Genomic DNA, 70690 nt, shown 5'->3' with positions numbered 1-70690 from the left:
TGCAAGACGAGCCTGCATTCAAGTCACTGCAGGGATATCCGGCCTTATTTCACGTCAGTGCATCGCGGTGTCCATTCCACTTGAGGCCGCACAATCAGGGTCCCTCTCACATACCTAGAGCTGAGAGAAGCCTCCACTTGAGGTGCTTGTGGTAAGGTGGTATTCCTCTGGAGTCGAAGCCAGGGACTAACCTCTCATCTCGAGCTGATTTTTGGTCCATGGAGCTCTTTCGTGTTGCTACAGTTACCTCAGGATCCCTCTAGCCTTGAAACAGTGTTCTTGGGGTTTCTCTGGAGTGCCACCATGGAAATCAAGGCTCCTTTCATGTGTGATGTGCAACACGGAATTGCTCTGCACGCAGTGCAGGGGAATCGGGCCTCATCTCGCGGTGAGGGGGAATTCTCATGGTTTTACTCGAGTTGCGGCGGGAACCTGGGGTATATTCTCGAGTTACGACGGGGATGGCCCTTCCACCCACGTGTTTGTTCAGCGACGGGAGGACTCCTGCCTAGTTGCGAGGGACAACTCGGGATTCTCCTCGAGGCTTGGCAGGGCAATTGGGACGCCTCTCCAGCTGAGGCGGGAGACCAAGTGTCCCTTTCTATGTGCCACAGGAATCCTGGGACTCCTATAAAGTTTCACGAGGAGTCAGGCATCGTCTCCTTTGGAGGCACTGATCTCTGCGTACCTCTGGAGTTTTCCAAGGATGTGAGGCCTCCGGTCGCCATGAGGTGGGGAACTAGGTCTTTCTCTGTGGTTTCCACAGTGGATTGATACATCCTTTCATCTTGGGAGATGCAAGACGAGCCTGCATTCAAGTCACTGCAGGGATATCCGGCCTTATTTCACGTCAGTGCATCGCGGTGTCCATTCCACTTGAGGCCGCAAAATCAGGGTCCCTCTCACATACCTAGAGCTGAGAGAAGCCTCCTCTTGAGGTGCTTGTGGTAAGGTGGTATTCCTCTGGAGTCGAAGCCAAGGACTAACCTCTCATCTCAAGTTGATTCTTGGTCCACGGAGCTCTTTCGTGTTGCTACACTGACCTCAGGATCCCTCTAGCCTTGAATCAGTGTTCTTGGGGTTTCTCTGGAGTGCCATCAAGGAAATCAAGGCTCCTTTCATGTGTGATGTGCAAGACGGAATTGCTCTGCACGCAGTGCAGGGGAATCGGGCCTCATCTCGCGGCGAGGGGGAAGTCTCATGCTTTTTCTCGAGTTGCGGCGGAAACCTGGGGTATATTCTCGAGTTACGACGGGGATGGGCCTTCCAGCCACGTGTTTGTTCAGCGACGTCAGGACTCCTGCCTAGTTGTGAGGGACAACTCGGGATTCTCCTCGAGGCTTGGCAGGGCAATTGGGACGCCTCTCCAGCTGAGGCGGGAGACCAAGGGCCCCTTTCCACGTGCCACAGGAATCCTGGGACTCCTATCAAGTTTCATGAGCAGTCAGGCATCGTTTCCTTTGGAGGCACTGATCTCCGCGGTCCTCTGGGATTTTCAAAGGATGTGAGGCCTCCGGTCGCGATGAGGTTGGGAACTAGGTCTTTCTCTGTGGTCTCCACAGGGGATTCAGACATCCTTTCGTCTTGGGAGATGCAAGACGAGCCTGCATTCAAGTCACTGCAGGGATATCCGGCCTTATTTCACGTCAGTGCATCGCGGTGTCCATTCCACTTGAGGCCGCAAAATCAGGGTCCCTCTCACATACCTAGAGCTGAGAGAAGCCTCCTCTTGAGGTGCTTGTGGTAAGGTGGTATTCCTCTGGAGTCGAAGCCAGGAACTAACCTCTCATCTCGAGTTGATTTTTGGTCCACGGAGCTCTTTCGTGTTGCTACATTGACCTCAGGATCCCTCTAGCCTTGAAACAGTGTTCTTGGGGTTTCTCTGGAGTGCCATCAAGGAAATCAAGGCTCCTTTCATGTGTGATGTGCAACACGGAATTGCTCTGCACGCAGTGCAGGGGAATCGGGCCTCATCTCGCGGCGAGGGGGAGGTCTCATGGTTTTGCTCGAGTTGTGGCGGGAACCTGGGGTATATTCTCGAGTTACGACGGGGATGGCCCTTCCACACACGTGTTTGTTCAGCGACGTCAGGACTCCTGCCTAGTTGCGAGGGACAACTCGGGATTCTCCTCGAGGCTTGGCAGGGCAATTGGGACGCCTCTCCAGCTGAGGCGGGAGACCAAGGGTCCCTTTCCACGTGCCACAGGAATCCTGGGACTCCTATCAATTTTCACGAGGAGTCAGGCATCGTTTCCCTTGGAGGCACTGATCTCCACGTACCTCTTCAGTTTTCAAAGGATGTGAGGCCTCCGGTCGCGATGAGGTGGGGAACTAGGTCTTTCTCTGTGGTCTCCACAGGGGATTCACACATCCTTTCGTCTTGGGAGATGCAAGACGAGCCTGCATTCAAGTCACTGCAGGGATATCCGGCCTTATTTCGCGTCAGGGCATCGAGGTGTCCATTCCAATTGAGGCCGCAAACTCAGGGTCCCTCTCACATACCTAGAGCTGAGAGAAGCCTCCTCTTGAGGTGCTTGTGGTAAGGTGGTATTCCTCTGGAGTCGTAGCCAGGGACTAACCTCCCAACTCGAGTTGATTCTTGGTCCACGGAGCTCTTCGTGTTGCTACAGTGACCTCAGGATCCCTCTAGACTTGAAACAGTGTTCTTGGCGTTTCTCTGGAGTGCCATCAAGGAAATCAAGGCTCCTTTCATGTGTGATGTGCAACACAGAATTGCTCTGCACGCAGTGCAGGGGAATCGGGCCTCATCTCGCGGCGAGTGGGAAGTCTCATGGTTTTTCTCGAGTTGCGGCGGGAACCTGGGGTATATTCTCGAGTTACGACGGGGATGGCCCTTCCAGCCACGTGTTTGTTCAGCGACGTCAGGATTCCTGCCTAGTTGCGACGGACAACTCGGGATTCTCCTCGAGGCTTGGCAGGGCAATTGGGATGCCTCTCCATCTGAGGCGGGAGACCAAGGGTCCCTTTCCACGTGCCACAGGAATCCTGGGACTCCTATCAAGTTTCACGAGGAGTCAGGCATCGTCTCCTTTGGAGGCACTGATCTCCGCGTACCTCTGGAGTTTTCAAAGGATGTGAGGCCTCCGGTCGCGATGAGGTGGGGAACTAGGTCTTTCTCTGTGGTCTCCACAGGGGATTCAGACATCCTTTCATCTTGGGAGATGCAAGACGAGCTTGCATTCAAGTCACTGCAGGGATATCCAGCCTTATTTCACGTCAGTTCATCGCGGTGTCCATTCCACTTGAGGCCGCAAACTCAGGGTCCCTATCACATACCTAGAGCTGAGTGAAGCCTCCTCTTGAGGTGCTTGTGGTAAGGTGGTATTCCTCTGGAGTCGAAGCCAGGGACTAACCTCTCATCTCGAGTTGATTCTTGGTCCACGGAGCTCTTTCGTGTTGCTACAGTGACCTCAGGATCCCTCTAGCCTTGAAACAGTGTTCTTGGGGTTTCTCTGGAGTGCCACCATGGAAATCAAGGCTCCTTTCATGTGTGATGTGCAAGACGGAATTGCTCTGCACGCAGTGCAGGGGAATCGGGCCTCATCTCGCGGCGAGGGGGAAGTCTCATGGTTTTTCTCGAGTTGCGGCGGGAACCTGGGGTATATTCTCGAGTTACGACGGGGATGGCCCTTCCACACACGTGTCTCTTCAGCGACGTCAGTACTCCTGGCTAGTTGCGAGGGACAACTCGGGATTCTCCTCGAGGCTTGGCAGGGCAATTGGGACGCCTCTCCAGCTGAGGCGGGAGACCAAGGGTCCCTTTCCAGGTGCCACAGGAATCCTGGGACTCCTATCAAGTTTCACGAGGAGTCAGGCATCGTCTTCTTTGGCGGCACTGATCTCCGCGTACCTCTGGAGTTTTCAAAGGATGTGAGGCCTCCGGTCGCCATGAAGTGGGGAACTAGGTCTTTCTCTGTGGTCTCCACAGGGGATTCAGACATCCTTTCATCTTGGGAGATGCAAGAAGAGCCTGCATTCAAGTAACTGCAGGGATATGCGGCCTTATTTCACGTCAGTGCATCGCGGTGTCCATTCCACTTGAGGCCGCAAAATCGGGGTCCCTCTCACATACCTAGAGCTGAGAGAAGCCTCCTCTTGAGGTGCTTGTGGTAAGGTGGTATTCCTCTGGAGTCGTAGCCAGGAACTAACCTCCCAACTCGAGTTGATTCTTGGTCCACGGAGGTCTTCGTGTTGCTAGAGTGACCTCAGGATCCCTCTAGCCTTGAAACAGTGTTCTTGGGGTTTCTCTGGACTGCCATCAAGGAAATCAAGGCTCCTTTCATGTGTGATGTGCAACCCGGAATTGCTCTGCACGCAGTGCAGGGGAATCGGGCCTCATCTCGCGGCGAGGGGGAAGTCTCATGGTTTTTCTCAAGTTGCGGCGGGAACCTGGGGTATATTCTCGAGTTAAGACGGGGATGGCCTTTCCAGCCACGTGTTTGTTCAGCGACGTCAGGACTCCTGCCTAGTTGCGAGGGACAACTCGGGATTCTCCTCGAGGCTTGGCAGGGCAATTGGGACGCCTCTCCAGCTGAGGCGGGAGACCAAGGGTCCCTTTCCACGTGACACAGGAATCCTGGGACTCCTATCAAGTTTCACGAGGAGTCAGGCATTTCTCCTTTGGAGGCACTGATCTCCGCGTCCCTCTGGAGTTTTCAAAGGATGTGAGGCCCCCGGTCGCGATGAGGTGGGGAACTAGGTCTTTCTCTGTGGACTCCACAGGGGATTCAGACATCCTTTCGTCTTGGGAGATGCAAGACGAGCCTGCATTCAAGTCACTGCAGGGATATCCGGCCTTATTTCGCGTCAGGGCATCGCAGTGTCCATTCCACTTGAGGTCGCAAACTAAGGGTCCCTCTCACATACCTAGAGCTGAGAGAAGCCTCCTCTTGAGGTGCTTGTGGTAAGGTGGTATTCCTCTGGAGTCGAAGCCAGGGACTAACCTCTCATCTCGAGTTGATTCTTGGTCCACGGAGCTCTTTCGTGTTGCTACACTGACCTCAGGATCCCTCTAGCCTTGAATCAGTGTTCTTGGGGTTTCTCTGGAGTGCCATCAAGGAAGTCAAGGCTCCTTTCATGTGTGATGTGCAACACGGAATTGCTCTGCACGCAGTGCAGGGGAATCGGGCCTCCTCTCGCGGCGAGGGGGAAGTCTCATGCTTTTTCTTGAGTTGCGGCGGAAACCTGGGGTATATTCTCGAGTTACGACGGGGATGGTCCTTCCAGCCACGTGTTTGTTCAGCGACGTCAGGACTCCTGCCTAGTTGCGAGGGACAACTCGGGATTCTCCTCGAGGCTTGGCAGGGCAATTGGGACGCCTCTCCAGCTGAGGCGGGAGACCAAGGGTCCCTTTCCACGTGCCACAGGAATCCTGGGACTCCTATCAAGTTTCACGAGGAGTCAGGCATCGGCTCCTTTGGAGGCACTGATCTCCGCGTACCTCTGGAGTTTTCAAAGGATGTGAGGCCTCCGGTCGCGATGAGGTGGGGAACTAGGTCTTTCTCTGTGGTCTCCACAGGGGATTCAGACATCCTTTCATCTTGGGAGATGCAAGACGAGCCTGCATTCAAGTCACTGCAGGGATATCCGGCCTTATTTCACGTCAGGGCATCGCGGTGTCCATTCCACTTGAGGCCGCAAAATCAGGGTCCCTCTCACATACCTAGAGCTGAGAGAAGCCTCCACTTGAGGTGCTTGTGGTAAGGTGGTATTCCTCTGGAGTCGAAGCCAGGGACTAACCTCTCATCTCGAGCTGATTTTTGGTCCATGGAGCTCTTTCGTGTTGCTACAGTTACCTCAGGATCCCTCTAGCCTTGAAACAGTGTTCTTGGGGTTTCTCTGGAGTGCCACCATGGAAATCAAGGCTCCTTTCATGTGTTATGTGCAACACGGAATTGCTCTGCACGCAGTGCAGGGGAATCGGGCCTCATCTCGCGGTGAGGGGGAAGTCTCATGGTTTTACTCGAGTTGCGGCGGGAACCTGGGGTATATTCTCGAGTTACGACGGGGATGGCCCTTCCACCCACGTGTTTGTTCAGCGACGGGAGGACTCCTGCCTAGTTGCGAGGGACAACTCGGGATTCTCCTCGAGGCTTGGCAGGGCAATTGGGACGCCTCTCCAGCTGAGGCGGGAGACCAAGGGTCCCTTTGTATGTGCCACAGGAATTCTGGGACTCCTATCAAGTTTCACGAGGAGTCAGGCATCGTCTCCTTTGGAGGCACTGATCTCTGCGTACCTCTGGAGTTTTCCAAGGATGTGAGGCCTCCGGTCGCCATGAGGTGGGGAACTAGGTCTTTCTCTGTGGTCTCCACAGTGGATTGAGACATCCTTTCGTCTTGGGAGATGCAAGACGAGCCTGCATTCAAGTCACTGCAGGGATATCCGGCCTTATTTCACGTCAGGGCATCGCAGTGACAATTCCACTTGAGGCCGCAAACTCAGGGTCCCTCTCACATAGCTAGAGCTGAGAGAAGCCTCCTCTTGAGGTGCTTGTGGTAAGGTGGTATTCCTCTGGAGTCGAAGCCAGGGACTAACCTCTCATCTCGAGTTGATTCTTGGTCCACGGAGCTCTTTCGTGTTGCTACACTGACCTCAGGATCCCTCTAGCCTTGAATCAGTGTTCTTGGGGTTTCTCTGGAGTGCCATCAAGGAAATCAAGGCTCCTTTCATGTGTGATGTGCAAGACGGAATTGCTCTGCACGCAGTGCAGGGGAATCGGGCCTCATCTCGCGGCGAGGGGGAGGTCTCATGGTTTTGCTCGAGTTGTGGCGGGAACCTGGGGTATATTCTCGAGTTACGACGGGGATGGCCCTTCCACACATGTGTTTGTTCAGCGACGTCAGGACTCCTGCCTAGTTGCGAGGCACAACTCGGGATTCTCCTCGAGGCTTGGCAGGGCAATTGGGACGCCTCTCCAGCTGAGGCGGGAGACCAAGGGTCCCTTTCCACGTGCCACAGGAATCCTGGGACTCCTATCAATTTTCACGAGGAGTCAGGCATCGTCTCCCTTGGAGGCACTGATCTCCACGTACCTCTTCAGTTTTCAAAGGATGTGAAGCCTCCGGTCGCGATGAGGTGGGGAACTAGGTCTTTCTCTGTGGTCTCCACAGGGGATTCAGACATCCTTTCGTCTTGGGAGATGCAAGACGAGCCTGCATTCAAGTCACTGCAGGGATATCCGGCCTTATTTCGCGTCAGGGCATCGAGGTGTCCATTCCAATTGAGGCCGCAAACTCAGGGTCCCTCTCACATACCTAGAGCTGAGAGAAGCCTCCTCTTGAGGTGCTTGTGGTAAGGTGGTATTCCTCTGGAGTCGTAGCCAGGGACTAACCTCCCAACTCGAGTTGATTCTTGGTCCACGGAGCTCTTCGTGTTGCTACAGTGACCTCAGGATCCCTCTAGACTTGAAACAGTGTTCTTGGCGTTTCTCTGGAGTGCCATCAAGGAAATCAAGGCTCCTTTCATGTGTGATGTGCAACACGGAATTGCTCTGCACGCAGTGCAGGGGAATCGGGCCTCATCTCGCGGCGAGTGGGAAGTCTCATGGTTTTTCTCGAGTTGCGGCGGGAACCTGGGGTATATTCTCGAGTTACGACGGGGATGGCCCTTCCAGCCACGTGTTTGTTCAGCGACGTCAGGATTCCTGCCTAGTTGCGACGGACAACTCGGGATTCTCCTCGAGGCTTGGCAGGGCAATTGGGATGCCTCTCCATCTGAGGCGGGAGACCAAGGGTCCCTTTCCACGTGCCACAGGAATCCTGGGACTCCTATCAAGTTTCACGAGGAGTCAGGCATCGTCTCCTTTGGAGGCACTGATCTCCGCGTACCTCTGGAGTTTTCAAAGGATGTGAGGCCTCCGGTCGCGATGAGGTGGGGAACTAGGTCTTTCTCTGTGGTCTCCACAGGGGATTCAGACATCCTTTCATCTTGGGAGATGCAAGACGAGCTTGCATTCAAGTCACTGCAGGGATATCCAGCCTTATTTCACGTCAGTTCATCGCGGTGTCCATTCCACTTGAGGCCGCAAACTCAGGGTCCCTATCACATACCTAGAGCTGAGAGAAGCCTCCTCTTGAGGTGCTTGTGGTAAGGTGGTATTCCTCTGGAGTCGAAGCCAGGGACTAACCTCTCATCTCGAGTTGATTCTTGGTCCACGGAGCTCTTTCGTGTTGCTACAGTGACCTCAGGATCCCTCTAGCCTTGAAACAGTGTTCTTGGGGTTTCTCTGGAGTGCCACCATGGAAATCAAGGCTCCTTTCATGTGTGATGTGCAAGACGGAATTGCTCTGCACGCAGTGCAGGGGAATCGGGCCTCATCTCGCGGCGAGGGGGAAGTCTCATGGTTTTTCTCGAGTTGCGGTGGGAACCTGGGGTATATTCTCGAGTTACGACGGGGATGGCCCTTCCACACACGTGTCTCTTCAGCGACGTCAGTACTCCTGGCTAGTTGCGAGGGACAACTCGGGATTCTCCTCGAGGCTTGGCAGGGCAATTGGGACGCCTCTCCAGCTGAGGCGGGAGACCAAGGGTCCCTTTCCAGGTGCCACAGGAATCCTGGGACTCCTATCAAGTTTCACGAGGAGTCAGGCATCGTCTTCTTTGGCGGCACTGATCTCCGCGTACCTCTGGAGTTTTCAAAGGATGTGAGGCCTCCGGTCGCCATGAAGTGGGGAACTAGGTCTTTCTCTGTGGTCTCCACAGGGGATTCAGACATCCTTTCATCTTGGGAGATGCAAGAAGAGCCTGCATTCAAGTAACTGCAGGGATATGCGGCCTTATTTCACGTCAGTGCATCGCGGTGTCCATTCCACTTGAGGCCGCAAAATCGGGGTCCCTCTCACATACCTAGAGCTGAGAGAAGCCTCCTCTTGAGGTGCTTGTGGTAAGGTGGTATTCCTCTGGAGTCGTAGCCAGGAACTAACCTCCCAACTCGAGTTGATTCTTGGTCCACGGAGGTCTTCGTGTTGCTAGAGTGACCTCAGGATCCCTCTAGCCTTGAAACAGTGTTCTTGGGGTTTCTCTGGACTGCCATCAAGGAAATCAAGGCTCCTTTCATGTGTGATGTGCAACCCGGAATTGCTCTGCACGCAGTGCAGGGGAATCGGGCCTCATCTCGCGGCGAGGGGGAAGTCTCATGGTTTTTCTCAAGTTGCGGCGGGAACCTGGGGTATATTCTCGAGTTAAGACGGGGATGGCCTTTCCAGCCACGTGTTTGTTCAGCGACGTCAGGACTCCTGCCTAGTTGCGAGGGACAACTCGGGATTCTCCTCGAGGCTTGGCAGGGCAATTGGGACGCCTCTCCAGCTGAGGCGGGAGACCAAGGGTCCCTTTCCACGTGCCACAGGAATCCTGGGACTCCTATCAAGTTTCACGAGGAGTCAGGCATTTCTCCTTTGGAGGCACTGATCTCCGCGTCCCTCTGGAGTTTTCAAAGGATGTGAGGCCCCCGGTCGCGATGAGGTGGGGAACTAGGTTTTTCTCTGTGGACTCCACAGGGGATTCAGACATCCTTTCGTCTTGGGAGATGCAAGACGAGCCTGCATTCAAGTCACTGCAGGGATATCCGGCCTTATTTCGCGTCAGGGCATCGCAGTGTCCATTCCACTTGAGGTCGCAAACTCAGGGTCCCTCTCACATACCTAGAGCTGAGAGAAGCCTCCTCTTGAGGTGCTTGTGGTAAGGTGGTATTCCTCTGGAGTCGAAGCCAGGGACTAACCTCTCATCTCGAGTTGATTCTTGGTCCACGGAGCTCTTTCGTGTTGCTACACTGACCTCAGGATCCCTCTAGCCTTGAATCAGTGTTCTTGGGGTTTCTCTGGAGTGCCATCAAGGAAGTCAAGGCTCCTTTCATGTGTGATGTGCAACACGGAATTGCTCTGCACGCAGTGCAGGGGAATCGGGCCTCCTCTCGCGGCGAGGGGGAAGTCTCATGCTTTTTCTTGAGTTGCGGCGGAAACCTGGGGTATATTCTCGAGTTACGACGGGGATGGTCCTTCCAGCCACGTGTTTGTTCAGCGACGTCAGGACTCCTGCCTAGTTGCGAGGGACAACTCGGGATTCTCCTCGAGGCTTGGCAGGGCAATTGGGACGCCTCTCCAGCTGAGGCGGGAGACCAAGGGTCCCTTTCCACGTGCCACAGGAATCCTGGGACTCCTATCAAGTTTCACGAGGAGTCAGGCATCGGCTCCTTTGGAGGCACTGATCTCCGCGTACCTCTTCAGTTTTCAAAGGATGTGAGGCCTCCGGTCGCGATGAGGTGGGGAACTAGGTCTTTCTCTGTGGTCTCCACAGGGGATTCAGACATCCTTTCGTCTTGGGAGATGCAAGACGAGCCTGCATTCAAGTCACTGCAGGGATATCCGGCCTTATTTCGCGTCAGGGCATCGCGGTGTCCATTCCAATTGAGGCCGCAAACTCAGGGTCCCTCTCACATACCTAGAGCTGAGAGAAGCCTCCTCTTGAGGTGCTTGTGGTAAGGTGGTATTCCTCTGGAGTCGAAGCCAGGGAATAACCTCTCATCTCGAGCTGATTTTTGGTCCACGGAGCTCTTTCGTGTTGCTACAGTTACCTCAGGATCACTCTAGCCTTGAAACAGCGTTCTTGGGGTTACTCTGGAGTGCCATCAATGAAATCAAGGCTCCTTTCACGTGTGATGTGCAACACGGAATTGCTCTGCACGCAGTGCAGGGGAACTGGGCCTCATCTCGCGGCGAGGGGGAAGTCTCATGCTTTTTCTCGAGTTGCGGCGGGAACCTGGGGTATATTCTCGAGTTACGCCGGGGATGGCCCTTCCACACACTTGTTTGTTCAGCGACGTAAGGACTCCTGCCTAGTTGCAAGGGACAGCTCTGGATTCTCCTGGGGGCTTGGCAGGGCAATTGGGACACCTCTCCAGCTGAGGCGGGAGACCAAGGGCCCCTTTCCACATGCCACCTGAATCCTGGGGCTCCTATCAAGTTTCATGAGCAGTCAGGCATCGTTTCCTTTGGAGGCACTGATCTCCGCGTACCTCTGGGATTTTCAAAGGATGTGAGGCCTCCGGTCGCGATGAGATGGGAAACTAGGTCTTTCTCTGTGGTCTCCACAGGGGATTCAGACATCCTTTCGTCTTGGGAGATGAAAGACGAGCCTGCATTCAAGTCACTGCAGGGATATCCGGTCTTATTTCGAGTCAGGGCATCGCGGTGTCCATTCCACTTGAGGCCGCAAACTCAGGGTCCCTCTCACATACATAGAGCTGAGTGAAGCCTCCTCTTGAGGTGCTTGTGGTAAGGTGGTATTCCTCTGGAGTCGAAGCCAGGGACTAACCTCTCATCTCGAGTTGATTCTTGGTCCACGGAGCTCTTTCGTGTTGCTACAGTGACCTCAGGATCCCTCTAGCCTTGAAACAATGTTCTTGGGGTTTCTCTGGAGTGCCATCAAGGAAATCAAGGCTCCTTTCATGTGTGATGTGCAACACGGAATTGCTCTGCACGCAGTGCAGGGGAATCGGGCCTCATCTCGCGGCGAGGGGGAAGTCTCATGGTTTTTCTCGAGTTGCGGCGGGAACCTGGGGTATATTCTCGAGTTACGACGGGGATAGCCCTTCCACACACGTGTTTCTTCAGCGACGTCAGTACTCCTGGCTAGTTGCGAGGGACAACTCGGGATTCTCCTCGAGGCTTGGCAGGGCAATTGGGACGCCTCTCCAGCTGAGGCGGGAGACCAAGGGTCCCTTTCCACGTGCCACAGGAATCCTGGGACTCCTATCAAGTTTCACGAGGAGTCAGGCATCTTCTCCTTTGGATGCACTGATCTCCGTGTACCTCTGGAGTTTTCAAAGGATGTGAGGCCTCCGGTCGCCATGAAGTCGGGAACTAGGTCTTTCTCTGTGGTCTCCACAGGGGATTCAGACATCCTTTCGTCTTGGGAGATGCAAGAAGAGCCTGCATTCAAGTAACTGCAGGGATATCCGGCCTTATTTCACGTCAGTGCATCGCGGTGTCCATTCCACTTGAGGCCGCAAAATCAGGGTCCCTCTCACATACCTAGAGCTGAGAGAAGCCTCCTCTTGAGGTGCTTGTGGTAAGGTGGTATTCCTCTGGAGTCGTAGCCAGGAACTAACCTCCCAACTCGAGTTGATTCTTGGTCCACGGAGGTCTTCGTGTTGCTAGAGTGACCTCAGGATCCCTCTAGCCTTGAAACAGTGTTCTTGGGGTTTCTCTGGACTGCCATCAAGGAAATCAAGGCTCCTTTCATGTGTGATGTGCAACCCGGAATTGCTCTGCATGCAGTGCAGGGGAATCGGGCCTCATCTCGCGGCGAGGGGGAAGTCTCATGGTTTTTCTCAAGTTGCGGCGGGAACCTGGGGTATATTCTCGAGTTAAGACGGGGATGGCCTTTCCAGCCACGTGTTTGTTCAGCGACGTCAGGACTCCTGCCTAGTTGCGAGGGACAACTCGGGATTCTCCTCGAGGCTTGGCAGGGCAATTGGGACGCCTCTCCAGCTGAGGCGGGAGACCAAGGGTCCCTTTCCACGTGCCACAGGAATCCTGGGACTCCTATCAAGTTTCACGAGGAGTCAGGCATCGTCTCCTTTGGATGCACTGATCTCCACGTACCTCTGGAGTTTTCAAAGGATGTGAGGCCTCCGGTCGCGATGAGGTGGGGAACTAGGTCTTTCCCTGTGGTCTCCACAGGTTATTCAGACATCCTTTCGTCTTGGGAGATGCAAGACGAGCCTGCATTCAAGTCACTGCAGGGATATCTGGCTTTATTTCGCGTCAGGGTATCGCAGTGTCAATTCCACTTGAGGCCGCAAACTCAGGGTCCCTCTCACATACCTAGAGCTGAGAGGAGCCTCCTCTTGAGGTGCTTGTGGTAAGGTGGTATTCCTCTGGAGTCGAAGCCAGGGACTAACCTCTCATCTCGAGTTGATTTTTGGTCCACGGAGCTCTTTCGTGTTGCTACAGTGACCTCAGGATCCCTCTAGCCTTGAAACAGTGTTCTTGGGGTTAATCTGGAGTGCCATCAAGGAAATCAAGGCTACTTTCCTGTGTGATGTGCAACACGGAATGGCTCTGCACGCAGTGCAGGGGAATTGGGCCTCATCTCGCGGCGAGGGGGAAGTCTCATGCTTTTTCTCGAGTTGCGGCGGGAACCTGGGGTATATTCTCGAGTTACGACGGGGATGGCCGTTACACACACGTGTTTGTTCAACGACGTCAGCACTCCTGCCTAGTTGCAAGGGACAGCTCGGGATTCTCCTCGAGGCTTGGCAGGGCAATTGGGACGCCTCTCCAGCTGAGGCGGGAGACCAAGGGCCCCTTTCCACGTGCCACAGGAATCTTGGGACTCCTATCAAGTTTCATGAGCAGGCATCGTTTCCTTTGGAGGCACTGATCTCCGCGTTCCTCTGGGATTTTCAAAGGATGTGAGGCCTCCGGTCGCGATGAGATGGGAAACTAGGTCTTTCTCTGTGGTCTCCACAGGGGATTCATACATCCTTTCGTCTTGGGAGATGCAAGACGAGCCTGCATTCAAGTCACTGCAGGGATATCCGGCCTTATTTCACGTCAGTGCATCGTGGTGTCCATTCCCCTTGAGGCCGCAAACTCAGGGTCCCTCTCACATACCTAGAGCTGAGAGAAGCCTCCTCTTGAGGTGCTTGTGGTAAGGTGGTATTCCTCTGGAGTCGAAGCCAGGGACTAACCTCTCATCTCGAGTTGATTCTTGGTCCACGGAGCTCTTTCGTGTTGCTACAGTGACCTCAGGATCCCTCTAGCCTTGAAACAGTGTTCTTGGGGTTTCTCTGGAGTGCCATCAAGGAAATCAAGGCTCCTTTCATGTGTGATGTGCAAGACGAAATTGCTCTGCACGCAGTGCAGGGGAATCGGGCCTCATCTCGCGGCGAGTGGGAAGTCTCATGGTTTTTCTCGAGTTGCGGCAGGAACCTGGGGTATATTTCGAGTTACGACGGGGATGGCCCTTCCACCCACGTGTTTCTTCAGCGACGTCAGGATTCCTGCCTAGTTGCGACGGACAGCTCGGGATTCTCCTCGAGGCTTGGCAGGGCAATTGGGACGCCTCTCCAGCTGAGGCGGGAGACCAAGGATCCCTTTCCACGTGCCACAGGAATCCTGGGACTCCTATCAATTTTCACGAGGAGTCAGGCATCGTCTCCTTTGGAGGCACTCATCTCCGCGTACCTCTCGAGTTTTCAAAGGATGTGAGGCCTCCGGTCGCGATGAGGTGGGGAACTAGGTCTTTCTCTGTGGTCTCCACAGGGGATTCAGACATCCTTTCGTCTTGGGAGATGCAAGACGAGCCTGCATTCTAGTCACTGCAGGGATATCCGGCCTTATTTCGCGTCAGGGCATCGCGGTGTCCATTCCACTTGAGGCCGCAAACTCAGGGTCCCTCTCACATACCTAGAGCTGAGAGAAGCCTCCTCTTGAGGTGCTTGTGGTAAGGTGGTATTCCTCTGGAGTCGTAGCCAGGGACTAACCTCCCAACTCGAGTTGATTCTTGGTCCACGGAGCTCTTCGTGTTGCTACAGTGACCTCAGGATCCCTCTAGACTTGAAACAGTGTTCTTGGGGTTTCTCTGGAGTGCCATCAAGGAAATCAAGGCTCCTTTCATGTGTGATGTGCAACACGGAATTGCTCTGCACGCAGTGCAGGGGAATCGGGCCTCATCTCGCGGCGAGTGGGAAGTCTCATGGTTTTTCTCGAGTTGCGGCGGGAACCTGGGGTATATTCTCGAGTTACGATGGGGATGGCCCTTCCAGCCACGTGTTTGTTCAGCGACGTCAGGATTCCTGCCTAGTTGCGACGGACAACTCGGGATTCTCCTCGAGGCTTGGCAGGGCAATTGGGACGCCTCTCCAGCTGAGGCGGGAGACCAAGGGTCCCTTTCCACGTGCCACAGGAATCCTGGGACTCCTATCAAGTTTCACGAGGAGTCAGGCATCGTCTCCTTTGGAGGCACTGATCTCCGCGTACCTCTGGAGTTTTCAAAGGATGTGAGGCCTCCGGTCGCGATGAGGTGGGGAACTAGGTCTTTCTCTGTGGTCTCCACAGGGGATTCAGACATCCTTTCATCTTGGGAGATGCAAGACGAGCTTGCATTCAAGTCACTGCAGGGATATCCAGCCTTATTTCACGTCAGTTCATCGCGGTGTCCATTCCACTTGAGGCCGCAAAATCAGGTTCCCTCTCACATACCTAGAGCTGAGAGAAGCCTCCACTTGAGGTGCTTGTGGTAAGGTGGTATTCCTCTGGAGTCGAAGCCAGGGAATAACCTCTCATCTCGAGCTGATTTTTGGTCCACGGAGCTCTTTCGTGTTGCTACAGTTACCTCAGGATCCCTCTAGCCTTGAAACAGCGTTCTTGGGGTTACTCTGGAGTGCCATCAATGAAATCAAGGCTCCTTTCACGTGTGATGTGCAACACGGAATTGCTCTGCACGCAGTGCAGGGGAACTGGGCCTCATCTCGCGGCGAGGGGGAAGTCTCATGCTTTTTCTCGAGTTGCGGCGGGAACCTGGGGTATATTCTCGAGTTACGCCGGGGATGGCCCTTCCACACACTTGTTTGTTCAGCGACGTAAGGACTCCTGCCTAGTTGCAAGGGACAGCTCTGGATTCTCCTGGGGGCTTGGCAGGGCAATTGGGACACCTCTCCAGCTGAGGCGGGAGACCAAGGGCCCCTTTCCACATGCCACCTGAATCCTGAGGCTCCTATCAAGTTTCATGAGCAGTCAGGCATCGTTTCCTTTGGAGGCACTGATCTCCGCGTACCTCTGGGATTTTCAAAGGATGTGAGGCCTCCGGTCGCGATGAGATGGGAAACTAGGTCTTTCTCTGTGGTCTCCACAGGGGATTCAGACATCCTTTCGTCTTGGGAGATGAAAGACGAGCCTGCATTCAAGTCACTGCAGGGATATCCGGTCTTATTTCGAGTCAGGGCATCGCGGTGTCCATTCCACTTGAGGCCGCAAACTCAGGGTCCCTCTCACATACATAGAGCTGAGTGAAGCCTCCTCTTGAGGTGCTTGTGGTAAGGTGGTATTCCTCTGGAGTCGAAGCCAGGGACTAACCTCTCATCTCGAGTTGATTCTTGGTCCACGGAGCTCTTTCGTGTTGCTACAGTGACCTCAGGATCCCTCTAGCCTTGAAACAATGTTCTTGGGGTTTCTCTGGAGTGCCATCAAGGAAATCAAGGCTCCTTTCATGTGTGATGTGCAACACGGAATTGCTCTGCACGCAGTGCAGGGGAATCGGGCCTCATCTCGCGGCGAGGGGGAAGTCTCATGGTTTTTCTCGAGTTGCGGCGGGAACCTGGGGTATATTCTCGAGTTACGACGGGGATAGCCCTTCCACACACGTGTTTCTTCAGCGACGTCAGTACTCCTGGCTAGTTGCGAGGGACAACTCGGGATTCTCCTCGAGGCTTGGCAGGGCAATTGGGACGCCTCTCCAGCTGAGGCGGGAGACCAAGGGTCCCTTTCCACGTGCCACAGGAATCCTGGGACTCCTATCAAGTTTCACGAGGAGTCAGGCATCTTCTCCTTTGGATGCACTGATCTCCGTGTACCTCTGGAGTTTTCAAAGGATGTGAGGCCTCCGGTCGCCATGAAGTCGGGAACTAGGTCTTTCTCTGTGGTCTCCACAGGGGATTCAGACATCCTTTCGTCTTGGGAGATGCAAGAAGAGCCTGCATTCAAGTAACTGCAGGGATATCCGGCCTTATTTCACGTCAGTGCATCGCGGTGTCCATTCCACTTGAGGCCGCAAAATCAGGGTCCCTCTCACATACCTAGAGCTGAGAGAAGCCTCCTCTTGAGGTGCTTGTGGTAAGGTGGTATTCCTCTGGAGTCGTAGCCAGGAACTAACCTCCCAACTCGAGTTGATTCTTGGTCCACGGAGGTCTTCGTGTTGCTAGAGTGACCTCAGGATCCCTCTAGCCTTGAAACAGTGTTCTTGGGGTTTCTCTGGACTGCCATCAAGGAAATCAAGGCTCCTTTCATGTGTGATGTGCAACCCGGAATTGCTCTGCATGCAGTGCAGGGGAATCGGGCCTCATCTCGCGGCGAGGGGGAAGTCTCATGGTTTTTCTCAAGTTGCGGCGGGAACCTGGGGTATATTCTCGAGTTAAGACGGGGATGGCCTTTCCAGCCACGTGTTTGTTCAGCGACGTCAGGACTCCTGCCTAGTTGCGAGGGACAACTCGGGATTCTCCTCGAGGCTTGGCAGGGCAATTGGGACGCCTCTCCAGCTGAGGCGGGAGACCAAGGGTCCCTTTCCACGTGCCACAGGAATCCTGGGACTCCTATCAAGTTTCACGAGGAGTCAGGCATCGTCTCCTTTGGATGCACTGATCTCCACGTACCTCTGGAGTTTTCAAAGGATGTGAGGCCTCCGATCGCGATGAGGTGGGGAACTAGGTCTTTCCCTGTGGTCTCCACAGGTTATTCAGACATCCTTTCGTCTTGGGAGATGCAAGACGAGCCTGCATTCAAGTCACTGCAGGGATATCTGGCTTTATTTCGCGTCAGGGTATCGCAGTGTCAATTCCACTTGAGGCCGCAAAATCAGGGTCCCTCTCACATAGCTAGAGCTGAGAGAAGCCTCCTCTTGAGGTGCTTGTGGTAAGGTGGTATTCCTCTGGAGTCGAAGCCAGGGACTAACCTCTCATCTCGAGTTGATTTTTGGTCCACGGAGCTCTTTCGTGTTGCTACAGTGACCTCAGGATCCCTCTAGCCTTGAAACAGTGTTCTTGGGGTTTCTCTGGAGTGCCATCAAGGAAATCAAGGCTCCTTTCATGTGTGATGTGCAACACGGAATTGCTCTGCACGCAGTGCAGGGGAATCGGGCCTCATCTCGTGGCGAGGGGGAAGTCTCATGGTTTTTCTCGAGTTGCGGCGGGAACCTGGGGTATATTCTCGAGTTACATCGGGGATGGCCCTTCCACCCACGTGTTTGTTCACCGACGGCAGGACTCCTGCCTAGTTGCGAGGGACAACTCGGGATTCTCCTCGAGGCTTGGCAGGGCAATTGGGACGCCTCTCCAGCTGAGGCGGGAGACCAAGGGTCCCTTTCCACGTGCCACAGGAATCCTGGGACTCCTATCAATTTTCACGAGGAGTCAGGTATCGTCTCCCTTGTAGGCACTGATCTCCGCGTACCTCTTCAGTTTTCAAAGGATGTGAGGCCTCCGGTCGCGATGAGGTGGGGAACTAGGTCTTTCTCTGTGGTCTCCACAGGTTATTCAGACATCCTTTCGTCTTGGGAGATGCAAGACGAGCCTGCATTCAAGTCACTGCAGGGATATCCGGCCTTATTTCGCGTCAGGGCATCGCAGTGTCCACTCCACTTGAGGCGGCAAATTGAGGGTCCCTCTCACATACATAGAGCTGAGAGAAGCCTCCTCTTGAGGTGCTTGTGGTAAAGTGGTATTCCTCTGGAGTCGAAGCCAGGGACTAACCTCTCATCTCGAGTTGATTCTTGGTCCACGGAGCTCTTTCGTGTTGCTACAGTGACCTCAGGATCCCTCTAGCCTTGTAACAGTGTTCTTGGGGTTTCTCTGGTGTGCCATCAAGGAAATCAAGGCTCCTTTCATGTGTGATGTGCAAGACGGAATTGCTCTGCAAGCAGTGCAGGGGAATCGGGCCTCATCTCGCGGCGAGGGGGAAGTCTCATGGTTTTTCTCGACTTGCGGCGGGAACCTGGGGTATATTCTCGAGTTACGACGGGGATGGCCCTTCCAGCCACGTGTTTGTTCAGCGACGTCAGGACTCCTGCCTAGTTGCGACGGACAACTCGGGATTCTCCTCGAGGCTTGGCAGGGCAATTGGGACGCCTCTCCAGCTGAGGCGGGAGACCAAGGGTCCCTTTCCACGTGCCACAGGAATCCTGGGACTCCTATCAAGTTTCACGAGGAGTCAGGCATCGTCTCCTTTGGATGCACTGATCTCCGCGTACCTCTGGAGTTTTCAAAGGATGTGAGGCCTCCGGTCGCGATGAGGTGGGGAACTAGGTCTTTCTCTGTGGTCTACACAGGTGATTCAGACATCCTTTCGTCTTGGGAGATGCAAGACGAGCCTGCATTCAAGTCACTGCAGAGATATCCGGCTTTATTTCGAGTCAGGGCATCGCGGTGTCCATTGCACTTTAGACCGCAAACTCAGGGTCCCTCTCACATACCTAGAGCTGAGAGAAGCCTCCTCTTGAGGTGCTTGTGGTAAGGTGGTATTCCTCTGGAGTCGAAGCCAGGGACTAACCTCTCATCTCGAGCTGATTTTTGGTCCACGGAGCTCTTTCGTGTTGCTACAGTGACCTCAGGATCCCTCTAGCCTTGAAACAGTGTTCTTGGGGTTTCTCTGGAGTGCCATCAAGGAAATCAAGGCTCCTTCATGTGTGACGTGCAACACGGAATTGCTCTGCACGCAGTGCAGGGGAATCGGGCCTCATCTCGCGGCGAGGGGGAAGTCTCATGCTTTTTCTCGAGTTGCGGCGGGAACCTGGGGTATATTCTCGAGTTAAGACGGGGATGGCCCTTCCAGCCACGTGTTTGTTCAGCGACGGCAGGACTCCTGCCTAGTTGCGAGGGACAACTCGGGATTCTCCTCGAGGCTTGGCAGGACAATTGGGACGCCTCTCCATCTGAGGCGGGAGACCAAGGGTCCCTTTCCACGTGCCACAGGAATCCTGGGACTCCTATAAAGTTTCAGGAGAAGTCAGGCTTCGTCTCCTTTGGAGGCACTGATCTCTGCGTACCTCTGGAGTTTTCCAAGGATGTGAGGCCTCCGGTCGCCATGAGGTGGGGAACTAGGTCTTTCTCTGTGGTCTCCACAGGGGATTGAGACATCCTTTCGTCTTGGGAGATGCAAGACGAGCCTGCATTCAAGTCACTGCAGGGACATCCGGCCTTATTTCGCGTCAGGGCATCGCAGTGTCCACTCCACTTGAGGCGGCAAATTCAGGGTCCCTCTCACATACATAGAGCTGAGAGAAGCCTCCTCTTGAGGTGCTTGTGGTAAGGTGGTATTCCTCTGGAGTCGAAGCCAGGGACTAACCTCTCATCTCGAGTTGATTCTTGGTCCACGGAGCTCTTTCGTGTTGCTACAGTGACCTCAGGATCAATCTAGCCTTGAAACAGTGTTCTTGGGGTTTCTCTGGAGTGCCATCAAGGAAATCAAGGCTCCTTTGATGTGTGATGTGCAAGACGGAATTGCTCTGCACGCAGTGCAGGGGAATCGGGCCTCATCTCGCGGCGAGGGGGAAGTCTCATGGTTTTTCTCGAGTTGCGGCGGGAACCTGGGGTATATTCTCGAGTTACGACGGGGATGGCCCTTCCAGCCACGTGTTTGTTCAGCGATGTCAGGACTCCTGCCTATTTGCGACGGACAACTCGGGATTCTCCTCGAGGCTTGGCAGGGCAATTGGGACGCCTCTCCAGCTGAGGCGGGAGACCAAGGGTCCCTTTCCACGTGCCACAGGAATCCTGGGACTCCTATCAAGTTTCACGAGGAGTCAGGCATCGTCTCCTTTGGATGCACTGATCTCCGCGTACCTCTGGAGTTTTCAAAGGATGTGAGGCCTCCGGTCGCGATGAGGTGGGGAACTAGGTCTTTCTCTGTGGTCTACACAGGTGATTCAGACATCCTTTCTTCTTGGGAGATGCAAGACGAGCCTGCATTCAAGTCACTGCAGAGATATCCGGCCTTATTTCGAGTCAGGGCATCGCGGTGTCCATTGCACTTTAGACCGCAAACTCAGGGTCCCTCTCACATACCTAGAGCTGAGAGGAGCCTCCTCTTGAGGTGCTTGTGGTAAGGTGGTATTCCTCTGGAGTCGAAGCCAGGGACTAACCTCTCATCTCGAGTTGATTTTTGGTCCACGGAGCTCTTTCGTGTTGCTACAGTGACCTCAGGATCCCTCTAGCCTTGAAACAGTGTTCTTGGGGTTAATCTGGAGTGCCATCAAGGAAATCAAGGCTACTTTCCTGTGTGATGTGCAACACGGAATGGCTCTGCACGCAGTGCAGGGGAATTGGGCCTCATCTCGCGGCGAGGGGGAAGTCTCATGCTTTTTCTCGAGTTGCGGCGGGAACCTGGGGTATATTCTCGAGTTACGACGGGGATGGCCGTTACACACACGTGTTTGTTCAACGACGTCAGCACTCCTGCCTAGTTGCAAGGGACAGCTCGGGATTCTCCTCGAGGCTTGGCAGGGCAATTGGGACGCCTCTCCAGCTGAGGCGGGAGACCAAGGGCCCCTTTCCACGTGCCACAGGAATCTTGGGACTCCTATCAAGTTTCATGAGCAGGCATCGTTTCCTTTGGAGGCACTGATCTCCGCGTTCCTCTGGGATTTTCAAAGGATGTGAGGCCTCCGGTCGCGATGAGATGGGAAACTAGGTCTTTCTCTGTGGTCTCCACAGGGGATTCATACATCCTTTCGTCTTGGGAGATGCAAGACGAGCCTGCATTCAAGTCACTGCAGGGATATCCGGCCTTATTTCACGTCAGTGCATCGTGGTGTCCATTCCCCTTGAGGCCGCAAACTCAGGGTCCCTCTCACATACCTAGAGCTGAGAGAAGCCTCCTCTTGAGCTGCTTGTGGTAAGGTGGTATTCCTCTGGAGTCGAAGCCAGGGACTAACCTCTCATCTCGAGTTGATTCTTGGTCCACGGAGCTCTTTCGTGTTGCTACAGTGACCTCAGGATCCCTCTAGCCTTGAAACAGTGTTCTTGGGGTTTCTCTGGAGTGCCATCAAGGAAATCAAGGCTCCTTTCATGTGTGATGTGCAACACGGAATTGCTCTGCACGCAGTGCAGGGGAATCGGGCCTCATCTCGCGGCGAGTGGGAAGTCTCATGGTTTTTCTCGAGTTGCGGCAGGAACCTGGGGTATATTTCGAGTTACGACGGGGATGGCCCTTCCACCCACGTGTTTCTTCAGCGACGTCAGGATTCCTGCCTAGTTGCGACGGACAGCTCGGGATTCTCCTCGAGGCTTGGCAGGGCAATTGGGACGCCTCTCCAGCTGAGGCGGGAGACCAAGGATCCCTTTCCACGTGCCACAGGAATCCTGGGACTCCTATCAATTTTCACGAGGAGTCAGGCATCGTCTCCTTTGGAGGCACTCATCTCCGCGTACCTCTCGAGTTTTCAAAGGATGTGAGGCCTCCGGTCGCGATGAGGTGGGGAACTAGGTCTTTCTCTGTGGTCTCCACAGGGGATTCAGACATCCTTTCGTCTTGGGAGATGCAAGACGAGCCTGCATTCTAGTCACTGCAGGGATATCCGGCCTTATTTCGCGTCAGGGCATCGCGGTGTCCATTCCACTTGAGGCCGCAAAATCAGGGTCCCTCTCACATACCTAGAACTGAAAGAAGCCTCCTCTTGAGGTGCTTGTGGTAAGGTGGTATTCCTCTGGAGTCGAAGCCAGGGACTAACCTCTCATCTCGAGTTGATTCTTGGTCCACGGAGCTCTTTCGTGTTGCTACAGTGACCTCAGGATCCCTCTAGCCTTGAAACAGTGTTCTTGGGGTTTCTCTGGAGTGCCATCAAGGAAATCAAGGCTCCTTTCATGTGTGATGTGCAACACGGAATTGCTCTGCACGCAGTGCAGGGGAATCGGGCCTCATCTCGCGGCGAGGGGGAAGTCTCATGGTTTTTCTCGAGTTGCGGCGGGAACCTGGGGTATATTCTCGAGTTAGTACGGGGATGACCCTTCCACCCACGTGTTTGTTCAGCGACGTCAGGACTCCTGCCTAGTTGCGAGGGACAACTCGGGATTCTCCTCGAGGCTTGGCAGGGCAATTGGGACGCCTCTCCAGCTGAGGCGGGAGACCAAGGGTCCCTTTCTAAGTGCCACAGGAATCCTGGGGCTCCTATCAAGTTTCACGAGGAGTCAGGCATCGTCTCCTTTGGAGGCACTGATCTCCGCGTACCTCTGGAGTTTTCAAAGGATGTGAGGCCTCCGGTCGCGATGAGGTGGGGAACTAGGTCTTTCTCTGTGGTCTCCACAGGGGATTCAGACATCCTTTCATCTTGGGAGATGCAAGACGAGCCTGCATTCAAGTCACTGCAGGGATATCCGGCCTTATTTCGAGTCAGGGCATCGCGGTGTCCATTCCACTTGAGGCCGCAAGCTCAGGGTCCCTCTCACATACCTAGAGCTGAGAGAAGCCTCCTCTTGAGGTGCTTGTGGTAAGGTGGTATTCCTCTGGAGTCGAAGCAAGGGACTAACCTCTCATCTCGAGTTGATTTTTGGGCCACGGAGCTCTTTCGTGTTGCTACAGTGACGTCAGGATCCCTCTAGCCTTGAAACAGTGTTCTTGGGGTTTCTCTGGAGTGCCATCAAGGAAATCAAGGCTCCATTCATGTGTGATGTGCAACACGAAATTGCTCTGCATGCAGTGCAGGGGAATTGGGCCTCATCACGGGGCGAGGGGGAAGTCTCATGGTTTTTCTCGAGCTGCGGCGGGAACCTGGGGTATATTCGCGAGTTACGACGGGGATGGCCCTTCCACCCACGTGTTTGTTCATCTACGTCTGGACTCCTGCCTAGTTGCGAGGGACAACTCGGGATTCTCCTCGAGGCTTGGCAGGGCAATTGGGACGCCTCTCCAGCTGAGGCGGGAGACCAAGGGTCCCTTTCCACGTGCCACAGGAATCCTGGGACTCCTATCAAGTTTCACGAGGAGTCAGGCATCGTCTCCTTTGGAGGCACTGATCTCCGCGTACCTCTGGAGTTTTCAAAGGATGTGAGGCCTCCGGTCGCGATGAGGTGGGGAACTAGGTCTTTCTCTGTGATCTCCACAGGGGATTCAGACGTCCTTTCGTCTTGGGAGATGCAAGATGAGCCAGCATTCAAGTCACTGCAGGGATATCCGGCCTTATTTCGAGTCAGGGCATCGCGGTGTCCATTCCACTTGAGGCCGCAAACTCAGGGTCCCTCTCACATACCTAGAGCTGATAGAAGCCTCCTCTTGAGGTGCTTGTGGTTAGGTGGTATTCCTCTGGAGTCGAAGCTAGGGACTAACCTCTCATCTCGAGTTGATTTTTGGTCCACGGAGCTCTTTCGTGTTGCTACAGTGACCTCAGGATCCGTCTAGCCTTGAAACAGTGTTCTTGGGGTTTCTCTGGAGTGCCATCAAGGAAATCAAGGCTCCTTTCATGTGTGATGTGCAACACGGAATTGCTCTGCACGCAGTGCAGGGGAATCGGGCCTCATCTCTCGGCGAGGGGGAAGTCTCATGGTTTTTCTCGAGCTGCGGCGGGAACCTGGGGTATATTCGCGAGTTACGACGGGGATGGCCCTTCCACCCACGTGTTTGTTCATCTACGTCAGGACTCCTGCCTAGTTGCGAGGGACAACTCGGGATTCTCCTCGAGGCTTGGCAGGGCAATTGGGACGCCTCTCCAGCTGAGGCGGGAGACCAAGGGTCCCTTTCCACGTGCCACAGGAATCCTGGGACTCCTATCAAGTTTCACGAGGAGTCAGGCATGGTCTCCTTTGGAGGCACTGATCTCCGCGTACCTCTGGAGTTTTCAAAGGATGTGAGGCCTCCGGTCGCGATGAGGTGGGGAACTAGGTCTTTCTCTGTGGTCTCCACAGGGGATTCAGACATCCTTTCGTCTTGGGAGATGCAAGACGAGCCTGCATTCAAGTCACTGCAGGGATATCTGGCCTTATTTCGAGTCAGGGCATCGCGGTGTCCATTCCACTTGAGGCCGCAAACTCAGGGTCCCTCTCACATACCTAGAGCTGAGAGAAGCCTCCTCTTGAGGTGCTTGTGGTAAGGTGGTATTCCTCTGGAGTCGAAGCCAGGGACTAACCTCTCATCTCGAGTTGATTTTTGGTCCACGGACCTCTTTCGTGTTGCTACAGTAACCTCAGGATCCCTCTAGCCTTGAAACAGTGTTCTTGGGGTTTCTCTGGAGTGCCATCAAGGAAATCAAGGCTCCGTTCATGTGTGATGTGAAACACTGAATTGCTCTGCACGCAGTGCAGGGGAATCGGGCCTCATCTCTCGGCGAGGGGGAAGTCTCATGGTTTTCCTCGAGTTGCGGTGGAAACCTGGGGTATAATCTCGAGTTACGACGGGGATGGCTCTTCCACACACGTGTTTGTTCAGCGACGTCAGGACTCCTGCCTAGTTGCGAGGCACAACTCGGGATTCTCCTCGAGGCTTGGCAGGGCAATTGGGACGCCTCTCCAGCTGAGGAGGGAGACCAAGGGTCCCCTTCCACGTGCCACAGGAATCCTGGGACTCCTATCAAGTTTCACGAGGAGTCAGGCATCGTCTCCTTTGTAGGCACTGATCTCCGCGTACCTCTGGAGTTTTCAAAGGATGTAGGCCTCCGGTCGAGGTGAGGTGGGGAACTAGGTCTTTCTCTGTGGTCTCCACAGGGGATTCAGACATCCTTTCGTCTTGGGAGATGCAAGACGAGCCTGCATTCAAGTCACTGCAGGGATATCCGGCCTTATTTCGCGTCAGGGCAACGCGGTGTCCATTCCACTTGAGGCCGCAAAATCAGGGTCCCTCTCACATACCTAGAGCTGAGAGAAGCCTCCTCTTGAGGTGCTTGTGGTGAGGTGGTTTTCCTCTGGAGTCGAAGCCAGGGACTAACCTCTCATCTCGAGGTGATTTTTGGTCCACGGAGATCTTTCGTGTTGCTACAGTGACCTCAGGATCCCTCTAGCCTTGAAACAGTGTTCTTGGGGATTCGCTGGAGTGCCGTCAAGGAAATCAAGGCTCCTTTCATGTGTGATGTGCAACACGGAATTGGTCTGCACGCAGTGCAGGGGCATCGGGCCTCATCTCGTGGCGAGGGGGAAGTCTCATGGTTTTTCTCGAGTTGCGGCGGTAACCTGGGGTATATTCTCGAAGTACGATGGGGATGGCCCTTCCAACCACGTGTTTGTTCAGCGACGTCAGGACTCCTGCCTAGTTGCGAGGGACAACTCGGGGTTCTCCTCGAGGCTTGGCAGGGCAATTGGGACGCCTCTCCAGCTGAGGCGGGAGACCAAGGGTCCCTTTCCACGTGCCACAGTAATCCTGGGACTCCTATCAAGATTCACGAGGAGTCAGGCATCGTCTCCTTTGGAGGCACTGATCTCCGCGTACCTCTGGAGATTTCAAAGGATGTGAGGCCTCTGGTCGCGATGAGGTGGGGAACTAGGTCTTTCTCTGTGGTCTCCACAGGGGATTCAGACATCCTTTCGTCTTGGGAGATGCAAGACGAGCCTGCATTCAAGTCACTGCAGGGATATCCGGCCTTATTTCGAGTCAGGGCATCGCGGTCTCCATTCCACTTGAGGCCGCAAACTCAGGGTCCCTCTCACATACCTAGAGCTGAGAGAAGCCTCCTCTTGAGGTGCTTGTGGTAAGATGGTATTCCTCTGGAGTCGAAGCCAGGGACTAACCTCTCATCTCGAGTTGATTTTTGGTCCAAGGAGCTCTTTCGTGTTGCTACAGTGACCTCAGGATCCCTCTAGCCTTAAAACAGTGTTCTTGGGGTTTCTCTGGAGTGCCATCAAGGAAATCAAGGCTCCTTTCATGTGTGATGTGCAACACGGAATTGCTCTGCACGCAGTGCAGGGGAATCGGGCCTCATCTCGCGGCGAGGGGGAAGTCTCATGGTTTTTCTCGAGTTGCGGCAGGAACCTGGGGAATATTCTCGAGTTACGACGGGGATGGCCCTTCCACACACGTGTTTGTTCAGCGACGTCAGGACTCCTGCCTAGTTGCGAGGGACAACTCGGGATTCTCCTCGAGGCTTGGCAGGGCAATTGGGACGCCTCTCCAGCTGAGGCGGGAGACCAAGTGTCCCTTTCCACGTGCCACAGGAATTCTGGGACTCCTATCAAATTTCACGAGGAGTCAGGCATGGTCTCCTTTGGAGGCACTGATCTCCGCGTACCTCTGGAGTTTTCAAAGGATGTGAGGCCTCCGGTCGCGATGACGTGGGGAACTAGGTCTTTCTCTGTGGTCTCCACAGGGGATTCAGACATCCTTTCTCCTTGGGAGATGCAAGAGTAGCCTGCATTCAAGTCACTGCAGGGATATCCGGCCTTATTTCGCGTCAGGGCATCGCAGTGTCCACTCCACTTGAGGCCTCAAACTCAGGGTCCCTCTCACATACCTAGAGCTGAGAGAAGCCTCCTCTTGAGGTGCTTGTGGTAAGGTGGTATTCCTCTGGAGTCGAAGCCAGGGACTAACCTCTCATCTCGAGTTGATTCGTGGTCCACGGAGCTCTTTCGTGTTGCTACAGTGACCTCAGGATCCCTCTAGCCTTGAAACAGTGTTCCTGGGGTTTCTCTGGAGTGCCATCAAGGAAATCAAGGCTCCTTTCATGTGTGATGTGCAAGACGGAATTGCTCTGCACGTAGTGCAGGGGAATCGGGCCTCATCTCGCGGCGAGGGGGAAGTCTCATGGTTTTTCTCGAGTTTCGGCGGGACCCTGGGGTATATTCTCGAGTTACGACGGGGATGGCCCTTCCACACACGTGTTTGTTCAGCGACGGCAGGACTCCTGCCTAGTTGTGAGGGACACCTCGGGATTCTCCTCGAGGCTTGGCAGGGCAATTGGGACGCCTCTCCAGCTGAGGAGGGAGACCAAGTGTCCCTTCCCACATGCCACAGGAATCCTGGGACTCCTATCAAGTTTCACGAGGAGTCAGGCATCGTCTTCTTTGGCGGCACTGATCTCCGCGTACCTCTGGAGTTTTCAAAGGATGTGAGGCCTCCGGTCGCGATGACGTGGGGAACTAGGTCTTTCTCTGTGGTCTCCACAGGGGATTCAGACATCCTTTCATCTTGGGAGATGCAAGACGAGCCTGCATTCAAGTCACTGCAGGGATATCCGGCCTTATTTCGAGTCAGGGCATCGCGGTGTCCATTCCACTTGAGGCCGCAAGCTCAGGGTCCCTCTCACATACCTAGAGCTGAGAGAAGCCTCCTCTTGAGGTGCTTGTGGTAAGGTGGTATTCCTCTGGAGTCAAAGCAAGGGACTAACCTCTCATCTCGAGTTGATTTTTCGGCCACGGAGCTCTTTCGTGTTGCTACAGTGACGTCAGGATCCCTCTAGCCTTGAAACAGTGTTCTTGGGGTTTCTCTGGAGTGCCATCAAGGAAATCAAGGCTCCATTCATGTGTGATGTGCAACACGAAATTGCTCTGCATGCAGTGCAGGGTAATCGGGCCTCATCACGGGGCGAGGGGGAAGTCTCATGGTTTTTCTCGAGCTGCGGCGGGAACCTGGGGTATATTCGCGAGTTACGACGGGGATGGCCCTTCCACCCACGTGTTTGTTCATCTACGTCAGGACTCCTGCCTAGTTGCGAGGGACAACTCGGGATTCTCCTCGAGGCTTGGCAGGGCAATTGGGACGCCTCTCCAGCTGAGGCGGGAGACCAAGGGTCCCTTTCCACGTGCCACAGGAATCCTGGGACTCCTATCAAGTTTCACGAGGAGTCAGGCATCGTCTTCGTTGGAGGCACTGATCTCCGCGTACCTCTCGAGTTTTCAAAGGATGTGAGGCCTCCGGTCGCGATGAGGTGGGGAACTAGGTCTTTCTCTGTGGTCTCCACAGGGGATTCCGAAATCCTTTCTTCTTGGGAGATGCAAGACGAGCCTGCATTCAATTCACTGCAGGGATATCCGGCCTTATTTCGCGTCAGGGCATCGCAGTGTCCATTCCACTTGAGTCCGCAAAATCAGGGTCCCTCTCACATACCTAGAGCTGAGAGAAGCCTCCTCTTTAGGTGCTTGTGGTAAGGTGGTATTCCTCTGGAGTCGAAGCAAGGGACTAACCTCTCATCTCGAGTTGATTTTTGGTCGACGGACATCTTTCGTGTTGCTACAGTAACCTCAGGATCCCTCTAGCCTTGAAACAGTGTTCTTGGGGTTTCTCTGGAGTGCCATCAAGGAAATCAAGCCTCCTTTCATGTGTGATGTGCAACACGGAATTGCGCTGCACGCAGTGCAGGGGAATCGGGCCTCATCTCGCGGTGAGGGGGAAGTCTCATGGTTTTTCTCGAGTTGCGGCGGGAACCTGGGGTATATTCTCGAGTTACGACGGGGATGGCCCTTCCAGCCACGTGTTTGTTCAGCGACGTCAGGACTCCTGCCTAGTTGCGAGGGACAACTCGGGATTCTCCTCGAGGCTTGGCAGGGCAATTGGGACGCCTCTCCAGCTGAGGCGGGAGACCAAGGGTCCCTTTCCATGTGCCACAGGAATCCTGGGACTCCTATCAAGTTTCACGAGGAGTCAGGCATCGTCTCCTTTGGAGGCACTGATCTCCGCGTCCCTCTGGAGTTTTCAAAGGATGTGAGGCCTCCGGTCGCGATGAGGTGGGGAACTAGATCTTTCTCTGAGGTCTCCACAGGGGATTCAGACATCCTTTCATCTGGGGAGATGCAGGACGAGCCTGCATTCAAGTCACTGCAGGGATATCCGGCCTTATTTCAAGTCAGGGCAACGCGGTGTCCATTTCACTTGAGGCCGCAAAGTCAGGGTCCCTCTCACATACCTAGAGCTGAGAGAAGCCTCCCCTTGAGGTGCTTTTGGTAAGGTGGTATTCCTCTGGAGTCGAAGCCACGGACTAACCTCTCATCTCGAGTTGATTTTTGGGTCACGGAGCTCTTTCGTGTGGCTACAGTGACGTCAGGATCCCTCTAGCCTTGAAACAGTGTTCTTGGGGTTTCTCTGGAGTGCTATCAAGGAAATCAAGGCTCCTTTCATGTGTGATGTGCAAGACGGTAAGGTGGTATTCCTCTGGAGTCGAAGCCATTGACTAACCTCTCATCTCTAGTTGATTTTTGGTCCACGGAGTTCTTTCGTGTTGCTACAGTGACCTCAGTATCCCTCTAGCCTGGAAACAGTGTTCTTGGGGTTTCTCTGGAGTGCCATCAAGGAAATCAAGGCTCCTTTCATGTGTGATGTACAACACGGAATTGCTCTGCACGCAGTGCAGGGGAATCGGGCCTCATCTCGCGGCGAGGGGGAAGTCTCATGGTTTTCCTCGAGTTGCGGCGGGAACCTTGGGTATATTCTCGAGTTATGACGGGGATGGCCCTTCCACACACGTGTTAGTTCAGCGACGGCAGGACTCCTGCCTAGTTGCGAGGGACAACTTGGGATTCTCCTCGAGGCTTGGCAGGGCAATTGGGACGCCTCTCCAGCTGAGGCGGGAGACCAAGTGTCCCTTTCCACGTGCCACAGGAATCCTGGGACTCCTATCAAGTTTCACGAGGAGTCAGGCATCGTCTCCTTTGTAGGCACTGATCTCCGCGTACCTCTGGAGTTTTCAAAGGATGTAGGCCTCCGGTCGAGGTGAGGTGGGGAACTAGGTCTTTCTCTGTGGTCTCCACAGGGGATTCAGACATCCTTTCGTCTTGGGAGATGCAAGACGAGCCTGCATTCAAGTCACTGCAGGGATATCCGGCCTTATTTCGCGTCAGGGCAACGCGGTGTCCATTCCACTTGAGGCCGCAAAATCAGGGTCCCTCTCACATACCTAGAGCTGAGAGAAGCCTCCTCTTGAGGTGCTTGTGGTGAGGTGGTTTTCCTCTGGAGTCGAAGCCAGGGACTAACCTCTGATCTCGAGGTGATTTTTGGTCCACGGAGATCTTTCGTGTTGCTACAGTGACCTCAGGATCCCTCTAGCCTTGAAACAGTGTTCTTGGGGATTCGCTGGAGTGCCGTCAAGGAAATCAAGGCTCCTTTCATGTGTGATGTGCAACACGGAATTGGTCTGCACGCAGTGCAGGGGCATCGGGCCTCATCTCGTGGCGAGGGGGAAGTCTCATGGTTTTTCTCGAGTTGCGGCGGTAACCTGGGGTATATTCTCGAAGTACGATGGGGATGGCCCTTCCAACCACGTGTTTGTTCAGCGACGTCAGGACTCCTGCCTAGTTGCGAGGGACAACTCGGGGTTCTCCTCGAGGCTTGGCAGGGCAATTGGGACGCCTCTCCAGCTGAGGCGGGAGACCAAGGGTCCCTTTCCACGTGCCACAGTAATCCTGGGACTCCTATCAAGTTTCACGAGGAGTCAGGCATCGTCTCCTTTGGAGGCACTGATCTCCGCGTACCTCTGGAGTTTTCAAAGGATGTGAGGCCTCTGGTCGCGATGAGGTGGGGAACTAGGTCTTTCTCTGTGGTCTCCACAGGGGATTCAGACATCCTTTCGTCTTGGGAGATGCAAGACGAGCCTGCATTCAAGTCACTGCAGGGATATCCGGCCTTATTTCGAGTCAGGGCATCGCGGTCTCCATTCCACTTGAGGCCGCAAACTCAGGGTCCCTCTCACATACCTAGAGCTGAGAGAAGCCTCCTCTTGAGGTGCTTGTGGTAAGATGGTATTCCTCTGGAGTCGAAGCCAGGGACTAACCTCTCATCTCGAGTTGATTTTTGGTCCAAGGAGCTCTTTCGTGTTGCTACAGTGACCTCAGGATCCCTCTAGCCTTAAAACAGTGTTCGTGGGGTTTCTCTGGAGTGCCATCAAGGAAATCAAGGCTCCTTTCATGTGTGATGTGCAACACGGAATTGCTCTGCACGCAGTGCAGGGGAATCGGGCCTCATCTCGCGGCGAGGGGGAAGTCTCATGGTTTTTCTCGAGTTGCAGCGGGACCCTGGGGTATATTCTCGAGTTATGACGGGGATGGCCCTTCCAGCCACGTGTTTGTTCAGCGACGTCAGGACTCCTGCCTAGTTGCGACGAATAACTCGGGATTCTCCTCGAGGCTTGGCAGGGCAATTGGGACGCCTCTCCAGCTGAGGCAGGAGACCAAGGGTCTCTTTCCAAGTGCCACAGGAATCCTGGGACTCCTATCAAGTTTCACGAGGAGTCAGGCATCGTCTCCTTTGGAGGCACTGATCTCCGCGTACCTCTGGAGTTTTCAAAGGATGTGAGGCCTCCGGTCGCCATGAGGTGGGGAACTAGGTCTTTCTCTGTGGTCTCCACAGGGGATTCAGACATCCTTTCATCTTGGGAGATGCAAGACGAGCCTGCATTCAAGTCACTGCAGGGATATCCGGCCTTATTTCGAGTCAGGGCATCGCGGTGTCCATTCCACTTGAGGCCGCAAACTCAGGGTCCCTCTCACATACATAGAGCTGAGAGAAGCCTCCTCTTGAGGTGCTTGTGTTAAGGTGGTATTCCTCTGGAGTCGAAGCCAGGGACTAACCTCTCATCTCGAGTTGATTTTTGGTCCACGGAGTTCTTTCGTGTTGCTACAGTGACCTCAGGATCCCTCTAGCCTTGAAACAGTGTTCTTGGGGTTTCTCTAGAGTGCCACCAAGAAAATCAAGGCTCCTTTCATGTGTGATGTGCAACACGGAATTGCTCTGCACGCAGTGCAGGGGAATCGGGCCTCATCTCGTGGCGAGGGGGGAGTCTCATGGTTTTTCTCGAGTTGCGACGGGAACCTGGGGTATATTCTCGAGTTACGACGGGGATGGCCCTTCCACCCACGTGTTTGCTCAGCGACGACAGGACTCCTGCCTAGTTGCGAGGGACAACTCGGGATTCTCCTCGAGGCTTGGCAGGGCAATTGGGACGCCTCTCCAGCTGAGGCGGGAGACCAAGGGTCCCTTTCCACGAGCCACAGGAATCCTGGGACTCCTATCAAGTTTCACGAGGAGTCAGGCATCGTCTCCTTTGGAGGCACTGATCTCCGCGTACCTCTGGAGTTTTCAAAGGATGTGAGGCCTTCGGTCGCGATGAGGTGGGGAACTAGGTCTTTCTCTGTGGTCTCCACAGGGGATTCAGACATCCTTTCGTCTTGGGAGATGCAAGACGAGCCCGCATTCAAGTCACTGCAGATATATCCGGCCTTATTTCGAGCCAGGGCATCGCGGTGTCGACTCCACTTGAGGCCGCAAACTCAGGGTCCCTCTCACATACCTAGAGCTGAGAGAAGCCTCCTCTTGAGGTGCTTGTGTTAAGGTGGTATTCCTCTGGAGTCGAAAAAAGGGACTAACCTCTCATCTCGGGTTGATTTTTGGTCCATGGAGCTCTTTCGTGTTGCTACAGTGACCTAATTATCCCTCTAGCCTTGAAACAGTGTTCTTGGGGTTTCTCTGGAGTGCCATCAAGGAAATCAAGGCTCCTTTCATGTGTGATGTGCAACACGGAATTGCTCTGCACGCAGTGCAGGGGAATCGGGCCTCATCTCGCGGCGAGGGGGAAGTCTCATGGTTTTTCTCGAGTTGAGGCGGGAACTTGGGGTATATTCTCGAGTTACGACGGGGATGGCCCTTCCACCCACGTGTTTGTTCAGCGACGGCAGGACTCCTGCCTAGTTGCGAGGGACAACTCGGTATACTCCTCGAGGCTTCGCAGGGCAATTGGGACGCCTCTCCAGCTGAGGCGGGAGACCAAGGGTCCCTTTCCACGTGACACAGGAATCCTGGGACTCCTATCAAGTTTCACGAGGAGTCAGGCATCGTCTCCTTTGGAGGCACTGATCTCCGTGTACGTCTGGAGTTTTCAAAGGATGTGAGGCCTCCGGTCACCATGAGGTGGGGAACTAGGTCTTTCTCTGTGGTCTCCACAGGGGATTCAGACATCCTTTTGTCTTGGGAGATGCAAGACGAGCCTGCATTCAAGTCACTGCAGGGATATCTGGCCTTATTTCGAGTCAGGGCATCGCGGTGTCCATTCCACTTGAGGCCGCAAAGTCAGGGTCCCTCTCACATAGCTAGAGCTGAGAGAAGCCTCCTCTTGTGGTGCTTGTGGTAAGGTGGTATTCCTCTGGAGTCGAAACCAGGGACTAACCTCTCATCTCGAGTTGATTTTTGGTCCACGGAGCTCTTTCGTTCTGCTACAGTGACCTCAGCATCCCTCTAGCCTTGAAACAGTGTTCTTGGGGTTTCTCTGGAGTGCCATCAAGGAAATCAAGGCTCCTTTCATGTGTGATGTGCAACACGGAATTGCTCTGCACGCAGTGCAGGGGAATCGGGCCTCATCTCGCGGCGAGGGGGAAGTCTCATGGTTTTTCTCGAGTTGAGGCGGGAACTTGGGGTATATTCTCGAGTTACGACGGGGATGGCCCTTCCACCCACGTGTTTGTTCAGCGACGGCAGGACTCCTGCCTAGTTGCGAGGGACAACTCGGTATACTCCTCGAGGCTTCGCAGGGCAATTGGGACGCCTCTCCAGCTGAGGCGGGAGACCAAGGGTCCCTTTCCACGTGACACAGGAATCCTGGGACTCCTATCAAGTTTCACGAGGAGTCAGGCATCGTCTCCTTTGGAGGCACTGATCTCCGTGTACCTCTGGAGTTTTCAAAGGATGTGAGGCCTCCGGTCACCATGAGGTGGGGAACTAGGTCTTTCTCTGTGGTCTCCACAGGGGATTCAGACATCCTTTTGTCTTGGGAGATGCAAGACGAGCCTGCATTCAAGTCACTGCAGGGATATCTGGCCTTATTTCGAGTCAGGGCATCGCGGTGTCCATTCCACTTGAGGCCGCAAAGTCAGGGTCCCTCTCACATAGCTAGAGCTGAGAGAAGCCTCCTCTTGTGGTGCTTGTGGTAAGGTGGTATTCCTCTGGAGTCGAAACCAGGGACTAACCTCTCATCTCGAGTTGATTTTTGGTCCACGGAGCTCTTTCGTTCTGCTACAGTGACCTCAGCATCCCTCTAGCCTTGAAACAGTGTTCTTGGGGTTTCTCTGGAGTGCCATCAAGGAAATCAAGGCTCCTTTCATGTGTGATGTGCAACACGGAATTGCTCTGCACGCAGTGCAGGGGAATCGGGCCTCATCTCGCGGCGAGGGGGAAGTCTCATGGTTTTTCTCGAGTTGCGGTGGGAACCTGGGGTATATTCTCGAGTTACGACGGGGATGGCCCTTCCACCCACGTGTTTGCTCAGCGACGTCAGGACTCCTGCCTAGTTTCGAGGGACAACTCGGGATTCTCCTCGAGGCTTGGCAGGGCAATTGGGACGCCTCTCCAGCTGAGGCGGGAGACCAAGGGTCCCTTTCCACGAGCCACAGGAATCCTGGGACTCCTATCAAGTTTCACGAGGAGTCAGGCATCGTCTCCTTTGGAGGCACTGATCTCCGCGTACCTCTGGAGTTTTCAAAGGATGTGAGGCCTCCGATCGCGATGAGGTGGGGAACTAGGTACGTTCTCTGTGGTCTGCACAGGGGATTCAGACATCCTTTCGTCTTGGGAGATGCAAGGTGAGCCTGCATTCAAGTCACTGCAGATATATCCGGCCTTATTTTGAGCCAGGGCATCGCGGTGTCGACTCCTCTTGAGGCCGCAAACTCAGGGTCCCTCTCACATACCTAGAGCTGAGAGAAGCCTCCTCTTGAGGTGCTTGTGGTAAGGTGGTATTCCTCTGGAGTCGAAGCCAGGGACTAACCTCTCATCTCGAGTTGATTTTTGGTCCACGGAGCTCTTTCGTGTTGCTACAGTGACCTCAGGATCCCTCTAGCCTTGAAACAGTGTTCTTGGTGTTTCTCTGGAGTGCCATCAAGGAAATCAAGGCTCCTTTCATGTGTGATGTGCAACACGGAATTGCTCTGCACGCAGTGCAGGGGAATCGGGCCTTATCTCGCGGCAAGGGGGAAGTCTCATGGTTTTTCTCGAGTTGCGGCGGGAACCTGGGGTATATTCTCGAGTTACGACGGGGATGGCCCTTCCACCCACGTGTTTGTTCAGCGACGTCAGGACTCCTCCCTAGTTGCGAGGGACAACTCGGGATTCTCCTCGAGGCTTGGCAGGGCAATTGGGACGCCTCTCCATCTGAGGCGGGAGACCAAGGGTCCCTTTCCACGTGCCACAGGAATCCTGGGACTCCTTTCAAGTTTCACGAGGAGTCAGGCATCGTCTCCGTTGGAGGCACTGGTCTCCGCGTACCTCTGGAATTTTCAAAGGATGTGAGGCCTCCGGTCGCGATGAGGTGGGGAACTAGGTCTTTCTCTGTGGTCTCCACAGGGGATTCAGACATCCTTTCATCTTGGGAGATGCAAGACGTGCCTGCATTCAATTCACTGCAGGGATATCCGGCCTTATTTCGAGTCAGCGCATCGCAGTGTCCATTCCACTTGAGTCCGCAAAAACAGGGTCCCTCTCACATACCTAGAGCTGAGAGAAGCCTCCTCTTGAGGTGCTTCTGGTAATTTGGTATTCCTCTGGAGTCGAAGCCAGGGACTAACCTCTCATCTCGAGTTGATTTTTGGTCCACGGAGCTCATTCGTGTGGCTACAGTGACCTCAGGATCCCTCTAGCCTTGAAAAAGTGTTCTTGGGGTTTCTCTGGAGTGCCATCAAGGAAAGCAAAGCTCCTTTCATGTGTGATGTGCAACACGGAATTGCTCTGCCCGGAGTGCAGGGGAATCGGGCCTCATATCGCGTCGAGGGCGAAGTCTCATGGTTTTCCTCGAGTTGCAGCGGAAACCTGGGGTATATTCGCGAGTTACGACGGGGATGGCCCTTCCAACCACGTGTTTGTTCAGCGACGGCAGGACTCCTGCCTAGTTGCGAGGGACAACTCGGGATTCTCCTCGAGGCTTGGCAGGGCAATTGGGACGCCTCTCCAGCTGAGGCGGGAGACCAAGGGTCCCTTTCCACGAGCCATAGGAATCCTGGGACTCCTATCAAGTTTCACGAGGAGTCAGGCATCGTCTCCTTTGGAGGCACTGATCTCCGCGTACCTCTGGAGTTTTCAAAGGATGTGAGGCCTCCGGTCGCGATGAGGTGGGGAACTAGGTCTTTCTCTGTGGTCTCCACCGGGGATTCAGACATCCTTTCGTCTTGGGAGATGCAAGACGAGCCTGCATTCATGTCACCGCAGATATATCCGGCCTTATTTCGAGTCAGGGCATCCCAGTGTCCATTCCACTTGAGTCCGCAAAATCAGGGTCCCTCTCACATACCTAGAGCTGAGAGAAGCCTCCTCTTGAGGTGCTTGTGGTAAGGTGGTATTCCTCTGGAGTCGAAGCCAGGGACTAACCTCTCATCTCGAGTTGATTTTTGGTCCATGGAGCTCTTTCGTGTTGCTACAGTGACCTCAGGATCCCTCTAGCCTTGAAACAGTGTTCTTGGTGTTTCTCTGGAGTGCCATCAAGGAAATCAAGGCTCCTTTCATGTGTGATGTGCAACACGGAATTGCTCTGCACGCAGTGCAGGGGAATCGGGCCTCATCTCGCGGCGAGCGGGAAGTCTCATGGTTTTTCTCGAGTTGAGGCGGGAACTTGGGGTATATTCTCGAGTTACGACGGGGATGGCCCTTCCACCCACGTGTTTGTTCAGCGACGGCAGGACTCCTGCCTAGTTGCGAGGGACAACTCGGTATACTCCTCGAGGCTTCGCAGGGCAATTGGGACGCCTCTCCAGCTGAGGCGGGAGACCAAGGGTCCCTTTCCACGTGACACAGGAATCCTGGGACTCCTATCAAGTTTCACGAGGAGTCAGGCATCGTCTCCTTTGGAGGCACTGATCTCCGCGTACCTCTGGGGTTTTCAAAGGATGTGAGGCCTCCGGTCGCGATGAGGTGGGGAACTAGGTCTTTCTCTGTGGTCTCCACAGGGGATTCAGACATCCTTTTGTCTTGGGAGATGCAAGACGAGCCTGCATTCAAGTCACTGCAGGGATATCTGGCCTTATTTCGAGTCAGGGCATCGCGGTGTCCATTCCACTTGAGGCCGCAAACTCAGGGTCCCTCCCACATACCTAGAGCTGAGAGAAGCCTCCTCTTGAGGTGCTTGTGGTAAGGTGGTATTCCTCTGGAGTCGAAGCCAGGGACTAACCTCTCATCTCGAGTTGATTTTTGGTCCACGGAGCTCTTTCGTGTTGCTACAGTGACGTCAGCATCCCTCTAGCCTTGAAACAGTGTTCGTGGGTTTTCTCTGGAGTGCCATCAATAAAATCAAGGCTCCTTTCATGTGTGATGTGCAACACGGAATTGCTGTGCATGCAGTGCAGGAGAATCGGGCCTCATCTCGCGGCGAGGGGGAAGTCTCATGGTTTTTCTCGAGTTGCGGCGGGAACCTGGGGTATATTCTCGAGTTACGACGGGGATGGCCCTTCCACCCACGTGTTTGTTCAGCGACGGCAGGACTCCTGCCTAGTTGCGAGGGACAACTCGGGATTCTCCTCGAGGCTTGGCAGGGCAATTGGGACGCCTCTCCAGCTGAGGCGGGAGACCAAGTGTCCCTTTCCACGTGCCACAGGAATCCTGGGACTCCTATCAAGTTTCACGAGGAGTCAGGCATCGTCTCCTTTGGAGGCACTGATCTCCGCGTACCTCTGGAGTTTTCAAAGGATGTGAGGCCTCCGGGCGCGATGAGGTGGGGAACTAGGTCTTTCTCTGTGGTCTCCACAGGGGATTCAGACATCCTTTCGTCTTGGGAGATGCAAGACGAGCCTGCATTCAAGTCACTGCAGGGATATCCGGCCTTATTTCGAGTCAGGGCATCGCGGTGTCCATTCCACTTGTGGCCGCAAACTGAGGGTCCCTCTCACATACCTAGAGCTGAGAGAAGCCTCCTCTTGAGGTGCTTGTGGTGAGGTGGTATTCCTCTGGAGTCGAAGCCAGGGACTAACCTCTCATCTCGATTTGATTTTTGGTCCACGGAGCTCTTTTGTGTTGCTACAGTGACCTCAGGATCCCTCTAGCCTTGAAACAGTGTTCTTGGGGTTTCTCTGGAGTGCCATCAAGGAAATCAAGGCTCCTTTCATGTGTGATGTGCAACACGGAATTGCTCTGCCGCAGTGCAGGGGAATCGGGCCTCATCTCGCGGCGAGGGGGAAGTCTCATGGTTTTTCTCGAGTTGCGGCGGGATCCTGGGGTATATTCTCGAGTTACGACGGGGATGGCCCTTCCACACACGTGTTTGTTCAGCGACGTCAGGACTACTGCCTAGTTGCGAGGGACAACTCGGGATTCTCCTCGAGGCTTGGCAGGGCAATTGAGACGCCTCTCCAGCTGAGGCGGAAGACCAAGGGTCCCTTTCCACGTGCCACAGGAATCCTGGGACTCCTATCAAGTTTCACGAGGAGTCAGGCATCGTCTCCTTTGGAGGCACTGATCTCTGCGTACCTCTGGGGTTTTCAAAGGATGTGAGGCCTCCGGTCGGGATGAGGTGGGGAACTAGGTCTTTCTCTGTGGTCTCCGCAGGGGATTCAGACATCCTTTTGTCTTGGGAGATGCAAGACGAGCCTGCATTCAAGTCACTGCAGGGATATCTGGCCTTATTTCGAGTCAGGGCATCGCGGTGTCCATTCCACTTGAGGCCGCAAACTCAGGGTCCCTCCCACATACCTATAGCTGAGAGAAGCCTCCTCTTGAGGTGCTTGTGGTAAGGTGGTATTCCTCTGGAGTCGAAGCCAGGGACTAACCTCTCATCTCGAGTTGATTTTTGGTCCACGGAGCTCTTTCGGCTGCTACAGTGACGTCAGCATCCCTCTAGCCTTGAAACAGTGTTCGTGGGTTTTCTCTGGAGTGCCATCAATAAAATCAAGGCTCCTTTCATGTGTGATGTGCAACACGGAATTGCTCTGCATGCAGTGCAGGGGAATCGGGCCTCATCTCGCAGCGAGGGGGAAGTCTCATGGTTTTTCTCGAGTTGCGGCGGGAACCTGGGGTATATTCTCGAGTTACGACGGGGATGGCCCTTCCACACACGTGTTTGTTCAGCGACGGCAGGACTCCTGCCTAGTTGCGAGGGACAACTCGGGATTCTCCTCGAGGCTTGGCAGGGCAATTGGGACGCCTCTCCAGCTGAGGCGGGAGACCAAGTGTCCCTTTCCACGTGCCACAGGAATCCTGGGACTCCTATCAAGTTTCACGAGGAGTCAGGCATCGTCTCCTTTGGAGGCACTGATCTCCGCGTACCTCTGGAGTTTTCAAAGGATGTGAGGCCTCCGGTCGCGATGAGGTGGGGAACTAGGTCTTTCTCTGTGGTCTCCACCGGGGATTCAGACATCCTTTCGTCTTGGGAGATGCAAGACGAGCCTGCATTCATGTCACCGCAGATATATCCGGCCTTATTTCGAGTCAGGGCATCCCAGTGTCCATTCCACTTGAGTCCGCAAAATCAGGGTCCCTCTCACATACCTAGAGCTGAGAGAAGCCTCCTCTTGAGGTGCTTGTGGTAAGGTGGTATTCCTCTGGAGTCGAAGCCAGGGACTAACCTCTCATCTCGAGTTGATTTTTGGTCCATGGAGCTCTTTCGTGTTGCTACAGTGACCTCAGGATCCCTCTAGCCTTGAAACAGTGTTCTTGGTGTTTCTCTGGAGTGCCATCAAGGAAATCAAGGCTCCTTTCATGTGTGATGTGCAACACGGAATTGCTCTGCACGCAGTGCAGGGGAATCGGGCCTCATCTCGCGGCGAGCGGGAAGTCTCATGGTTTTTCTCGAGTTGAGGCGGGAACTTGGGGTATATTCTCGAGTTACGACGGGGATGGCCCTTCCACCCACGTGTTTGTTCAGCGACGGCAGGACTCCTGCCTAGTTGCGAGGGACAACTCGGTATACTCCTCGAGGCTTCGCAGGGCAATTGGGACGCCTCTCCAGCTGAGGCGGGAGACCAAGGGTCCCTTTCCACGTGACACAGGAATCCTGGGACTCCTATCAAGTTTCACGAGGAGTCAGGCATCGTCTCCTTTGGAGGCACTGATCTCCGCGTACCTCTGGGGTTTTCAAAGGATGTGAGGCCTCCGGTCGCGATGAGGTGGGGAACTAGGTCTTTCTCTGTGGTCTCCACAGGGGATTCAGACATCCTTTTGTCTTGGGAGATGCAAGACGAGCCTGCATTCAAGTCACTGCAGGGATATCTGGCCTTATTTCGAGTCAGGGCATCGCGGTGTCCATTCCACTTGAGGCCGCAAACTCAGGGTCCCTCCCACATACCTAGAGCTGAGAGAAGCCTCCTCTTGAGGTGCTTGTGGTAAGGTGGTATTCCTCTGGAGTCGAAGCCAGGGACTAACCTCTCATCTCGAGTTGATTTTTGGTCCACGGAGCTCTTTCGTGTTGCTACAGTGACGTCAGCATCCCTCTAGCCTTGAAACAGTGTTCGTGGGTTTTCTCTGGAGTGCCATCAATAAAATCAAGGCTCCTTTCATGTGTGATGTGCAACACGGAATTGCTGTGCATGCAGTGCAGGAGAATCGGGCCTCATCTCGCGGCGAGGGGGAAGTCTCATGGTTTTTCTCGAGTTGCGGCGGGAACCTGGGGTATATTCTCGAGTTACGACGGGGATGGCCCTTCCACCCACGTGTTTGTTCAGCGACGGCAGGACTCCTGCCTAGTTGCGAGGGACAACTCGGGATTCTCCTCGAGGCTTGGCAGGGCAATTGGGACGCCTCTCCAGCTGAGGCGGGAGACCAAGTGTCCCTTTCCACGTGCCACAGGAATCCTGGGACTCCTATCAAGTTTCACGAGGAGTCAGGCATCGTCTCCTTTGGAGGCACTGATCTCCGCGTACCTCTGGAGTTTTCAAAGGATGTGAGGCCTCCGGGCGCGATGAGGTGGGGAACTAGGTCTTTCTCTGTGGTCTCCACAGGGGATTCAGACATCCTTTCGTCTTGGGAGATGCAAGACGAGCCTGCATTCAAGTCACTGCAGGGATATCCGGCCTTATTTCGAGTCAGGGCATCGCGGTGTCCATTCCACTTGTGGCCGCAAACTGAGGGTCCCTCTCACATACCTAGAGCTGAGAGAAGCCTCCTCTTGAGGTGCTTGTGGTGAGGTGGTATTCCTCTGGAGTCGAAGCCAGGGACTAACCTCTCATCTCGATTTGATTTTTGGTCCACGGAGCTCTTTTGTGTTGCTACAGTGACCTCAGGATCCCTCTAGCCTTGAAACAGTGTTCTTGGGGTTTCTCTGGAGTGCCATCAAGGAAATCAAGGCTCCTTTCATGTGTGATGTGCAACACGGAATTGCTCTGCCGCAGTGCAGGGGAATCGGGCCTCATCTCGCGGCGAGGGGGAAGTCTCATGGTTTTTCTCGAGTTGCGGCGGGATCCTGGGGTATATTCTCGAGTTACGACGGGGATGGCCCTTCCACACACGTGTTTGTTCAGCGACGTCAGGACTACTGCCTAGTTGCGAGGGACAACTCGGGATTCTCCTCGAGGCTTGGCAGGGCAATTGAGACGCCTCTCCAGCTGAGGCGGAAGACCAAGGGTCCCTTTCCACGTGCCACAGGAATCCTGGGACTCCTATCAAGTTTCACGAGGAGTCAGGCATCGTCTCCTTTGGAGGCACTGATCTCTGCGTACCTCTGGGGTTTTCAAAGGATGTGAGGCCTCCGGTCGGGATGAGGTGGGGAACTAGGTCTTTCTCTGTGGTCTCCGCAGGGGATTCAGACATCCTTTTGTCTTGGGAGATGCAAGACGAGCCTGCATTCAAGTCACTGCAGGGATATCTGGCCTTATTTCGAGTCAGGGCATCGCGGTGTCCATTCCACTTGAGGCCGCAAACTCAGGGTCCCTCCCACATACCTATAGCTGAGAGAAGCCTCCTCTTGAGGTGCTTGTGGTAAGGTGGTATTCCTCTGGAGTCGAAGCCAGGGACTAACCTCTCATCTCGAGTTGATTTTTGGTCCACGGAGCTCTTTCGGCTGCTACAGTGACGTCAGCATCCCTCTAGCCTTGAAACAGTGTTCGTGGGTTTTCTCTGGAGTGCCATCAATAAAATCAAGGCTCCTTTCATGTGTGATGTGCAACACGGAATTGCTCTGCATGCAGTGCAGGGGAATCGGGCCTCATCTCGCAGCGAGGGGGAAGTCTCATGGTTTTTCTCGAGTTGCGGCGGGAACCTGGGGTATATTCTCGAGTTACGACGGGGATGGCCCTTCCACACACGTGTTTGTTCAGCGACGGCAGGACTCCTGCCTAGTTGCGAGGGACAACTCGGGATTCTCCTCGAGGCTTGGCAGGGCAATTGGGACGCCTCTCCAGCTGAGGCGGGAGACCAAGTGTCCCTTTCCACGTGCCACAGGAATCCTGGGACTCCTATCAAGTTTCACGAGGAGTCAGGCATCGTCTCCTTTGGAGGCACTGATCTCCGCGTACCTCTGGAGTTTTCAAAGGATGTGAGGCCTCCGGGCGCGATGAGGTGGGGAACTAGGTCTTTCTCTGTGGTCTCCACAGGGGATTCAGACATCCTTTCGTCTTGGGAGATGCAAGACGAGCCTGCATTCAAGTCACTGCAGGGATATCCGGCCTTATTTCGAGTCAGGGCATCGCGGTGTCCATTCCACTTGAGGCCGCAACCTCAGGGTCCCACTCACATACCTAGAGCTGAGAGAAGCCTCCTCTTGAGGTGCTTGTGGTAAGGTGGTATTCCTCTGGAGTCGAAGCCAGGGACTAACCTCTCATCTCGACTTGATTTTTGGTCCACGGAGCTCTTTCGTGTTGCTACAGTGACCTCAGGTTCCCTCTAGCCTTGAAACAGTGTTCTTGGGGTTTCTCTGGAGGGCCATCAAGGAAATCAAGGCTCCTTTCATGTGTGATGTGCAGCACGGAATTGCTCTGCACGCAGTGCAGGATATCGGGCCTCATTTTGCGGCGAGGGGGAAGTCTCATGGTTTTTCTCGAGTTGCGGCGGGAACCTGGGGTATATTCTCGAGTTACGACGGGGATGGCCCTTCCACCCACGTGTTTGTTCAGCGACGTCAGGACTCCTGCCTAGTTGCGAGGGACAACTCGGGATTTTCCTCGAGGCTTGGCAGGGCAATTGGGACGCCTCTCCAGCTGAGGCGGGAGACCAAGGTTCCCTTTCCACGTGCCACAGGAATCCTGGGACTCCTATCAAGTTTCACGAGGAGTCAGGCATCGTCTCCTTTGGAGGCACTGATCTCCGCGTACCTCTGGAGTTTTCAATGGATGTGAGGCCTCCGGTCGCGATGAGGTGGGGAACTAGGTCTTTCTCTGTGGTCTCCAGAGGGGATTCAGACATCCTTTCGTCTTGGGAGATGCAAGACGAGCCTGCATTCAAGTCACTGCAGGGATATCCGGCCTTATTTCGAGTCAGGGCATCGCGGTGTCCATTCCACTTGAGGCCGCAAACTGAGGGTCCCTCTCACATACCTAGAGCTGAGAGAATCCTCCTGTTGAGGTGCTTGTGGTAAGGTGGTATTCCTCTGGAGTCGAAGCCAGGGACTAACCTCTCATCTCGAGTGATTTTTGGTCCACGGAGCTCTTTCGTGTTGCTACAGTGACCTCAGGATCCGTCTAGCCTTGAAACAGTGTTCTTGGGGTTTCTCTGGAGTGCCATCAAGGAAATCACGGCTCTTTTCATGTGTGATGTGCAACACGGAATTGCTCTGCACACAGTGCAGGGGAATCGGGCCTCATCTCGCGGCGAGGGGGAAGTCTCATGGTTTTTCTCGAGTTGCGGCGGGAACCTGGGGTATATTCTCGAGTTACGACGGGGATGGCCCTTCCACCCACGTGTTTGTTCAGCGACGTCAGGAGTCCTGCCTAGTTGCGAGGGACAACTCGGGATTCTCCTCGAGGCTTGGCAGTTCAATTGGAACTCCTCTCCAGCTGAGGCGGGAGACCAAGGGTCCCTTACCACGTGCCACAGGAATCCTGGGACTCCTATCAAGTTTCACGAGGAGTCAGGCATCGTCTCCTTTGGAGGCATTGATCTCCGCGTCCCTCTGGAGTTTTCAAAGGATGTGAGGCCTCCGGTCGCGATGAGGTGGGGAACTAGGTCTTTCTCTGTGGTCTCCACAGGGGATTCATACATCCTTTCGTCTTGGGAGATGCAAGACGAGCCTGCATTCAAGTCACTGCAGGGATATCTTGCCTTATTTCGAGTCAGGTTATCGCGGTGTCCATTCCACTTGAGGCCGCAAACTCAGGGTCCCTCTCACATACCTAGAGCTGAGAGAAGCCTCCTCTTGAGGTGCTTGTGGTAAGGTGGTATTCCTCTGGAGTCGAAGCCAGGGACTAACCTCTCATCTCGAGTTGATTTTTGTTCCACGGAGGTTTTTCGTCTTGCTACAGTGACCTCAGGATCCCTCTAGCCTTGAAACAGTGTTCTTGGGCTTTCTCTGGAGTGCGATCAAGGAAATCAAGGCTCCTTTCCTGTGTGATGTGCAACACGGAATTGCTCTGCACGCAGTGCAGGGGAATCGGGCCTCATCTCGCGGCGAGGGGTAAGTCTCATGGTTTTTCTCGAGTTGCAGCGGGAACCTGGGGTATATTCTCGAGTTACGACAGGGATGGCCGTTCCAGACACGTGCTTGTTCAGCGACGTCAGTACTCCTGCCTAGTTGCGAGGGACAACTCGGGATTCTCCTCGAGGCTTGGCAGGGCAATTGGGACGCCTCTCCAGCTGAGGCGGTAGACCAAGGGTCCCTTTCCACGTGCCACAGGAATCCTGGGACTCCTATCAAGTTTCACGAGGAGTCAGGCATCGTCTCCTTTGGAGGCACTGATCTCCGCGTCCCTCTGGAGTTTTCAAAGGATGTGAGGCCTCCGGTCGTGATGAGGTGGGGAACTAGGTCTTTCTCTGTGGCCTCCACAGGGGATTCAGACATCCTTTCGTCTTGGGAGATGCAAGACGAGCCTGCATTCAAGTCACTGCAGGCGTATCCTGCCTTATTTCTAGTCAGGGCATCGCGGTGTCCATTCCACTTGAGGCCGCAAACTCAGGGTCCCTCTCACATACCTAGAGCTTAGAGAAGCCTCCTCTTGAGGTGCTTGTGGTAAGGTGGTATTCCTCTGGAGTCGAAGCCAGGGCCTAACCTCTCATCTCGAGTTGATTTGTGGTCCACGGAGCACTTTTGTGTTGCTACTGTGACCTCAGGATCCCTCTAGCCTTGAAACAGTGTTCTTGGGGTTTCTCTGGAGTGCCATCAAGGAAATCAAGGCTCCTTTCCTGTGTGATGTGCAACACGGCATTGCTCTGCACGCAGTGCAGGGGAATCGGGCCTCATCTCGCGGCGAGGGGTAAGTCTCATGGTTTTTCTCGAGTTGCGGCGCGAACCTGGGGTATATTCTCGAGTTAAGATGGGGATGGCCCTTCCACACACGTGTTTCTTCAGCGACGTCAGGACTCCTGCCTAGTTGCGAGGGACAACTCGGGATTCTCCTCGAGGCTTGGCAGGGCAATTGGGACGCCTCTCCAGCTGAGGCGGGAGACCAAGGGTCCCTTTCCACGTGCCACAGGAATCCTGGGACTCCTATCAAGTTTCACGAGGAGTCAGGCATCGTCTCCTTTGGAGGCATTGATCTCCGCGTCCCTCTGGAGTTTTCAAAGGATGTGAGGCCTCCGGTCGCGATGAGGTGGGGAACTAGGTCTTTCTCTGTGGTCTCCACAGGGGATTCAGACATCCTTTCTTCTTGGGAGATGCAAGACGAGCCTGCATTCAAGTCACTGCAGGGATATCTTGCCTTATTTCGAGTCAGGTTATCGCGGTGTCCATTCCACTTGAGGCCGCAAACTCAGGGTCCCTCTCACATACCTAGAGCTGAGAGAAGCCTCCTCTTGAGGTGCTTGTGGTAAGGTGGTATTCCTCTGGAGTCGAAGCCAGGGACTAACCTCTCATCTCGAGTTGATTTTTGTTCCACGGAGGTTTTTCGTCTTGCTACAGTGACCTCAGGATCCCTCTAGCCTTGAAACAGTGTTCTTGGGCTTTCTCTGGAGTGCGATCAAGGAAATCAAGGCTCCTTTCCTGTGTGATGTGCAACACGGCATTGCTCTGCACGCAGTGCAGGGGAATCGGGCCTCATCTCGTGGCGAGGGGTAAGTCTCATGGTTTTTCTCGAGTTGCAGTGGGAACCCGGGGTATATTCTCGAGTTACGACAGGGATGGCGGTTCCAGACACGTGCTTGTTCAGCGACGTCAGTACTCCTGCCTAGTTGCGAGGGACAACTCGGGATTCTCCTCGAGGCTTGGCAGGGCAATTGGGACGCCTCTCCAGCTGAGGCGGGAGACCAAGGGTCACTTTCCATGTGCCACAGGAATCCTGGGACTCCTATGAAGTTTCACGAGGAGTCAGGCATCGTCTCCTTTGGAGGCACTGATCTCCGCGTCCCTCTGGAGTTTTCAAAGGATGTGAGGCCTCCGGTCGGGATGAGGTGGGGAACTAGGTCTTTCTCTGTGGCCTCCACAGGGGATTCAGACATCCTTTCGTCTTGGGAGATGCAAGACGAGCCTGCATTCAAGTCACTGCAGGCATATCCGGCCTTATTTCTAGTCAGGGCATCGCGGTGTCCATTCCACTTGATGCCGCAAACTCATGGTCCCTCTCACATACCTAGAGCTGAGAGAAGTCTCCTCTTGAGGTGCTTGTGGTAAGGTGGTATTCCTCTGGAGTCGAAGCCAGGGACCAACCTCTCATCTCGAGTTGATTTGTGGTCCACAGAGCTCTTTCGTGTTGCTACAGTGACCTCAGGATCCCTCTAGCCTTGAAACAGTGTTCTTGGGATTCTCTGGAGTGCCATCAAGGAAATCAAGGCTCCTTTCCTGTGTGATGTGCAACACGGCATAGCTCTGCACGCAGTGCAGGGGAATCGGGCCTCATCTCGCGGCGAGGGGGAAGTCTCATGGTTTTTCTCGAGTTGCGGCGGGAACCTGGGGTATATTCTCGAGTTACGACGGGGATGGCGCCTCCACACACGTGTTTGTTCAGCGACGTCAGGACTCCTGCCTGGTTGCGAGGGACAACTCGGGATTCTCCTCGAGGCTTGGCAGGGCAATTGGGAGGCCTCTCCAGCTGAGGCGGGAGACCAAGGGTCCCTTTCCACGTGCCACAGGAATCCTGGGACTCCTATCAAGTTTCACGAGGAGTCAGGCATCGTCTCCTTTGGAGGCACTGATCTCCGCGTCCTCCTGGAGTTTTCAAAGGATTTGAGGCCTCCGGTCGTGATGAGGTGGGGAACTAGGTCTTTCTCTGTGGTCTCCACAGGGGATTCAGACATCCTTTCGTCTTGGGAGATGCAAGACGAGCCTGCATTCAAGTCACTGCAGGCATATCCGGCCTTATTTCGAGTCAGGGCATCGCGGTGTCCATTCCACTTGAGGCCGCAAACTCAGGGTCCCTCTCACATACCTAGAGCTGAGAGAAGCCTCCTCTTGAGGTGCTTGTGCTAAGATGGTGTTCCTCTGGAGTCGAAGCCAGGGACTAACCTCTCATCTCGAGTTGATTTTTGGTCCACGGAGCTCTTACGTGTTGCTACAGTGACCTCAGGATCCCTCTAGCCTTGAAACAGTGTTCTTGGGGTTTCTCTGGAGTGCCATCAAGGAAATCAAGGCTCCTTTCCTGTGTGATGTGCAACACGGCATTGCTCTGCACGCAGTGCAAGGGAATCGGGGCTCATCTCGCGGCGAGGGGGAAGTCTCATGGTTTTTCTCGAGTTGCGGCGGGAACCTGGGGTATATTCTCGAGTTACGACGGGGATGGACCTTCCACACACGTGTTTGTTCAGTGACGTCATTACTCCTGCCTAGTTGCGAGGGACAACTCGGGATTCTCCTCGAGGCTTGGCAGGGCAAGTGGGACGCCTCTCCAGCTCAGGCGGGAGACCAAGGGTCTCTTTCCACGTGCCACAGGAATCTTGGGACTCCTATCAAGTTTCACGAGGAGTCAGGCATCGTCTCCTTTGGAGGCCCTGATCTCCACGTCCCTCTGGAGTTTTCAAAGAATGTGAGGCCTCCGGTCGCGATGTGGTGGGGAACTAGGTCTTTCTCTGTGGTCTCCACAGGGGATTCAGACATCCTTTCGTCTTGGGAGATGCAAGACGAGCCTGCATTCAAGTCACTGCAGGGATATCCGGCCTTATTTCGAGTCAGGGCATCACGGTGTCCATTCCACTTGAAGCCGCAAACTCAGGGTCCCTCTCACATACCTAGAGCTGAGAGAAGCCTCCTCTTGAGGTGCTTGTGGTAAGGTGGTATTCCTCTGGAGTCGAAGCCAGGGACTAACCTCTCATCTCGAGTTGATTTTTGGTCCACGGAGTTCTTTCGTGTTGCTACAGTGACCTCAGGATCCCTCTAGACTTGAAACAGTGTTCTTGGGCTTTCTCTGGAGTGCCATCAAGGAAATCAAGGCTCCTTTCCTGTGTGATGTGCAACACGGCATTGCTCTGCACGCAGTGCAGGGGAATCGGGCCTCATATCGTGGCGAGGGGGAAGTCTCATGGTTTTCCTCGAGTTGCGGCGGGAACCTGGGGTATATTCTCGAGTTACGACGGGGATGGCCCTTCCACACACGTGTTTGTTCAGCGACGACAGGACTCCTGCCTCCTTGCGAGGGACAACTCGGGATTCTCCTCGAGGCTTTGCAAGGCAATTTGGACACCTCTCCACCTGAGGCGGGAGACCAAGTGTCCCTTTCCACGTGCCACAGGAATCCTGGGACTCCTATCAAGTTTCACGAGGAGTCAGGCATCGTCTCCTTTGGAGGCACTGATCTCCGCGTCCCTCTGGAGTTTTCAAAGGATGTCAGGACTCCAGTCTCGATGAGGTGGGGAACTAGGTCTTTCTCTGTGGTCTCCACAGGGGATTCAGACATCCTTTCGTCTTGGCAGATGCAAGACGAGCCTGTATTCAAGTCACTGCCCGGATATCCGGCCTTATTTCGAGTCAGGGCATCGCGGTGTCCATTCCACTTGAGGCCGCAAACTCAGGGTCCCTCTCACATACCTAGAGCTGAGAGAAGCCTCCTCTTGAGGTGCTTGTGCTAAGGTGGTATTCCTCTGGAGTCGAAGCCAGGGACTAACCTCTCATCTCGAGTTGATTTTTGGTCCACGGAGTTCTTTCGTGTTGCTACAGTGACCTCAGGATCCCTCTAGCCTTGAAACAGTGTTCTTGGGCTTTCTCTGGAGAGCCATCAAGGAAATCAAGGCTCCTTTCCTGTGTGATGTGCAACACGGCATTACTCTGCACGCAGTGCAGGGGAATCGGGCCTCATATCGTGGCGAGGGGGAAGTCTCATGATTTTTCTCGAGTTGCGGCGGGAACCTGGGGTATATTCTCGAGTTACGACGGGGATGTCCCTTCCACACACGTGTTTGTTCAGCGACGTCAGGACTCCTGCCTCCTTGCGAGGGACAACTCGGGATTCTCCTCGAGGCTTGGCAGGGCAATTGGGACACCTCTCCACCTGAGGCGGGAGACCAAGAGTCCCTTTCCACGTACCACAGGAATCCTGGGACTCCTATCAAGTTTCACGAGGAGTCAGGCATCGTCTCCTTTGGAGGCACTGATCTCCGCGTCCCTCTGGAGTTTTCAAAGGATGTGAGGACTCCGGTCGCGATGAGGTGGGGAACTAGGTCTTTCTCTGTGGTCTCCACAGGGGATTCAGACATCCTTTCGTCTTGGCAGATGCAAGACGGGCCTGTATTCAAGTCACTGCACGGATATCCAGCCTTATTTCGAGTCAGGGCATCGCGGTGTCCATTCCACTTGAGGCCGCAAACTCAGGGTCCCTCTCACATACCTAGAGCTGAGAGTAGCCTCCTCTTGAGGTGCTTGTGCTAAGGTGGTATTCCTCTGGAGTCGAATCCAGGGACTAACCTCTCATCTCGAGTTGATTTTTGGTCCACGGAGATATTTCGTGTTGCTACTGTGAACTCAGGATCCCTCTAGCCTTAAAACAGTGTTCTTGGGGTTTCTCTGGAGTGCCATCAAGGAAATCAAGGCTCTTTTCCTGTGTGATGTGCAACACGGCATTGCTCTGCAGGCAGTGCAGGGTAATCGGGCCTCATCTCGAGGAGAGGGGTTAGTCTCATGGTTTTTCTCGAGTTGCGGCGGGAACCTGGGGTATATTCTCGAGTTGCGACGGGGATGGCCCTTCCACATACGTGTTTGTTGAGTGACGTCAGGACTCCTGCCTAGTTGCGAGGGACAACTCGGGATTCTCCTCGAGGCTTGGCAGGGCAATTGGGACGCCTCTCCAGCTGAGGCGGGAGACCAAGGGTCCCTTTCCACGTGCCACAGGAATCCTGGGACTCCTATCAAATTTCACGAGGAGTCAGGCATCGTCTCCTTTGGAGGCACTGATCTCCGTGTCCCTCTGGAGTTTTCAAAGGATGTGAGGCCTCCGGTCGCGATGAGGTGGAGAAATAGGTCTTTCTCTGTGGTCTCCACAGAGGATTCAGACATCCTTTCGTCTTGGGAGATGCAAGACGAGCCTGCATTCAAGTCACTGCAGGGATATCCGGCCTTAAATCGAGTCAGGACTCGCGGTGTCCATTCCACTTGAGGCCGCAAACTCAGGGTCCCTCTCACATACATAGAGCTGAGAGAAGCCTCCTCTTGAGGTGCTTGTGGTAAGGTGGTATTCCTCTGGAGTCGAAGCCAGGCACTAACCTCTCATCTCGAATTGATTTGTGGTCCACGGAGCTCTTTCGTGTTGCTACAGTGACCTCAGGATCCCTCTAGCCTTGAAACAGTGTTCTTGGGCTTTCTCGGGAGTGCCATCAAGTAAATCAAGGCTCCTTTCCTGTGTGATGTGCAACACGACATTGCTCTGCACGCAGTGCAGGGGAATCGGGCCTCTTCTCCCGGCGAGGGGGAAGTCTCATGGTTTTTCTCGAGTTGCGGCGGGAACCTGGGGTATATTCTCGAGTTACGACGGGGATGGCCCTTCCACACACATGTTTGTTGAGCGACGTCAGGACTCCTGCCTAGTTGCGAGGGACAACTCGGGATTCTCCTCGAGGCTTGGCAGGGCAATTGGGACGCCTCTCCAGCTGAGGCGGGAGACCAAGGGTCCCTTTCCACGTGCCACAGGAATCCTGGGACTCCTATCAAGTTTCACGAGGAGTCAGGCATCGACTCCTTTGGAGGCACTGATCTCCGCGTCCCTCTGGAGTTTTCAAAGGATGTGAGGACTCCGGTCGCGATGAGGTGGAGAAATAGGTCTTTCTCTGTGGTCTCCACAGGGGATTCAGACATCCTTTCATCTTGGGAGATGCAAGACGAGCCTGCATTCAAGTCACTGCAGGGATATCCGGCCTTATTTCGAGTCAGCGCATCGCAGTGTCCATTCCACTTGAGGCCGCAAACTCAGGGTCCCTCTCACATACCTAGAGCTGAGAGAAGCCTCCTCTTGAGGTGCTTGTGGTAAGGTGGTATTCCTCTCGAGTCGAAGCCAGGCACTAACCTCTCATCTCGAGTTGATTTTTGGTCCACGGAGCTCTTTCGTGTTGCTCCAGTGACCTCAGGATCCCTCTAGCCTTGAAACAGTGTTCTTGGGGTTTCTCTGGAGTGCCATCAAGGAAATCAAGGCTCCTTTCCTGTGTGATGTGCAACACGGCATTGCTCTGCATGCAGTGCAGGGGAATCGGGCCTCATCTATAGGCGAGGGGGACGTCTCATGGTTTTTCTCGAGTTGCGGCGGGAACATGGGGTGTATTCTCGAGTTACGACGGGGATGGCCCTTCCACACACGTGTTTGTTCAGCGACGTCAGGACTCCTGCCTAGTTGCGAGGGACAACTCGGGATTCTCCTCGAGGCTTGGCAGGTCAATTGGGACGCCTCTCCAGCTGAGGCGGGAGACCAAGGGTCCCTTTCCACGTGCCACAGGAATCCTGGGACTCCTATCAAGTTTCACGAGGAGTCAGGCATCGTCTCCTTTGGAGGCACTGATCTCCGCGTTCCTCTGGAGTTTTCAAGAGATGTGAGGCCTCTGGTCGCCATGAGGTGGGGAACTAGGTCTTTCTCTGTGGTCTCCACAGGGGATTCAGACATCCTTTCGTCTTGGGAGATGCAAGACGAGCCTGCATTCAAGTCACTGCAGGGATATCCGGCCTTATTTCGAGTCAGGGCATCGCGGTGTCCATTCCACTTGAGGCCGCAAACTCAGGGTCCCTCTCACATACCTAGAGCTGAGAGAAGCCTCCTCTTGAGGTGCTTGTGGTAAGGTGGTATTCCTCTGGAGTCGAAGCCAGGGACTAACCTCTCATCTCGAGTTGGTTTTTGGTCCACGGAGCTCTTTCATGTTGCTACAGTGACCTCAGGATCCCTCTAGCCTGGAAACAGTGTTCTTGGGGATTCTCTGGAGTGCCATCAAGGAAATCAAGGCTCCTTTCCTGTGTGATGTGCAACACGGCATTGCGCTGCACTCAGTGCAGGGGAATCGGGCCTCATCTCGCAGCGAGGGGGAAGTCTCATGGTTTTTCTCGAGTTGCGTCGGGAACCTGGGGTATATTCTCGAGTTACGACGGGGATGGTCCTTCCAAACACGTGTTTGTTCAGCGACGTCAGGACTCCTGCCTAGTTGCGAGGGACAACTAGGGATTCTCCTCGAGGCTTGGCAGGGCAATTGGGACGCCTCTCCAGCTGAGGCGGGAGACCAAGGGTCCCTTTCCACGTGCCACAGGAATCCTGGGACTCCTATCAAGTTTCACGAGGAGTCAGGCATCGTCTCCTTTGCAGGCACTGATCTCCGCGTCCCTCTGTAGTTTTCAAAGGATGTGAGGCCTCCGGTCGCGATGAGGTGGGGAACTAGGTCTTTCTCTGTGGACTCCACAGGGGATTCAGACATCCTTACGTCTTGGGAGATGCAAGACGAGCCTGCATTCAAGTCACTGCAGGTATATCCGACCTTATTTCGAGTCAGAGCATTGCGGTGTCTATTCCACTTGAGGCCGCAAATTCAGGGTCCCTCTCACATACCTAGAGCTGAGAGAAGCCTCCTCTTGAGGTGCTTGTGGTAAGGTGGTATTCCTCTGGAGTCGAAGCCAGGGACTAACCTCTCATCTCGAGTTGATTTTTGGTCCACAGAGCTCTTTCATGTTGCTACAGTGCCCTCAGGATCCCTCTAGCCTTGAAACAGTGTTCTTGGGGTTTCTCTCGAGTGCCATCAAGGAAATCAAGGCTCCTTTCCTGTGTGATGTGCAAGACGGCATTGCTCTGCACGCAGTGCAGGGCAATCGGGCCTCATCTCGCGGCGAGGTGGAAGTCTCATGGTTTCTCTCGAGTTGCGGCGGGAACCTGGGGTATATTCTCGAGTTATGACGGGGATGGCCCTTCCAGCCACGTGTTTGTTCACCGACGTCAGGACTCCTGCCTAGTTGCGAGGGACAACTCGGGATTCTCCTCGAGGCTTGGCAGGGCAATTGGGAGGCCTCTCCAGCTGAGGCGGGAGACCAAGGGTCCCTTTCCACGTGCCACAGGCATCCTGGGAGTCCTATCAAGATTCACGAGGAGTCAGGCATCGTCTCCTTTGGAGGCACTGATCTCCGCGTCCCTCTGGAGTTTTCAAAGGATGTGAGGCCTCCGGTCGCGATGAGGTGGGGAACTAGGTCTTTCTCTGTGGTCTCCACAGGGGATTCAGACATCCTTTCATCTTGGGAGATGCAAGACGAGCCTGCATTCAAGTCACTGCAGGCATATCCGGCCTTATTTCGAGTCAGGGCATCGCGGTGTCCATTCCACTTGAGGTTGCAAACTCAGGGTCCCTCTCACATACCTAGAGCTGAGAGAAGCCTCCTCTTGAGGTGCTTGTGGTAAGGTGGTATTCCTCTGGAGTCGAAGCCAGGGACTAACCTCTCATCTCGAGTTGATTTTTGGTCCACGGAGCTCTTTCATGTTGCTAGAGTGACCTCAGGATCCCTCTAGCCTTGAAACAGTGTTCTTGGGCTTTCTCTGGAGTGCCATCAAGGAAATCAAGGCTCCTTTCCTGTGTGATGTGCAACATGGCATTGCTCTGCATGCAGTGCAGGGGAATCAGGCCTCATCTCGCGGCGAGGGGGAAGTCTCATGGTTTTTCTCGAGTTGCGGCGGGAACCTGGGGTATATTCTCGAGTTACGACGGGGATGGCCCTTCCACACACGTGTTTGTTCAGTGACGTCAGGACTCCTGCATAGTTGCGGGGGACAACTCGGGATTCTCCTCGAGGCTTGGCAGGGCAATTGGGACGCCTCTCCAGCTGAGGCGGGAGACCAAGGGTCCCTTTCCACGTGCCACAGGAATCCTGGGACTCCTATCAAGTTTCACGAGGAGTCAGGCATCGTCTCCTTTCGAGGCACTGATCTCCGCGTACCTCTGGAATTTTCAAGGGATGTGAGGCCTCCGGTCGCGATGAGGTGGGGAACTAGGTCTTTCTCTGTGGTCTCCACAGGGGATTCAGACATCCTTTCTTCTTGGGAGATGCAAGACGAGCCTGCATTCAAGTCACTGCAGGGATATCTTGCCTTATTTCGAGTCAGGGCATCGCGGTGTCCATTCCACTTGAGGCCGCAAACTCAGGGTCCCTCTCACATACCTAGAGCTGAGAGAAGCCTCCTCTTGAGGTGCTTGTGGTAAGGTGGTATTCCTCGGGAGTCGAAGCCAGGGACTAACCTCTCATCTCGAGTTGATTTTTGTTCCACGGAGGTTTTTCGTCTTGCTACAGTGACCTCAGGATCCCTCTAGCCTTGAAACAGTGTTCTTGGGCTTTCTCTGGAGTGCGATCAAGGAAATCAAGGCTCCTTTCCTGTGTGATGTGCAACACGGTATTGCTCTGCACGCAGTGCAGGGGAATCGGGCCTCATCTCGCGGCGAGGGGTAAGTCTCATGGTTTTTCTCGAGTTGCAGCGGGAACCTGGGGTATATTCTCGAGTTACGACGGGGATGGCCGTTCCAGACACGTGTTTGTTCAGCGACGGCAGGACTCCTGCCTAGTTGCGAGGGACAACTCGGGATTCTCCTCGAGGCTTGGCAGGGCAATTGGGACGCCTCTCCAGCTGAGGCGGGAGACCAAGGGTCCCTTTCCACGTGCCACAGGAATCCTGGGACTCCTATCAAGTTTCACGAGGAGTCAGGCATCGTCTCCTTTGGAGGCACTGATCTCCGCATCCCTCTGGAGTTTTCAAAGGATGTGAGGCCTCCGGTCGTGATGAGGTGGGGAACTAGGTCTTTCTCTGTGGCCTCCACAGGGGATTCAGACATCTTTTCGTCTTGGGAGATGCAAGACGAGCCTGCATTCAAGTGACTGCAGGCATATCCGGCCTTATTTCTAGTCAGGGCATCGCGGTGTCCATTCCACTTGATGCCGCAAACTCAGGGTCCCTCTCACATACCTAGAGCTGAGAGAAGTCTCCTCTTGAGGTGCTTGTGGTAAGGTGGTATTCCTCTGGAGTCGAAGCCAGGGACTAACCTCTCATCTCGAGTTGATTTGTGGTCCACAGAGCTCTTTTGTGTTGCTACAGTGACCTCAGGATCCCTCTAGCCTTGAAACAGTGTTCTTGGGGTTTCTCTGGAGTGCCATCAAGGAAATCAAGGCTCCTTTCCTGTGTGATGTGCAACACGGCATTGCTCTGCACGCAGTGCAGGGGAATCGGGCCTCATCTCGCGGCGACGGGGAAATCTCATGGTTTTTCCCGAGTTGCGGCGGGAACCTGGGGTATATTCTCGAGTTACGACGGGGATGGCCCTTCCACACACGTGTTTGTTCAGCGACGTCAGGACTCCTGCCTGGTTGCGAGGGACAACTCGGGATTCTCCTCGAGGCTTGGCAGGGCAATTGGGAGGCCTCTCCAGCTGAGGCGGGAGACCAAGGGTCCCTTTCCACGTGCCACAGGAATCCTGGGACTCCTATCAAGTTTCACGAGGAGTCAGGCATCGTCTCCTTTGGAGGCACTGATCTCCGCGTCCCTCTGGAGTTTTCAAAGGATGTGAGGCCTCCGGTCGCGATGAGGTGGGGAACTAGGTCTTTCTCTGTGGTCTCCACCGGGGATTCAGACATCCTTTCGTCTTGGGAGATGCAAGACGAGCATGCATTCAAGTCATTGCAGGCATATCCGGCCTTATTTCGAGTCAGGGCATCGCGATGTCCATTCCACTTGAGGCCGCAAACCAGGGTCCCTCTCACATACCTAGAACTGTGAGAAGCCTCCCCTTTAGGTGCTTGTGGTAAGGTGGTATTCCTCTGGAGTCGAAGCCAGGGACTAACCTCTCATCTCGAGTTGATTTGTGGTCCACGGAGCTCTTTCGTGTTGCTACAGTGACCTCAGGATCCCTCTAGCCTTGAAACAGTGTTCTTGGGGTTTCTCTGATGTGCCATCAAGGAAATCAAGGCTACTTTCCTGTGTGATGTGCAACACGGCATTGCTCTGCACGCAGTGCAGGGGAATCGGGCCTCATCTCGCGGCGAGGGGGAAGTCTCATGGTTTTTCTCGAGTTGCGGCGGGAACATGGGGTATATTCTCGAGTTACGACGGCGATGGCCCTTCCACACACGTGATTGTTGAGGAACGTCAGGACTCCTGCCTAGTTGCGAGGGACAACTCGGGATTCTTCTCGAGGCTTGGCAGGGCAATTGGGACGCCTCTCCAGCTGAGGCGGGAGTCCAAGGGTCCCTTTCCACGTGCCACAGGAATCCTGGGACTCCTATCAATTTTCACGGGGAGTCAGGCATAGTCTCCTTTGGAGGCACTGATCTCCGCGTCCCTCTGGAGTTTTCAAAGTATGTGAGGCCTCCGGTCGCGATGAGGTGGGGAACTAGGTCTTTCTCTGTGGTCTCCACAGGGGATTCAGACATCCTTTCGTCTTGGGAGATGCAAGACGAGCCTGCATTCAAGTCACTGCAAGGATATCCGGCCTTATTTCTAGTCAGGGCATCGCGGTGTCCATTCCACTTGATGCCTCAAACTCATGGTCCCTCTCACATACCTAGAGCTGAGAGAAGCCTCCTCTTGAGGTGCTTGTGATAAGGTGTAATTCCTCTGGAGCCGAAGCCAGGGACTAATCTCTCATCTCGACTTGATTTTTGGTCCACGGAGCTCTTTCCTGTTGCTACAGTGACTGCAGGATCCCTCTAGCCTTGAAACAGTGTTCGTGGGGTTTCTCTGGAGTGCCATCAAGGAAATCAAGGCTCCTTTCCTGTGTGATGTGCAACACGGCATTGCTCTGCACGCAGTGCAGGGGAATCGGGCCTCATCTCGCGGCGAGGGGGAAGTCTCATGGTTTTTCTCTAGTTGCGGCGGGAACATGGGGTATATTCTCGAGTTACGACGGGGATGGCCCTTCCACACACGTGTTTGTTCAGCGACGTCAGGACTCCTGCCTAGTTGCGAGGGACAACTCGGGATTCTCCTCGAGGCCTGGCAGGGCAATAGGGAAGCCTCTCCAGCTGAGGCGGGAGACCAAGTGTCCCTTTCCACGTGCCACAGGAATCCTGGGACTCTTATCAAGTTTCACGAGGAGTCAGGCATCGTCTCCTTTGCAGGCACTGATCTCCGCGACCCTCTGGAATTTTCAAAGGATGTGAGGCCTTCGGTCTCGATGAGGTGGGGAACTAGGTCTTTCTCTGTGGTCTCCACAGGGGATTCAGACATTCTTTCGTCTTGGGAGATGCAAGACGAGCCTACATTCAAGTCACTGCAGGGATATCCGGCCTTATTTCGAGTCAGGGCATCGCGGTGTCCATTTCACTTGAGGCCGCAAACTCAGGGTCCCTCTCACATACCTAGAGCTGAGAGAAGCCTTCTCTTGAGGTGCTTGTGGTAAGGTGGTATTCCTCTGGGGTCGAATCCAGGGACTAACCTCTCATCTCGAGTTGATTTTTGGTCCACGGAGCTCTTTCGTGTTGCTACAGTGACCTCAGGATCCCTCTAGCCTTGAAACAGTGTTCTTGGGGTTTCTCTGGAGTGCCATCAAGGAAATCAAGCCTCCTTTCCTGTGTGATGTGCAACACGGCATTGCTCTGCATGCAGTGCAGGGGAATCGGGCCTAATCTCGCGGCGAGGGGGAAGTCTCATGGTTTTTCTCGAGTTGCGGCGGGAACCTGGGGTATATTCTCGAGTTACGTCGGGGATGGCCCTTCCACACACGTGCTTGTTCAGCCAAGTCAGGACTCCTGCCTAGTTGCGAGGGACAACTCGGGAGTCTCCTCGAGGCTTGGCAGGGCAATTGGGACGCCTCTCCAGCTGAGGCGGTAGACAAAGGGTCCCTTTCCACGTGCCACAGGAATCCTGGGACTCCTATCAAGATTCACGAGGAGTCAGGCATCCTCTCCTTTGGAGGCACTGATCTTCGCATACCTCTGGAGTTTTCAAAGGATGTGAGGCCTCCGGTCGGGATGAGGTGGGAAACTAGTTCTTACTCTCTGGTCTTTACAGGGGATTCAGACATCCTTTCGTCTTGGGAGAGGCAAGACGAGCCTGCATTCAAGTCACTGCAGGGATATCCGGCCTTATTTCGAGTCAGGGCATCGCGGTGTATATTCCTCTTGAGGCCGCAAACTCAGGGTCCCTCTCGCATACCTAGAGCTGAGAGAAGCCTCCTCTTGAGGTTCTTGTGGTAAGGTGGTATTCCTCTGGAGTCAAAGCCAGGCACTAACCTCTCATCTCGAGTTGATTTTTGGGCCCCGGAGCTCTTTCGTGTTGCCACAGTGACCTCAGGATCCCTGTAGCCTTGAAACAGTGTTCTTGGGGTTTCTCTGGAGTGCCATCAAGGAAATCAAGGCTCCTTTCCTGTGTGATGTGCAACACGGCATTGCTCTGCACGCAGTGCAGGGGAATTGGGCCTCATCTCGCTGCGAGGGTGAAGTCTCATGGTTTTTCTCGAGTTGCGGCGGGAACCTGGGGTATATTCTCGAGTTACGACGGGGATGGCCCTTCCACACACGTGTTTGCTCAGCGACGTCAGGACTCCTGCCTAGTTGCGAGGGACAACTCGGGATTCTCCTAGAGGCTTGGCAGGGCAATTGGGAGGCATCTCCAGCTGAGGCGGGAGACCAAGTGTCCCTTTCCACGTGCCACAGGAATCCTGAGACTCCTATCAAGTTTCACGAGGAGTCAGGCATCGTCTCCTTTGGAGGCACTGATCTCCGCGTCCCTCTGGAGTTTTCAAAGGATGTGAGGCCTCCGGTCGCCATGAGGTGGGGAACTAGGTCTTTCTCTGTGGTCTCCACAGGGGATTCAGATATCCTTTCGTCTTGGGAGATGTAAGACGAGCCTGCATTCAAGTCACTGCCGGCATATCCGGCCTTATTTCGAGTCAGGGCATCGAGGTGTCTATTCCACTTGAGGCCGCAAACTCAGGGTCCCTCTCACATACCTAGAGCTGAGAGAAGCCTCCTCGTGAGGTGCTTGTGGTAAGGTGGTATTCCTCTGGAGTCGAAGCCAGGGCCTAACCTCTCATCTCGAGTTGATTTTGCTCCACCGAGCACTTGCGTGTTGCTACAGTGACCTCAGGATCCCTCTAGCCTTGAAACAGTGTTCTTGGGGTTTCTCTGGAGTGCCATCAAGGAAATCAAGGCTCCTTTCCTGTGGGATGTGCAACACGGCATTGCTCTGCTCGCAGTGCAGGGGAATCGGGCCTCATCTCGCGGCGAGGGGGAAATCTCATGGTTTTTCTCGAGTTGCGGCGGGAACCTGGGATATATTTCGAGTTACGACGGGGATGGCCCTTCCACAGACGTGTTTGTTCAGCGACGTCAGGACTCCTGCCTAGTTGCGAGGGACAACTCGGGATTCTGCTCGAGGCTTGGCAGGGCAATTGGGACGCCTCTCCAGCTGAGGCGGGAGACCAAGGGTCCCTTTCCACGTGCCACAGGAATCCTGGGACTCCTATCAAGTTTCACGAGGAGTCAGGAATCGTCTCCTTTGGAGGCACTGATCTCCGCATCCCTCTGGAGTTTTCAATGGATGTGAGGCCTCCGGTCGTAATGAGGTGGGGAACTAGGTCTTTCTCTGTGGTCTCCACAGGGGATTCAGACATCCTTTCGTCTTGGGAGATGCAACACGAGCCTGTATTCAAGTCACTGCAGGCATATCCGGCCTTATTTCGTGTCAGGGCATCGTGGTGTCCATGCCACTTGAGGCCGCAAACTCAGGGTCCCTCTCACATACCTAGAGCTGAGAGAAGCCTCCTCTTGAGGTGCTTGTGGTAAGGTGGTATTCCTCTGGAGTCGAAGCCAGGGACTAACCTCTCATCTCGAGTTGATTTGTGGTCCACGGAGCTCTTTCGTGTTGCTTCAGTGACCTCAGGATCCCTCTAGACTTGAAACAGTGTTCTTCGGCTTTCTCTCGAGTGCCATCAAGGAAATCAAGGCTCCTTTCCTGTGTGATGTGCAACACGTCATTGCTCTGCATGCAGTGCAGGGGAATCGGGCCTCATCTCGTGGCGGGGTGGAAGTCTCATGGTTTTTCTCGAGTTGCGGCGGGAACCTGGGGTATATTCTCGAGTTAAGACGGGGATGGCCCTTCCACACACGTGTTTGTTCAGCGACGTCAGGACTCCTGCCTAGTTGCGAGGGACAACTCGGGATTCTCCTCGAGGCTTGGCAGGGCAATTGGGACGCCTCTCCAGCTGAGGCGGGAGACCAAGTGTCCCTTTCCACGTGCCACAGGAATCCTGGGACTCCTATCAAATTTCACGAGGAGTCAGGCATCGTCTCCTTTGGAGGCAGTGATCTCCGAGACCCTCTGGAGTTTTCCAAGGATGTGAGGCCTCCGTTGCGATGAGATCGGGAACTAGGTCTTTCTCTGTGGTCTCCACAGGGGATTCCGACATCCTTTCTTCTTGGGAGATGCAAGACGAGCCTACATTCATGTCACTGCAGGGATATCCGGCCTTATTTCGAGTCAGGGCATCGCGGTGTCCATTTCACTTGAGGCCGCAAACTCAGGGTCCCTCTCACATACCTAGAGCTGAGAGAAGCCTCCTCTTGAGGTGCTTGTGGTAAGGTGGTATTCCTCTGGAGTCGAAGCCAGGGACTAACCTCTCATCTCTAGTTGATTTGTGGTCCACGGAGCTCTTTCATGTTGCTACAGTGACCTTAGGATCCCTCCAGCCTTGAAACAGTGTTCTTGGGGTTTCTCTGGAATGCCATCAAGGAAATCAAGGTTCCTTTCCTGTGTGATGTGCAACACGGCATTGCTCTGCATGCAGTGCAGGGGAATCAGGCCTCATCTCGTGGCGAGGGGGAAGTCTCATGGTTTTTCTCGAGTTGCGGCGGGAACCTGGGTTATATTCTCGAGTTACGACGGGGATGGACCTTCCACACACGTGTTTGTTCAGCGACGTCAGGTCGCCTTCCTAGTTGCGAGGGACAACTCGGGATTCTCCTCGAGGCTTGGCAGGGCAATTGGGACGCCTCTCCAGCTGAGGCGGGAGATCAAGGGTGCCTTTTCACGTACCGCAGGAATCCTGGGACTCCTATCAAGTTTCACGAGGAATCAGGCATCGTCTCCTTTAGAGGCACTGATCTCCGCGTCCCTCTGGAGTTTTCAAAGGATGTGAGGCCTCCGGTCGCGATGAGGTGGGGTACTAGGTCTTTCTCTGTGGTCTCCACAGGGGATTCAGACATCCTTTCGTCTTGGGAGATGCAAGACAAGCCTGCATTCAAGTCACTGCAGGCATATCCGGCCTTATTTCGAGTCAGGGCATCGTGGTGTCCATTCCACTTGAGGCCGCAAACTCAGGGTCCCTCTCACATACCTAGAGCTGAGAGAAGCCTCCTCTTGAGGTGCTTGTGGTAAGGTGGTATTCCTCTGGAGTCGAAGCCAGGGCCTAACCTCTCATCTCGAGTTGATTTTGGTCCACCGAGCTCTTTCGTGTTGCTACAGTGACCTCAGGATCCCTGTAGCCTTGAAACAGTGTTCTTGGGGTTTCTCTGGAGTGCCATCAAGGAAATCAAGGCTCATTTCCTGTGTGATGTGCAACACGGCATTGCTCTGCACGCAGTGCAGGGGAATCGGGCCTCATCTCGCGGCAAAGGGGAAGTCTCATGGTTTTTCTTGAGTTGCGGCGGGAACCTGGGGTATATTCTCGAGTTACGACGGGGAAGGCCCTTCCACACACGTGTTTGTTCAGCGACGTCAGGACTCCTGCCTAGTGCGAGGGACAACTCGGGATTCTCCTCGAGGCTTGGCAGGGCAATTGGGACGCCTCTCCAGCTGAGGCGGGAGACCAAGGGTCCCTTTCCACATGCCACAGAATCCTGGGACTCCTATCAAGTTTCACGAGGAGTCAGGCATCGTCTCCTTTGCAGGCACTGATCTCCGCGTCCCTCTGGGGTTTTCAAAGGATGTGAGGCCTCCGGTCGCGATGAGGTGGGGAACTAGGTCTTTCTCTGTGGTCTCCACAGGGGATTCAGACATCCTTTCGTCTTGGGAGATGCAAGACGAGCCTGCATTCAAGTCACTGCAGGCATATCCGGCCTTATTTCGAGTCAGGGCATCGCGGTGTCCATTCCACTTGAGGCTGAAAAATCAGGGTCCCTCTCACATACCTAGAGCTGAGAGAAGCCTCCTCTTGAGGTGCCTGTGGTAGGGTGGTATTCCTCTGGAGTCGAAGCCAGGCACTAACCTCTCATCTCGAGTTGTTTTGTCGTCCACGGAGCTCTTTCTTGTTGCTACAATGACCTCAGGATCCCTCTAGCCTTGAAACAGTGTTCTTGGGGTTTCTCTGGAGTGCCATCAAGGAAATCAAGGCTCCTTTCCTGTGGGATGTGCAACACGGCATTGCTCTGCTCGCAGTGCAGGGGAATCGGGCCTCATCTCGCGGCAAGGGGGAACTCTCATGGTTTTTCTCGAGTTGCGGCGGGAACCTGGGGTATATTCTCGAGTTACGACGGGGATGGCCCTTCCACACACGTGTTTGTTCAGCGACGTCAGGACTCCTGCCTAGTTGCGAGGGACAACTCGGGATTCTCCTCGAGGCTTGGCAGGGCAATTGGGACGCCTCTCCAGCTGAGGCAGGAGACCAAGGGTCCCTTTCCACGTGCCACAGGAATCCTGGGAGTCCTATCAAGTTTCACGAGGAGTCAGGCATCGTCTCCTTTGGAGGCACTGATCTCCACGTCCCTCTGGTGTTTTCAAAGAATGTGAGGCCTCCGGTCGCGATGAGGTGGGGAACTAGGTCTTTCTCTGTGGTCTCCACAGGGGATTCAGACATCCTTTCGTCTTGGGAGATGCAAGACGAGCCTGCACTCAAGTCACTGCAGGCATATCCGGCCTTATTTCGAGTCAGGGCATCGCGGTGTCCATTCTACTTGAGGCCGCAAATTCAGGGTCCCTCTCACATACCTAGAGCTGAGAGAAGCCTCCTCTTGAGGTGCTTGTGGTAAGGTGGTATTCCTCTGGAGTCGAAGCCAGGGACTAACCTCTCATCTCGAGTTGATTTGTGGTCCACGGAGCTCTTTCGTGTTGCTTCAGTGACCTCAGGATCCCTCTAGACTTGAAACAGTGTTCTTCGGCTTTCTCTGGAGTGCCATCAAGGAAATCAAGGCTCCTTTCCTGTGTGATGTGCAACACGTCATTGCTCTGCATGCAGTGCAGGGGAATCGGGCCTCATCTCGCGGCGAGGTGGAAGTCTCATGGTTTTTCTCGAGTTGCGGCGGGAACCTGGGGTATATTCTCGTGTTACGACGGGGATGGCCCTTCCACACACGTGTTTGTTCAGCGACGTCAGGACTCCTGTCTAGTTGCGCGGGACAACTCGGGATTCTCCTCGAGGCTTGGCAGGGCAATTGGGACGCCTCTCCAGCTGAGGCGGGAGACCAAGGGTCCCTTTCCACGTGCCACAGGAATCCTGGGACTCCTATCAAGTTTCACGAGGAGTCAGGCATCGTCTCCTTTGGAGGCACTGATCTCCGCATACCTCTGGAGTTTTCAAAGGATGTGAGGCCTCCGGTCGCGATGAGGTGGGGAACTTGGTCTTTCTCTGTGGTCTCCACAGGGGATTCAGACATCCTTTCGTCTTGGGAGATGCAAGACGAGCCTGCATTCAAGTCACTGCAGGCATATCCGGCCTTATTTCGAGTCAGGGCATCGCGGTGTCCATTCCACTTGAGGCCGCAAACTCAGGGACCCTCTCACATACTTAGAGCTGAGAGAAGCCTCCTCTTGAGGTGCTTGTGGTAAGGTGATATTCCTCTGGAGTCGAAGCCAGGGACAAACCTCTCATCTCGAGTTGATTTTTGGTCCATGGAGCTCTTTCGTGTTGCTTCAGTGACCTCAGGATCCCTCTAGACTTGAAACAATATTCTTCGGCTTTCTCTGGAGTGCCATCAAGGAAATCAAGGCTCCTTTCCTGTGTGATGTGCAACACGGCATTGCTCTGCATGCAGTGCAGGGGAATCGGGCCTCATCTCGCGGCGAGGGGTAAGTCTCATGGTTTTTCTCGAATTGCGGCGGGAACCTGGGGTATATTCTCGAGTTACGACGGGGATGGCCCTTCCACACACGTGTTTGTTCAGCGACGTCAGGACTCCTGCCTAGTTGCGCGGGACAATTCGGGATTCTCCTCGAGGCTTGGCAGGGCAATTGGGACGCCTCTCCAGCTGAGGCGGGAGACCAAGGGTCCCTTTCCACGTGCCACAGGAATCCTGGGACTCCTATCAAGTTTCACGAGGAGTCAGGCATCGTCTCCTTTGGAGGCACTGATCTCCGCGTCCCTCTGGAGTTTTCCAAAAATGTGAGGCCTCCGGTCGCAATGAGGTGGGGAACTAGGTCTTTCTCTGTGGTCTCCACAGGGGATTCAGACATCCTTTCGTCTAGGGAGATGCAAGACTAGCCTGCACTCAAGTCACTGCAAGCATATCCGGCCTTATTTCGAGTCAGGGCATCGCGGTGTCCATTCCACTTGAGGCCACAAACTCAGGGTCCCTCTCACATACCTGGAGCTGAGAGAAGCCTCCTCTTGAGGTGCTTGTGGTAAGGTGGTATTCCTATGGAGTCGAAGCCAGGGACTAACCTCTCATCTCGAGTTGATTTGTGGTCCACGGAGCTCTTTCGTATTGCTTCAGTGACCTCAGGATCCCTCTAGCCTTGAAACAGTGTTCTTCGGCTTTCTCTCGAGTGCCATCAAGGAAATCAAGGCTCCTTTCTTGTGTGATGTGCAACACGGCATTGATCTGCACGCAGTGCAGGGGAATCGGGGCTCATCTCGCAGCGAGGGGGACTTCTCATGGTTTTTCTCGAGTTGCGGCGGGAACCTGGGGTATATTCTCGAGTTACGACGGGGTTGGCCCTTCCACACACGTGTTTGTTCAGCGACGTCAGGACTCCTGCCTAGTTGCGAGGGACAACTCGGGATTCTCCTCGAGGTTTGGCAGGACAATTGGGACGCCTCTCCAGCTGAGGCGGGAGACCAAGGGTCCCTTTCCACGTGCCACAGGAATCCTGGGACACCTATCAAGTTTCACGAGGAGTCAGGCATCGTCTCCTTTGGAGGCACTGATCTCCGCGTCCCTCTGGAGTTTTCAAAGGATGTGAGGCGTCTGGTCGCGATGAGGTGGGGAACTAGGTCTTTCTCTGTGGTCTCCACAGGGGATTCAGACATCCTTTCGTCTTGGGAGATGCAAGACGAGCCTGCATTCAAGTCACTGCAGGCATATCCGGCCGTATTTCGAATCAGGGCATCGGGGTGTCCATTCCACTTGAGGCCCCAAACTCAGGGTCCCTCTCACATACCTAGAGCTGAGAGAAGCCTCCTCTTGAGGTGCTTGTGGTAAGGTGGTATTCCTCTGGAGTCGAAGCCAGGGACTAACCTCTCATCTCGAGTTGATTTCTGGTCCACGGAGATCTTTCGTGTTGCTACAGTGACCTCAGGATCCCTCTAGCCTTGAAACAGTGTTCTTGGGGTTTCTCTGGAGTGCCATCAAGGAAATCAAGGCTCCTTTCCTGTGTGATGTGCAACACGGCATTGCTCTGCACGCAGTGCAGGGGAATCGGGCCTCATCTCGCGGCGAGGGGGACTTCTCATGGTTTTTCTCGAGTTGCGGCGGGAACCTGGGGTACATTCTCGAGTTACGACGGGGATGGCCCTTCCACACACGTGTTTGTTCAGCGACGTCAGGACTCCTGCCTAGTTGCGAGGGACAACTCGGGATTCTCCTCGAGGCTTGGCAGGGCAATTGGGATGCCTCTCCAGTTGAGGCGGGAGACCAAGGGTCCCTTTCCACGTGCCACAGGAATCCTGGGACTCCTATCAAGTTTCACGAGGAGTCAGGCATCGTCTCCTTTGGAGGCACTGATATCCGTGTCCCTCTGGAGTTTTCAAAGGATGTGAGGCTTCCGGTCGCGATGAGGTGGGGAACTAGGTCTTTCTCTGTGGTCTCCACTGGGGATTCAGACATCCTTTCGTCTTGGGAGATGCAAGACGAGCCTGCATTCAAGTCACTGCAGGCATATCCGACCTTATTTCGAGTCAGGGCATCGCGGGGTCCATTCCACTAGAGGCCGCAAACTCAGGGTCCCTCTCACATACCTAGAGCTGAGAGAAGCCTCCTCTTGAGGTGCTTGTGGTAAGGTGGTATTCCTCTGGAATCGAAGCTAGGGACTAACCTCTCATCTCGAGTTGATTTGTGGTCCAAGGAGCTCTTTCGTGTTGCTTCAGTGACCTCAGGATCCCTCTAGACTTGAAACAGTGTTCTTCGGCTTTCTCTCGAGTGCCATCAAGGAAATCAAGGCTCCTTTCCTGTGTGATGTGCAACACGGCATTGCTCTGCATGCAGTGCAGGGGAATCAGGCCTCATCTCGCGACGAGGGGGAAGTCTCATGGTTTTTCTCTAGTTGCGGCGGGAACCTGGGGTATTTTCTCGAGTTACTACGGGGATGGCCCTTCCACACACGTGTTTGTTCAGCGACGTCAGTACTCCTGCCTAGTTGCGAGGGACAACTCGGGATTCTCCTCGAGGCTTGGCAGGGCAATTGGGACGCCTCTCCAGCTGAGGCGGGAGACCAAGGGTCCCTTTCCACGTGCCACAGGAATCCTGGGACTCCTATCAAGTTTCACGAGGAGTCAGGCATCGTCTCCTTTGGAGGCACTGATCTCCGCGTCCCTCTGGGGTTTTCAAAGGATGTGAGGCCTCCGGTCGCGATGAGGTGGGGAACTAGATCTTTCTCTGTGGTCTCCACAGGGGATTCAGACATCCTTTCGTCTTGGGAGATGCAAGACAAGCCTGCATTCAAGTCACTGCAGGCATATCCGGCCTTATTTTGAGTCAGGGCATCGTGGTGTCCATTCCACTTGAGGCCGCAAACTCAGGGTCCCTCTCACATACCTAGAGCTGAGAGAAGCCTCCTCTTGAGGTGCTTGTGGTAAGGTGGTATTCCTCTGGAGTCGAAGCCAGGGCCTAACCTCTCATCTTGAGTTGATTTTGGTCCACCGAGCTCTTGCGTGTTGCTACAGTGACCTCAGGATCCCTCTAGCCTTGAAACAGTGTTCTTGGGGTTTCTCTGGAATGCCATCAAGGAAATCAAGGCTCCTTTCCTGTGTGATGTGCAACACGGCATTGCTCTGCATGCAGTGCAGGGGAATCAGGCCTCATCTCGTGGCGAGGGGGAAGTCTCATGGTTTTTCTCGAGTTGCGGCGGGAACCTGGGTTATATTCTCGAGTTACGTCGGGGATGGACCTTCCACACACGTGTTTGTTCAGCGACGTCAGGACGCCTTCCTAGTTGCGAGGGACAACTCGGGATTCTCCTCGAGGCTTGGCAGGGCAATTGGGACGCCTCTCCAGCTGAGGCGGGAGATCAAGGGTGCCTTTTCACGTACCGCAGGAATCCTGGGACTCCTATCAAGTTTCACGAGGAATCAGGCATCGTCTCCTTTAGAGGCACTGATCTCCGCGTCCCTCTGGAGTTTTCAAAGGATTTGAGGCCTCCGGTCGCGAAGAGGTGGGGAACTAGGTCTTTCTCTGTGGTCTCCACAGGGGATTCAGACATCCTTTCGTCTTGGGAGATGCAAGACGAGCCTGCATTCAAGTCACTGCAGGCATATCCGGCCTTATTTCAAGTCAGGGCATCGTGGTGTCCATTCCACTTGAGGCCGCAAACTCAGGGTCCCTCTCACATACCTAGAGCTGAGAGAAGCCTCCTCTTGAGGTGCTTGTGGTAAGGTGGTATTCCCCTGGAGTCGAAGCCAGGGCCTAACCTCTCATGTCGAGTTGATTTTGGTCCACCGAGCTCTTTCGTGTTGCTACAGTGACCTCAGGATCCCTCTAGCCTTGAAACAGTGTTCTTGGGGTTTCTCTGGAGTGCCATCAAGGAAATCAAGGCTCCTTTCATGTGTGATGTGCAACACGGCATTGCTCTGCACGCAGTGCAGGGGAATCGGGCCTCATCTCGCGGCGAAGGGGAAGTCTCATGGTTTTTCTAGAGTTGCGGCGGGAACCTGGGGTATATTCTCGAGTTACGACGGGGATGGCCCTTCCACACACGTGTTTGTTCAGCGACGTCAGGACTCCTGCCTAGTTGCCAGGGACAACTCGGGATTCTCCTCCAGGCTTGGCAGGGCAATAGGGAAGCCACTCCAGCTGAGGCGGGAGACCAAGGGTCCCTTTCCACGTGACACAGGAATCCTGGGACTCCTATCAATTTTCACGAGGAGTCAGGGATCGTCTCCTTTGGAGGCACGGATCTCCGCGTCCCTCTGGAGTTTTCAAAGGATGTGAGGCCTTCGGGCGCCATGAGGTGGGGAACTAGGTCTTTCTCTGTGGTCTCCACAGGGGATTCAGAAGTCCTGTCGTCTTGGGAGATGCAAGACGAGCCTGCATTCAGTCACTGCAGGCATATCCGGCCTTATATCAAGTCAGGGCATCGCGGTGACCATTCCACTTGAGGCCGCAAACTCAGGGTCCCTCTCACATACCTAGAGCTGAGAGAAGCCTCCTCTTGAGGTGCTTGTGGTAAGGTGTAATTCCTCTGGAGTCGAAGCCAGGGCCTAACCTCTCATCTCGACTTGATTTTTGGTCCACGGAGCTCTTTCCTGTTGCTACAGTGACTGCAGGATCCCTCTAGCCTTGAAACAGTGTTCTTGGGGTTTCTCTGGAGTGCCATCAAGGAAATCAAGGCTCCTTTCCTGTGTGATGTGCAACACGGAATTGCTCTGCACGCAGTGCAGGGGAATCGGGCCTCATCTCGCGGCGAGGGGGAAGTCTCATGGTTTTTCTCGAGTTGCGGCGGGAACCTGGGGTATATTCTCGAGTTACGACGGGGATGGCCCTTCCACACACGTGTTTGTTCAGCGACGTCAGGACTCCTGCCTAGTTGCGAGGGACAACTCGGGATTCTCCTCGAGGCCTGGCAGGGCAATAGGGAAGCCTCTCCAGCTGAGGCGGGAGACCAAGTGTCCCTTTCCACGTGCCACAGGAATCCTGGGACTCCTATCAAGTTTCACGAGGAGTCAGGCATCGTCTCCTTTGCAGGCACTGATCTCCGCGACCCTCTGGAATTTTCAAAGGATGTGAGGCCTTCGGTCTCGATGAGGTGGGGAACTAGGTCTTTCTCTGTGGTCTCCACAGGGGATTCAGACATTCTTTCGTCTTGGGAGATGCAAGACGAGCCTACATTCAAGTCACTGCAGGGATATCCGGCCTTATTTCGAGTCAGGGCATCGCGGTGTACATTCCACTTGAGGCCGCAAACTCAGGGTCCCTCTCACATACCTAGAGCTGAGAGAAGCCTCCTCTTGAGGTGCTTGTGGTAAGGTGGTATTCCTCTGGGGTCGAATCCAGGGACTAACCTCTCATCTCGAGTTGATTTTTGGTCCACGGAGCTCTTTCGTGTTGCTACAGTGACCTCAGGATCCCTCTAGCCTTGAAACAGTGTTCTTGGGGTTTCTCTGGAGTGCCATCAAGGAAATCAAGCCTCCTTTCCTGTGTGATGTGCAACACGGCATTGCTCTGCATGCAGTGCAGGGGAATCGGGCCTAATCTCGCGGCGAGGGGGAAGTCTCATGGTTTTTCTCGAGTTGCGGCGGGAACCTGGGGTATATTCTCGAGTTACGACGGGGATGGCCCTTCCACACACGTGCTTGTTCA

The sequence above is a fragment of the Cervus elaphus genome, chromosome 19 (assembly GCF_910594005.1).
Source record: "Cervus elaphus chromosome 19, mCerEla1.1, whole genome shotgun sequence".
NCBI lineage: Eukaryota > Metazoa > Chordata > Mammalia > Artiodactyla > Cervidae > Cervus > Cervus elaphus.
Note: the sequence above shows the minus strand (reverse complement) of the source record.